This window comes from Humulus lupulus, chromosome 4 (assembly GCF_963169125.1).
Source record: "Humulus lupulus chromosome 4, drHumLupu1.1, whole genome shotgun sequence".
Classification (NCBI taxonomy): domain Eukaryota; kingdom Viridiplantae; phylum Streptophyta; class Magnoliopsida; order Rosales; family Cannabaceae; genus Humulus; species Humulus lupulus.
The window spans coordinates 8085699-8150307 of NC_084796.1; the positions used below are offsets into that span (position 1 = coordinate 8085699).

Sequence of the window (64609 nt, forward strand, 5' to 3'; positions counted from 1 at the left end):
TTAAGGCATACTCGGTTACTGATAAGCTTCCCTGAAGTAGCCTCATAAATTCATCAGCCTTCGCCGCTCTAATGGCGTCATTGTAATACTTTTCATTGAACAAGGTTTGAAATTCCTCCCAGCTCAGGAGATTAACATCCTTGGTCTGGCCAACCACTTCCCACCAAATCCGGGCATCTTCCCGAAACATATAGGCAGCACAGGCCACCCTCTCAGTACCAACTACCTTCATAAAATCCAGAACAGTGGTAATCATGCTCATCCATTGTTCAGCTTTGGTAGGATCGGCACTGCCTTCAAACACAGGAGGTTGAACCACACAGGAGGTTAAACATACATAAACACGTTAAATGGCATAATTAAACAATTATGGCCCTTCCGGCCTACAAATCCAGCCGTTAAACCAAATTAGGGAATCCGGGGCATTACATAACATTATCAACTTTTGGAGCCGAACGATTATATATTTATGTGTTGTATAATTAAGTTCAGTTATTTTATTATTTATTATCATTTACTTGAGTCAGTATTATTGACTAAATCTGTGGTCAATATTACTAAATACATTTAATTTTGAAATGTCATTTTTATCTATTTAAAAATATTTTTTGTCATGCCTTTAAATCATAAAATTTTTTAAAATTTATTTATATTTTGAATATTTTGAAAAATATAAACAAAAAAGTAAAGTACGAACAATTATGTCAATTAATGAGAGATTCCAATATTCATTCTAACAATAAACCAAACATCATAATTAATTTTCAATACTATTCTTATTCTATTCCATTCTATTACTATTACTATTATCGTTACCATTCCTTCCGGTACTAAGTCAAACGTTACGAATTAGTTTTAACGTTGCCCTCACGAAATAGTTTTAATGAAGCAATCACAAATTATGGCATTAATTAGTGCATTGGTGATGACTTTAAAGACATTTCGTTTTGCCTTTTCTCTTTTTGATGGTTTTAACGTGGTAAAGACGAATTGGTTTCATGGGGTGATGACAACATATAATTATATATATATATATATATATATCCACACGTTTCTGTCTTTTTTTAAAGGAATAAGGGAATAGCATGGTCTCTACCAAGAATCAAGATCATAAAAACCATTTTTAGTTGGAAAGAAACACTATGGCTCTTTCATTATTAGTTGTGATTAATGTACTGTTTCATTTTCTGCTACTATCTCATCAGCTTGTTAATTCTATGCAGCCTTCTTGCCATGATGAGGAGAGAAATGCTTTGATACAATTCAACAAAAGCTTTAAATTAGATTGTCAGAGGAGACATGATCCCTATTTCACTGTAGTTGTCCATCCAAAGACATCGTCTTGGGGATCCAATAATGGTACCAACTGCTGCTCGTGGGATGGTGTTCACTGTGATGTGGAGACTGGTCATGTCATTCGTCTTTACCTCGGTGGTTCATGTCTCTACGGCTCTTTCCACTCCAACAACACTATCTTTCACCTTGTTCATCTTCAGGAGCTTGATCTTAGTTATAATAACTTCACTTTCTCTCCAATTCCCACTGCCATGGGCTTCTTTCCGGAGTTGAAATTTCTTCGCTTGCGTTCTTCTTTCTTCCAAGGTCAGATTCCATCTCAACTTTCACTTTTGTCTAAGTTGTCTCAACTTGACCTGTCATATAACACTGGTGGTAACGATCCATCTGTAGTTAAGAATCTTTTGAAACTTAAAAATCCTAATCTTGGAAGCCTAGTCCAAAACTTGACTGCTTTGGATACTTTTTTTCTGAACTATGTGGACATGGGTTATGAACTAGGTGATTCCTTGGCAAATTTGACTTCTTTGAAAATTCTTGGTCTAGGGGGTTGTGGATTGTATGGGCCTATTCCATCTTCACTTGGTGAATTAACCCAGCTTTCTATTCTAAATCTCAAAGAAAATTATTTCACTGGGTACATCCCATCTTTTATTCAAAACCTCACCCTACTTTCCATGATAAAATTAGATAACAATCAAATTTCAGGGCCAATCCCTTCTTGGTTTGGCAATCTTACTGCAATGCAATACATATATATTCATTCAAACAAATTGATTGGTTCAATTCCACCATCCTTGTTCAAACTCAATAATCTTGAAGATCTCGAACTCTCGGATAATAGTTTGAGTGGTACATTGCAGTTAGATTCATTTCTTAAAATGAGAAATCTCGCTGTCCTTGGTCTAAGCTACAATATGATTTCGTTACAAATTGAAGAACGAGAAAGAGATCCTAACACCACACTTTCAAACTTCATATTTCTATCGTTGGCCTCTTGCAACTTGAGCAAGTTTCCTGAATTTATTGGTAATCAAACTAATCTCTATCTGTTGGACCTTTCCAGTAACAATATATATGGCCAAATTCCCCAAAATGTAATGAACTCAAGTCTTCAACGCTTGGAAGAGATAGATATATCCAACAACTTGATAACAGGGTTTCATAACCATCAAACCATTCTACCTTGGTCTATTCTGCGTGTGTTAAAAATCCAATCTAACTTGTTGCAAGGACAACTGCCAGTTCTTCCATCATCTGTCAAACATTACGATGCCTCTGACAATATTCTAAGTGGTGAAATTCCCAAGTCGATATGCAATTTGAGTTCAATTTTGATCCTTGATTTGTCAAACAATAACTTGAGTGGGGAGTTTCCTCGTTGTTCAGGCAGTATGATCAGTGGCTCTATAATAGCTTTGAATTTGAGAAACAACTCTTTCCATGGCACCATTCCTCTTGATTGTCAGCAGCAGGAAAGTGATTGAGAATGGTGGATTTCAATCACAATAATTTTCAGGGAAAACTTCAACGACCATTTGCAACATGTGTGAATCTTGAGTTTCTTGACTTTTCTTACAATCAAATCAGTGATGTGTTCCCCACTTGGCTTGGGAGGTTTCCTCTGTTAAAAGTTGTTTTAATGAGGGAGAACAAATTTCATGGAGTCATAGGGAAACCTGAATACACTAAGGGTGCGTTTCCAATGCTACAAATTATTGATGTGTCTCACAATTATTTCACAGGGGCATTGCCTTCTGAATATATGCTCTTATGGGATGCTATGAAAGCTTTTAAGGTGAGCAATTTGAAATACATGAACGCATGGGAAATTATGACATCTAACACACTTGGTGTTGATGGTGGAAGCACTTTGTATAATTATTCAACAACATTTGTGATGAAAAGTGTGGCAACAAGCTATGGGAAAATCCCAGGAAATCTAGCAGTCATTGACCTATCGAGTAACAATTTCAGTGGTCAGATTCCTGAGTCCATTGGAAGCCTCAAGGCTCTCTACTCACTCAACCTTTCAAACAATGCGCTCACAGGTCACATTCCACCATCGTTGGGGACATTAACAGAACTGGAATCATTAGACCTTTCTCAAAACAAACTGTCGGGAAAGATTCCTCAGCAACTAGCAGAGCTAAAATTCCTCCAAAAGTTTGATGTCTCTTATAACAATCTCACAGGTCCTATACCACATGAGAACCAGTTCAACACGTTCGAGAATACCTCATTTGAGGGTAATCAAGGACTGTGTGGAGATCCATTGTCGAAGAAATGTGAGAACTGGCTGCTCCCACCATCATCTGCTTTAAACAAAGATGCTGATTCTAATTTTGCCATTGAACTAGACTGGAAATTCTCTTTGGCTGGACTTGTTAGCGGGTTTGTTATTGGACTCTCTCTTGGGGAGATGGTGATCCCAAGGACGTGGTTGGCGTGGTTGATTTACTTCTCTAAAACAAGATTGGCGGAGCTGATGATCAGAAACTAATTAAGTGTGTATGGATCCACAATAGCTGTTGTTCGTATATTATTTCTTCTGCTATATAAGTACTACTGTACAACTAATAAACATATTGGTGTGTTTTTCTTTTGCATAAATTAAATTATGTCCTTCTTTCTATACCCAACTTTTTGAATGTAACATATATCATTGTACAAGAACCCCATTTTCTTTTTCCAAAGTTTTTATGTCCCTTCTAATAAGTCATTAATTAATTATGTCATCTGTTTTTCTTTCTTTAATTATACATCTCTACCAAAAAAATATCATCATTGGTTAGGGGACTAAAGAGATATGGCTCTCCTCTCTCGTCATATAATGATCCATCTCTCATTCTCTCGTACAATCTGAATTAAAAATATACTACTCACATGCAATTATTGTTGTAAAGACATGATTGGCTAAATTTATTTTTAAACAAAATATTTTAAATTGCAAAAAATAGCAGCATATTATCCCATAATTCAGCTGTTTTTTAAGTGAAAATTTCTTTTAGGATGAATACAATTTTTACCTTATTTATTACAATCAATCTCTATTGATAAAATATATGAACAAAAAAAGTTTCGAAAATGAACATGGTCAAAAGAAATTACTTATTTTTGTAGTTGTGTAGAGAAGAAACTAACTAAGAACAAAAAAAAAGTTAAAGGATGAGACGGGAGAAAATAATAGACAAAGTACAACGCGTAAAGTAGGGTAGAAATTAATGGAACTAATACTACTTTGATGATATTATTTTGTCTATTGAGAAGAAATTCATTATAGTCTCAAAAGAAAAATCAAAACGTGTAGACTAAGTTGGAATAATTGGCTATTTATGTTTAATCGATCGAAGACTAGATAATGAATGAGAAAGTGAATCATTTAACTCAACCATATAACTTATAAGATTTTTCAACATTATAAATAAAGTATAATTATTTTTATCAAAGTCAGTGAAACTATTTTTGTTCAAAAGTCAGGCATATCACACATACACGTACAACCGACATTAATAGTTTATCTTTTTTTGTCCATTTCTTTTACAAAATTTGACTTAAAACTATAACCTTTTATACCTTCTTATTTATTCATTTACTTAAATGAAGAAAAAATAACATGACAAATATTGACAATTTTAACGTTAGTAATTTTTGTAACTTTTAAATCAAATGGCCAATATTTTAAATGGTGCAAGGGAGCACTATATATTAAATATTGTGTAAAATTTAATACTATATTTGCCACATACATTAATTAGAGATGATCTTATTAACGGTTAGTATGCTATTAAATTTTAATTACAACTAGCTTTTTATATTAAAAAATTTATACTAGTATTAATTGTTCATCTTCTTTTTTTAAAAAAAAAAGAAGAAGACGAAATTGTTGGCTCATGCCTAATTAATAATGATAATAATTGGCATATTATGGTGTGAGAGTAGTGCCTATATATTGAAAAGAAAAGTCATTAATTGATCATTTTCCCATAAAATGAGGTAGTCTCATTAGATGTGTCATTAATTAATGGAGGTCCTTCACATATTTATCAAGAGTGTCATTCTATTGGGGAGAATAAAAACAAAAAGAAAGATCAAACATAAACAGGTATTTTGACTAGTTTCAAACTTTCAATGAAGAAAACTTGGTTCGAATTCTATTATATATATATGTGATAAAGTCATTGATTTTTTATATATATCTTTCTACATGTGGTCTATGTATAATCACTACAACAAAAATACTGTTTACCGGCGGAACTATTACCGGCGGAGACAGTCCGCCGGTAATAATACTATCTTTATCGGCGGAAAACTAAGTCCGCCGGTATTAATCATGGTTTTTAATTTTGTTTTTATTTTTTAAATTATTTAATTATTACCGGCGGAAAATCTATTATTACCGGCAGACAATCCGCCGGCAATAATCAGATTTTATTCACGCGGCAAACGAACCGCCCAATTTATTTTCGCTTATTGCCGGCGGATTATTACCGGCGGGCTCCGCCGGTAATAATAATAAAAATATTACCGTTAAATACAATTACCAACGGAAGAATTATTGCCGGCGGACCTCCGCCGGCAATAATATTCTATATATCCTGCCCATCCATCTTCTCTTCCCCGTTCGTCCGACTCTCCAAAAACGCTCCAAGGATCCAAACGCAGAGCAGAGGCAATAACCACCATTTTCAAAAGCTTTTGGGATTGTACTCAGTTTTATTTCATCACAATCAGTCCGGGTATGTAGTTATATGGTAATATAAGTATATAATATATTTTTGTTGGAATCAATTAGATTTTTCTGATGGGATTGTTGTTTGAGTTATATTTTTGAGTTGGGTTTTGATTATAATTTTTGTTCTTTTATGCATTATGTTTCTAATATAATGCTCTGTTTCATGAATAAATTCATGTATATCTTTTCATAATTTTTTTGCTCATTGTATTTTTCATCAAATACATATATAATAAGAAGTTTTGGTTAATATTTGGTTATGAACAATTTTCTTAATTATATATATTGAATTTAAATATTTCATTAATTTACAACTAATATATATATGTATATATTTCAGGGCTTCATTGGGAGTACTGAATCTTGCTATTGTTGTACTGCAGGCAAGTAATTTTGTATTTTATACATTTTTATTTTGTTCATTTAGTTTTAAAGAATATTAAAATATTGTTAATTGGATAATTTTTTATTATTGTTAAATTGTTATTATATTGTTAGAATGTTATAATGTATTTTTGTTATAGTTTAATTAAAATTATTTTAATATTGTGAAGTTTAGATTTTAATAAATTTGTTATTAATTAGTAAAAAAATAGTTTAATGGTAGAGAAATAAAATATTAATAAATATTAAATTATAGAAAAAAGTTATTTTAATAACTTAGATAGGAATTGATATGAGAATAATAAAAATTAAATAATTAAAAATTTATTTATTAAAAAGTAAGTATTAAATAATATATGTAAACAATTATTAAGTAATTATATAAAAGAGTAGTTATAGAATTAATTAAATAAAAATAATTTCAATTAATTACATATTAATTATTCAACTTTTAAAATAGTTATAATTAAATATGTTAAATAAATAAATAATTAATTAATTAATATTTAAATTAATAATATGATTAATAAATTGATAAATAAATAAATAAATAAGTATTAATTAAATAATTTATTTTAAGTAAAGGAAAAATTAGATAATATATAATAAATTAAATAAATAAATAATTTATTTATTTATTATTAATTAATAATTAGGAAAGATTTAAATTAATAATATGATTAATAAATAATTAAATGAATATTAAATAAATAAATAATTAAGTATTAATTAAATAATTAATTTTTTAGTAAATGAAAAATTAGATAATAGATAATTAATTAATTAATTAAGTATTAATTAAATAATTAGTAAACATTAGATAATAATAATTTATTTAAATAAAGGAAAAATTATATAATAATTAACTAATTAATTAAATAATAAGTAAACATTTAAATTAATAATATGATTAATAAATTGATAAATAAATAAATAAATAAGTATTAATTAAATAATTTATTTTAAGTAAAGGGAAAATTAGATAATATATAATAAATTAAATAATTAATTAATTAATTAAGTAATTAATTAATTTATTTACTATTAATTAATAATTAATTAAATAATTATGAAAGATTTAAATTAATAATATGATAAATAAATAATTAAATGAATATTAAATAAATAAATAATTAAGTATTAATTAAATAATTAATTTTTTAGTAAATGAAAAATTAGATAATAGATAATTAATTAAGTAAATAAATAAATAATTAATTAATTAAGTATTAATTAAATAATTAGTAAACATTAGATAATAATAATTTATTTAAATAAAGGAAAAATTATATAATAATTAACTAATTAATTAAATAATAAGTAAACATTTAAATTAATAATATGATTAATAAATTGATAAATAAATAAATAATTAAGTATTAATTATATAATTTATTTTAAGTAAAGGAAAAATTAGATAATATATAATAAATTAATTAATTAATTAATTAAGTAATTAATTAATTAATTTATTATTAATTAATAATTAATTAAATAATTAGGAAAGATTTAAATTAATAATATGATAAATAAATAATTAAGTATTAATTAAATAATTAATTTTTTAGTAAATGAAAAATTAGATAATAGATAATTAATTAATTAAATAAATAAATCAATAATTAATTAATTAATTAAGTATAAATTAAATAATTAGTAAACATTAGATAATAATAAGTTATTTAAATAAAGGAAAAATTAGATGATAGATAACTAATTAGATAAATAAATAATTTAGTATAAATTAAGTAATTAATAAACATTAGATAATAATAAATAAATAAATAATTTTAGGATAAATTAGATAAAATAGCATAAAATATGATAATAAAACATAAAATAGCATAAAATTATTAAATGTGTTATAATATAATATAAAATTATTAAATGTTTTATAATATAATTGTTGACGCCGTTTTTCGTCAACAGATAAAAGAAGAGAGCACGTAAACAATTAAAGACAATGGCCAAACGGAACAAACAAATCAAACACACGGTTTTTTACGTGGTTCAACAGTTAAATCTGCCTAGTCCACGAGTCTCTGTTATTAATCTCAAGATTATCTCTAGGAATTCTTCAAGAATGAATTCTCCAGAGTTTTCTCTCAAGAATCAGAATTTCGGTCATTTACAATGGTGCATGGCTTCTCTATTTATAGAGAAGGATGCAGAATACTATCCCACATATTTTGGGTAGTTACTCTTTTGTGAATAAAAATAAATGCATTTAATCAGATAAAAAAGGAAACGTCCCTGAAGACCATAACTGACTAAATAATATCCCACGATTCTTGGGGATTTACATCAATAAATGAGGATTACATCCCATGTTTACAATACTTGTAGATATTTAAGGTGGTTATAGCGTATCTTCAAGGCTTCAGCATCTCAGGTTTTGTTATACCCAGATTTCGAGCCATAGTAAATATGACCTCGAAAGCTGAGTTCGCAACAAATGGTCTCGTGAGGATTAGAGTGATCTAGGATTGTAAGTCGAGCCTGCAAAGTATGATATATGATCTCGAATGCGGTGATCTCGAAATGATCTCGATCTCGAAAGGTAGTTCCGAGAATACCTTCATCTTCAGGAACTTCGGAGCATGGGTCTTGAGCTCGATATCCCATCTCGAAAGCAACGTTAGCTCGGGAGATGTCAGTGGCTCGCATAATGACATGAAGCCTGAAATGCTAAAGCCTTGGAGATACGCTATAACCACCTTGAATATCTACAAGTATCGTAAACATGAGATGTAATCCTCATTTATTGATGTAAATCCCCAAGAATCGTGGGATATTATTTAGTCAGTTATGCGTTCCCTGGTCTTCAGGGACGTTTCCTTTTTTATCTGATTAAAGACATTTAAAGTCATTTATTTTTATTCACAAAAGAGTAACTACCCAAAATATGTGGGATAGTATTCTGCATCCTTCTCTATAAATAGAGAAGGCATGCACCATTGTAAAAGACCGAAGTTCTGATCCTTGAGAGAAAACTCTGTAGAATTCATGCTAAAGAATTGTTCAGAGATAATCTTGAGGTTAATAACAGAGACTCGTGGACTAGGCAGATTTAACTGCTGAACCACGTAAAAAACCGTGTGTTTGATTCGTTTGTTTCTTTTGGCCATTGTCTTTAATTGTTTACGTGCTCTCTTCTTTTATCTGTTGACGAAAAACGGCGTCAACAGTTTGGTGCTTTCATTGAGAGCCTTAAGCATTCATCCCTGAGAGATTCATGGCTGCAAACAATCAGAACACTCCTGAAGAAAATTACCCAAGGCGTCTTGGAAAACAGCCAATGGAGAACCCGGACGCTGATGAAAGGAGTGGGTCCTCTGATTCCCGGGGACCACCTCCACAACCAAGGGATGAGGACATGTACTATAACCCTGAACGTTATGTCCCTATTGTAGAATTGGAGAATCGGCAGCTGAAACAGTTGTTGGAAGAAGCCAACAAACGTAACGAGGAGTTGACTAGGATAGCCGCAGAGGCGCAGGTGGCTCAGCCCCCGCCTCCGCGCGAAGACCAAGTCCCTCCTCCAAGGGATGTGCACGTTCCTCCCCGGAGGCCCCGTGGACGTCCACGAAAAAATGCTGCCACAAGGAGGCCGGCACAACCTCCAGTACCAGCAGAGCCATCTGCTCCTTCTAGGCCTCAGAGGAGTACCCGAGCTCGGGTCCCGCCTAATCCACCTGTGGGAGTGCCTGCAGGAACTGAGAACAACCGAGCTCCTGCCGAGGCTCGGACTCAGGTTCCTGTTAGTGCACTGAACGAAACTGGCCCATCTCGGGCAAATTCTGGACCCTCTAGGCCGAGGCAAGGACGACAACCACCGTCACCAATACGGTTCCCTCCGTCTCCCATAAGATATCCTTCACCTCCCCGCAGAAACGCTCAACCTGTTCGAGATCAGGATCAAGGGCGTGCGGGGGAAAGACAAGGAAACAGGGAGACGTTCCAGGAGCGGAGAGGCGCCCCATCTGAGAGAAGTCTGACGTCCCGATCTTGCACTGCGGAGACAAGGCGACGTAGAAAGGATCCACCACGAAATGACCGATCAATGAGTTTCACCAGTGATGAGTCCGGAGAAACTAGGTCTGTCAGTAAACACGACCGGGGTCGTAAAAATACCAGAAATCACAAGAGACATCCTAACCTGCGAAATCATCTGAATCAGAGCAGGGGGAAAGGAGATCAGACAAATCCAGATCTAAGGAATCATCTGAATGGGCGTAGAGATTCCTCACGGAGACGCGAGCCTAGGATCGCGATTAATGACTATCAATTCCAGGCACCACCTAAGGACCCAGTCCAAGAAAGGATTGATCAGCTCGAAAAAGCCTTTAGGCTTTTGAAGAATGAACGAGGGAGTGGTCGATATGAGGACTCTGATGAGGAGCTCGAGCCATTTGCTCCCAATATTTCTAACACTCAGTTTCCCCAAGGGTTCCGGATTCCTCACGTCCCAGCATTTGAGGGAAAAACCGACCCATGTAGCCACTTGAGTACATTCAACACTATTATGAGAGCTAGTAACGTGGGTTACGAGCTCAGATGTATGTTGTTTCCAACATCATTGGCCGGACCTGCCAAGAGTTGGTTCGAGAAGTACAAGAGACACTCGATAACCTCATGGGATCAGTTGTCTAGGGACTTCAAGAAGCAGTTACGGGCTATGATGGGAGTCAGACCAGAGGCATCCACTTTGACCAACGTCCGACAACAGCCGGGAGAAACACTGAAAAGCTATCTGACAAGATTTAATCTTGAGGTCGCCCGAGCTCGAGATGTGGATGACAGTGGGCACCTAATGGCTATCCGAGCTGGTGTTTTACCCGGGAGTGCCCTTTGGGATGACATGCAAGGGAAACCGGTGAGGTCGATAACCGAGTTTAACAGACGGGCGCAGAGATTTGTCAATGTAGAGGAGGCGAGGTCAACGCTCAAGGCGACCTCGCAGACCGAAACTACAACGATAAACATTAACTCCGCCTCAACCTCGGCTGACCCAGCAGCTCCACAGCCTACCTCGGAGAATCCCTCCAAGAGGAAAAAGAGCGAGGGAAATAACCCCGAGGCTGATGGAGGAAAGAAGAAGAAAGGAGAAAGGTATTACTCCATATATAAGGTACACACCGAGCTCAACGAGTCTCGGGAAAATATATACCTGGCTAATGAAAACCAGGTCCCCTTCAGGCGTCCGGACCCTATGAGGAATCAAAAGTCCAAGAGGGATTCCAGTAAGTATTGCCGGTTTCATAGGGACACCAGACACACAACTGATGAGTGCCGACAGCTGAAGGACGAGATCGAAGGGTTGATCTCGAGAGGTTATTTCCGGCAGTATGTCAAAAACCAGAGTACTGGACAGACTACTGCCAGCCAGAGAGTAGCCGCGCTTCCAGCAGCACAGAATAATAACTCCTGATCTCGGGAAGAAGACAGGCCTCCGCTGATAGATGGAGAGGACGTAATAACCATCTCGGGAGGTCCTCATCTCGCAGGAGGGGGTAGAAATGCTCAAAAGCGATATGTGAATGAGCTGAAGACAGGGGACGGGTCTCCTTATGAACCCGAACCAAGGGCACCAAAAATCCAAAGGGTTGAAACTCAGCCTATAACCTTCACCGAGGAAGATGCCTCCCATGTCCAGTTCCCTCATCATGATCCACTTGTCATCACCCTGCAGCTTGCCAACAAAAGAGTGCGCCAAGTTCTCATAGACAATGGGAGCTCAGTAAACATTCTATATAAAGCAACACTAGAGAAAATGGGACTCTCCCTTCGCGACCTGAAGGCTTGTGCAACCACTTTGTACGGCTTTTCTGGAGAAGGAACCGCCTGTATGGGGTCCATCGAACTCCCTGTGACCTTGGGAGACTATCCAGTCTCGGTGACCAAGATGATGGAGTTCGTGGTAGTAGAGTTACCATCTGCCTACAATGTATTGCTCGGGAGACCCGCCCTGGTCAGGCTGGGGGCAGTTTCATCTGTAAGGCATCTAGCCCTTAAGTTTCCAACTCCGAGCGGGGTCGGAACATTGAAAGGAGATCAATTGGCAGGAAGGGAGTGCTACAGCATTTCCTTGAGGGGAAAGAAACAAACGAGCGCTCAAGCACTCGTTGTCATACAAAATAAAGATGGGACAGTTTTAGAAATTGATGAGGAGATCGATCCGAGAATTGAGGAAAAGGTTGACCTCCAACCTTTGGAAGAGCTCGAAGAGGTTCAGCTCGAGGAAGCTGATCCCTCAAAGAAGGTGAAGGTCGGAAAACACCTCCAAGACGAATCAAAATAGCAATTAATTTGCTTTCTGAAGAAAAACCAGGATGTCTTCGCGTGGTCACACTCTGTCATGGTGGGAATAAGCCCTAATGTAGCGAGCCACGCATTGAATATAGACAAAAGCTTTCCCCCGAAGCAGCAAAAGCGAAGGCAGCTGGATGAAGACAGAAAGAAAGCGCTAAAGGAGGAAGTGGACAGGCTGAAAGCAAATAATTTCATAAGGGACGCTTTTTACCCTGACTGGGTGGCCAATCCAGTGTTGGTCTCGAAGCCCAATGGGACGTGGAGAACGTGCATTGACTACTCGGACCTCAACAAGGCCTGCCCAAAAGACTGTTTTCCCCTGCCGAGAATTGACCAGCTCGTAGACGCCACGGCGGGGCATGGTCTGATGTCGTTCATGGATGCCTATTCTGGATATAACCAGATTCCCATGCACGCCCCCGACCAAGAGCATACGAGCTTCATCACAGATAAAGGGCTCTACTGCTACAATTTCATGCCATTCGGACTCAAGAATGCCGGAGCCACGTACCAGCGGCTCGTAAACATGATGTTCTCAGAGCAAATAGGGAACAACATGGAAGTTTATGTTGATGACATGCTTGTAAAGTCTCAACTTAACAAGAACCATGTTGAAGACCTTGAAGAGTGCTTTGGCGTGCTCAGAAAGTACAACATGAAGTTGAATCCTCAGAAGTGCACTTTTGGGGTGTCTTCAGGAAAATTTCTGGGTTTCATTGTCAATTCTCGTGGGATCGAGGCTAATCCCGAAAAAATAAAGGCCCTGATCGATATGCCTTCGCCTCGGAAACATAAAGATGTTCAAAGCTTGACTGGCAGGATGGCAGCTCTGAGCAGGTTCATCTCGAAGTCAACGGACCGCGGTCTCCCATTCTTCAACTTATTAAAAGGAAGTAAGAAGTTCGAATGGACAGATGAGTGCGAGCTAGCCTTTCAGGAGCTCAAAAAGCACTTAGCCGAACCGCCCATCCTATCGAAGCCTGAGACGGGGGAAGTACTGTTCCTATACCTCTCAACTACCGAACACGCGATAAGCGCGGTGCTCGTGCGAGAAGAAGAGAAATTACAGAAACCCGTCTACTATATCAGTAAAAGATTACTGGGGGCAGAATCAAGATATCCACTGATGGAGAAGCTCGCCCTCAGTCTAATCCACTCATCTCGCAAGCTCCGCCCTTCCTTTCAGGCACATCCTATCCATGTACTGACAGATCAACCATTAAGGCAAGTCTTGTCTAAACCAGAGGCGTCTGGTCGACTCCTAAAGTGGGCTGTTGAGCTCGGACAGTTCGAGATCACCTACCATCCGAGAACGACCATTAAGGCACAAGCGTTGGCGGATTTCATAGTGGAGTGCACCGGTATAGCCGACGACGAGGTAACAACCACGGCCCACGAGCTGTGGAAACTTTACGTCGACGGGTCGTCAAATGAAAATGGAGCGGGGGTAGGAGTTATTCTGATCACCCCTGCAGGGAGCAAATTTCACTATGCATTAAGGTTCGGCTTTAAAGCATTTAATAGTGAAGCTGAGTACGAGGCTTTACTTGCGGGACTACGAATAGCAAAAGAGCTCAAGGCCAAAGCTATACATTGCTACAGCGACTCCCAGCTCGTGGTTAATCAAATCTTGGGAGAATACCAGGTTCGTGGCACAAAAATGGCAGCTTATCTGGAGAAGGCAAAGTCCGCATTAGAGTTTTTTGAGTTTTATGCAATCGAACAGGTTCCCCGAGAACAAAACTCAAATGCAGATGCCTTAGCTCGGCTCGCCACCTCCGCCGAAAATGAGGAGCTGAATGTTGTACCCGTAGAACACCTGTCAGCACCCAGCATTACTGAGCCTGACGAGGAAGATGTGTGTATGATCGAGACAGAGCCGACCTGGATGAGCCTGATAGTTGAGTATCTCGAAAATGGAATTCTTCCAAAAGATCGAAATCAGGCTCGGAAACTAATGTATCAACTTCCTCGTTACACCATCCTGGACGGAAGGCTATACAGAAGAGGGTATTCCATGCCATTGCTCAGATGTGTAACTCCTCCCGAGGCAAAGAAGATTATTGAAGAAATTCATGAAGGGTTCTGCGGAGACCATACCGGGGGGCATAGCCTATCCAAGAAGGCTATACGCCAAGGATATTTCTGGCCAACCATTAAAACGGACTCTTTCGAGTACGTGAAAAAGTGCGAAAAATGCCAGAGATTCGCCACGATACCCCGAGCTCCACCTTCCGAACTGACCATGTTGACATCCCCATGGTCTTTTGCGGTGTGGGGCATCGACCTCATAGGCTCGCTCCCAACTGGCAAAGGAGGAGTAATGTATGCTGTGGTCGCGGTTGATTACTTCACAAAATGGACGGAGGCTGAACCATTGGCGACCATAACTTCGAAGAAGATCCTAGATTTCGTGGTAAAGAACATCGTATGCCGATATGGAGTGCCAAGAAAGATTGTGTCTGACAACGGAACCCAGTTTGATTGCGACTTATTTACCAACTTTTGTAACAAGAACGGTATAATAAAGAGCTTTTCGTCAGTGGCTCACCCTCAGGCGAATGGTCAGGTCGAAGTCGTTAATAAAACTCTCAAAAGTTCTTTGAAGAAAAAGTTGGAAGAAGCAAAGGGACGATGGCCTGAGGAATTACCTCAAGTCCTTTGGGGATATAGAACTACAGCTCGGACATCAACTGGACATACCCCATTTTCTCTAGCATACGACTGCGAGGCAATGTTGCCCATTGAGGTCGAAATTCCAACGATTCGAACTCAGATTTACGACCAAAGTTCCAATCATACTCAGCTCGAAGAAACCCTAGACTTGATCGAAGAAAAAAGGGAGGAGGCTCAGCTGAGAAATGCTGCTTACTAGCAACGAACCACAAGATATTTTAATAAAAGGGTTCGAGATCGAAAGTTCGGAGTAGGAGATCTGGTATTGAGACGCGTATTCTTAGCAACCCGAGATCCAGCAGCAGGAGTACTCGGGCCAAACTGGGAAGGACCATACCAGATAGAATCAGTCATCCGCCCAGGCGTATACAAACTTGCGAGATTAGATGGGAGCCTCATACCACGAGCATGGAATGGCGAACACCTTAGACCTTATTATCAATAGTATAGGAAAAGTGTTGCCTGTAACCATGATTTTCTATCTATGTTAGTTTGTTTTTGAATAACATGTCTACTTTATTTCGCATGTAATTTATTTTTATTTTTGCAATCTCTCTTAATTTAATAACCTATGGTCACACTCATAGGATATTAAGGGGGCATCATTGGTATACATACCACCAGCTTAAAAAAATAAAAAAATAATAAATAAAACATAAAGTATTTGGATATAACCAAATACGCGAGCTTAAATAGTTCGGACTTAACCAAGCGAGCTTAGATAGTTCGGACTTAACCGAGTTATCAAAAACATACGAAGTATTTGGATATAACCAAATACGTGAGCTTAAATAGTTCGGACTTAACCGAGCGAGCTTAGATAGTTCGGACTTAACCAAGTTATCAAAAACATACGAAGTGTTTGGATATAACCAAATACGCGGGCTTAGATAGTTCGGACATAACCGAACTACCAAAAACCTAAAACGTTTGGAGTTAACCAGATGTGCAAGCTTAACAGGTTTGGAACAAACCAGCCAAATTATCGATCGATGATAAATGGGAACCTAAACCTATTACGAAATATGTCGAGGTCGAGGCTAGAATATCTTAAAGAAAAATAGTTTCGAACTCGTAACCTTGGAGCCAAAATATTGAGGAAGAGGAAAAGTGACTAAAAAGATAACCAAATCATTCATATTACATACCATATAAGTACTTTCGAGTTCATGGTTAAAGTAATATCCGACCTTGATAAGTAACGAGGTCGGAAACGAATAATTCGAATAAACTATGCATGAATGCATCGAATTTCGAGCCTAAATCCAAACTATGTTTGTATGCATAAATAAACATAACCGGTTCATCAATTATAAAAATGTGCAAAATATTTCGAGCCAAGAAATGTAAAGCATGTAAAAGAATTAGTTAAAGAAATTGTATCAGCCCCATGGGCATAAATTACAATAATTACATAAGGGGACGCAGCCCCGATAACTGATCTCCCCGAGGTCAGATTCAGTGAAGAGGAGTCTCCTTGGCCTTCTCAGCATCAGTGGCACCGGATCCCTCAGGACGAATAACATGACTATCCTCCTGAGCTTCCTCCGAAATGGTACCCGGAGCAGCCTTTTCCTTCTCGAGCTGCTCAGCCTTCTAATTCTCAAGCCGTTCAGCCTCTTCCTTCTCGAGCCGAGCATTCCATCGTTCAAGGAATGACGCCTCGTGGGGACCCAAAAAGCTGGTGTCCAGCTCTTCGTTATAAGCCCACATCCGGTACATGGCTGAGTTGACCGCCGTTTCCTTCTTTTCTTTGTACTCGGCAGTAAGGCGAGTTTTGACATCCTCTATAAGGTCGAAGGTGGCGGTCTTGTCTTCCTCGAGCTTCTTATTGGTCTCCCGGAGCTGGATGTTATCTTTCTTTTGCTCCTCGAGTTCAGTTTTCAGCTTTCCGAGCTCCTTGGCCATTTCCTCACGCTCCTTAACCACTGCCTCGAGCTTAGTATTCTCCGCCTTCAGATCATCATTCGCTCTAAGGTGGAGGTCCCTCTCCTCTTGGGCGTGAGTCCTGCTCAAATGGATCTCGTTGTTCAGCTCGTAATTGAGCTGGGTAGTGAAAGCAAGAGCCTGAAAAAAGGAAGAAACCACCATTAGCCTCGAGACAGTATGAATGTAAGCAAAAGGAATATAGAAGGATACTTACCGCGGCAGTGTGCTCGATACTCTTCTCGTACAGGACAGTGCGGTCTCGGGTGCCAGTTAGGCACTGCCACTGAGGAGCCTCGAAACTGCCGTAGCTCTGGCCGATCCGGGACATGACGTCCGAAATCAGCGTAGATCCATGAGGTCCGGCAGCGTTATCCACCACATATGAGACCATATGGGTGGAGATGGTTAGCTTCTGAGCTCGAGAAGCAGAAGGTCTCTTGGCGAGCTGAGCAGAAGACGTTTGACCCGCCACAGGAGGTTGGGATTCGACCACGGCAGGGACACCAGCCTGCGAGGCCGGTGCCACCGCAGAGACGACGGCCTGCGAGGATGGCATCATCGTGGGGGCGTTAGTCTGGCCAGTCGACGCAGCAGCAGAGCTCGAAGCCAGCGGGGGAGGAGAAGGCGTTTTCCTAGATCTCTTGGAGCCTTTCCCAGGCTGGCTGGTTTTCAGTCCCCCTGCCCTGGGGCGTTTGCTCCTCTTGGCACCCGCATTGTCGATAAGGGCGTCGAGGTCGGAGTCCATATCGCCTGCACAAGTCAACACAGTGAGTCAGTAAAAGAGGTGTACAAGTTACTTCAGTATCACAGACGTATAGAATGATGGTAGAAAAAACCTAACTGGAACTTTCCCCCGAGCTTGAGCTTGGGGACCATGAAATTCCCCCGTCTTCAGAAGAGGCGGGGGGAGTGCCTTCCCTATAAGTTGGTGATAACCTCGAGAGGTCCCTATAGTCATTGGTCCCGTACTGCACCGCTATCCCATTCCACACCTCGTCTGTGGTGTACATGGTATCATATTTCCTGAGCCCACTATCAAACCTATGGACACAGTCATCTACCCAACTCCATATGTAGAAGTGGTATCTATCCTGTGGGCACGAGACTAGTCTATTGGGCCTGTGTTTTAATAAAGTGGGGGACCACATTCGTGAAGTAGGAAGGGTTTTACCTCCACCGGAGTCCGAACTCGAGGCTTCGTCATTGGCCTCATTTCCTGACCGCGGACTTCTCGAGCGAATTGGGAGAGATGCTTTCCTTTCTCTCCTCGAAGGAAGGATGCCTGTGGGCAGTGGCACTTCCTTCCAGCGTTCATATTTTTTACTGGACCAGTCAGAGGTTGACTGGCCCTGTTCCCAAAAACCCGCAAGCTCGTAGCTTGTCCTCATGTAATAGAAATGAGAGAGACCTTCTGCCATAGGGGAGTTGGAGCAGGGCCTCTCTGTGCTCCTTCATTGTTTCGTCAGGGGTGGGACGCTGAAAGTTAGCTGAAAGACGAGGTACACTTCAACTAAATATGGATTTTAGGGCTAAAATTCCGAGCTTAAAAATAGAAAGTAACGAGAACACTTACGAATCCGCCTGAACGAACGGTGTCAAGACGGGGACAGACCGTCTGTCCAGAAAAAAGCCTTCTTGAAGTCAGGAGGGTGGTTCGGAAGATCTTCAAAGATCTTTGTCTCTTTGGGGTAGCTCAAAAGATAGTAAAAACCATCTCCTCCCCGAGCTCGGGAGGGATTACTCTTCAAACAAAAGAGATATAAAATCTCTTGGGGTGAAGGCCCTGTCCACCCTAGCTCGTGGAACAAGGACCTCAGGGCAGACAGCACCCTGTATGAGTTGGTGTTGAGTTGGAATGGAGCCAACCCAACGAAATCAATGAAGTCTCTGAAAAAGGACTTCAGGGGCAGCAAAGCTCCTGCCCTTATATGTTCCTGGCTCCAGGCCGCGTATTTCACACTGGAATCGCGGCCCCCAGGAGCGAAACAGCTCCGTTCATGCCTTGTCGGAGCTCGACACTTCAGTGTGTCCAATGACCTAAGGCCATGGAGGGCCAAGATATCAGTTATTTGGTCGGTGGTGGTAACCGAGCTCTGGTAGAATTCGGCTTCAAACATCTCCCTCCTAGGCTGCGAAGACGAAGGCTCCGCCATTAAGGAAAACTGGAGTTCCCCTGGGTGGTATGCAACCGTGACTTTTAACGCTGGGTCGAGGGGAATTGGCCTAGGTCCAGGGTTGGGCTCCGGATAGATGGCTTCCCGAAGAACTCTTCTCTTCTTTTCAATGACCTCGTCTATCTGACGACGATAGTGGGCTCGAATGTCCTCCTGCTCACGCGCAAGCTCGTATTCTTTTATCCGACGTTGGTTCCGGGCAAAGACCGATTCCGGGCTCGGAGATTTGGGCTCGTAAGGGATTGCTCGTAATGACCCCCACCATCTTTCCGGATTCTGTGACATCTAACGAGAAATAAAAAATGGTGAGGGCCATGTATGCAAGAGTCACGAGCTCGATGGAATGAGCTCGGAGATTTAGGAACGAGACTAAATACTAAGACCCTTTATTGAAGTTTCAGGGGCGTGTATTCCACGAAAAAGAAAAGGAGTGTGGATAATTTTTTGAAAATCCCGAAATTCAAGGGAAAGGAGAGTGGCGGTTAGCCAGGAAAAGCGTTTTTGGGTTTCGTGCATTTGTCAAAGCCCATGTTTTTATCCGAAAGCTTAATGTACAAGAAACGCTGCCTAAGAATTTCAAAACCCAAAAAATAGGAACCACATTCAAACGTCGAAACTGGGTATAAACCAGAGACAAACATCCAGAGTGAAAATCCAGAAAGCATAAAAACCTATCGGTTCAAAACCTCCTATCGTATCATGCTAAGAACGTAAACTAGCATACACAGCAAATACAGTATAAAAAGAACAACAAAAATGGCGTACTTACACAGTGATGGTGATTGCAGCGAAATTGTCGATTGGAGAAGAGGTTGCAAGAAAGAACTCACTGACTCGAACAGACCAGGATTTCTTTGTTTCTTGGGTCGAGAAAACATGCGCAGGACAGAAGCTTCTTAAGAGAGTCTGGTTTTTTGGTTGTTTTTCTTTTCTTGTTTATGATGAACAAATGTGAAGAAGAAGACGAAGAGGGGGGTCTTGTATATATAGGTGGAAAAACTAAATTAATCAGGAGCGTTGATTAAAATCCTCAATAGATCGAATGGATGGGGATCGGTGACAAGATGGCGCCGAAAAGTTGTCAGACGAACGATCGTGGGCGTGTTCCCAAGGTACTCAAGTACCTAAAGTGAGCAATACCCATCTGGCACGTGTCCATTTTCAAGAGTGTGACGGTATGGTTCCCAGAAAGAGTAGTTCAAAAGTTTCCTTCTCTTAGGATTCGAACAAATACTTTTGAGGGGGCAAGATGTTATACCCAGATTTCTAGCCATAGTAAATATGACCTCGAAAGCTGAGTTTGCAACAAATGGTCTCGTGAGGATTAGAGTGATCTAGGATTGTAAGTCGAGCCTGCAAAGTATGATATATGATCTCGAATGCGGTGATCTCGAAATGATCTCGATCTCGAAAGGTAGTTCCGAGAATACCTTCATCTTCAGGAACTTCAGAGCATGGGTCTTGAGCTCGATATCCCATCTCGAAAGCAACGTTAGCTCGGGAGATGTCAGTGGCTCGCATAATGACATGAAGCCTGAAATGCTAAAGCCTTGGAGATACGCTATAACCACCTTGAATATCTACAAGTATCGTAAACATGAGATGTAATCCTCATTTATTGATGTAAATCCCCAAGAATCGTGGGATATTATTTAGTCAGTTATGCGTTCCCTGGTCTTCAGGGACGTTTCCTTTTTTATCTGATTAAAGGCATTTAAAGCCATTTATTTTTATTCACAAAAGAGTAACTACCCAAAATATGTGGGATAGTATTCTGCATCCTTCTCTATAAATAGAGAAGGCATGCACCATTGTAAAGGACCGAAATTCTGATCCTTGAGAGAAAACTCTGGAGAATTCATTCTTGAAGAATTCCTAGAGATAATCTTGAGATTAATAACAGAGACTCGTGGACTAGGCAGATTTAACTGCTGAACCACGTAAAAAACCGTGTGTTTGATTCGTTTGTTTCTTTTGGCCATTGTCTTTAATTGTTTACGTGCTCTCTTCTTTTATCTGTTGACGAAAAATGGCGTCAACAGGTTTCATGTCATTGTGCGAGCCACTGACATCTCCCGAGCTAACATTGCTTTCGAGATAGTGCATCGAGCTCAAGACCCATGCTCCGAAGTTCCTGAAGATGAAGGTGTTCTCGGAGCTACCTTTCGAGATCGAGATCATTTCGAGGTCACCGCATTCGAGATCATATACCATACTTTGCATGCTCGATTTACAATCCTAGATCATACTCTAATCCTCACGAGACCATTTATTGTGAACTCAGCTTTCGAGGTCATATTTACCATGGCTCGAAATCTGGGTATAACATCTTGCCCCCTCAAAAGTATTTGTTCGAATCCTAAGAGAAGGAAACTTTTGAACTACTTTCTCTGGGAACCGTACCGTCATACGCTCTTGAAAACGGACACGTGCCAGATGGGTATTGCTCACTTTAGGTACTTGAGTACCTTGGGAACACGCCCACGATCGTCCGTCTGACAACTTTTCGGCGCCATCTTGTCATTGATCCCCATCCGTTCGATCTAGTGAGAATTCCATTCGACGCTCCTGATTAATTCCATTTTCCCACCTATATATACAAGACCCCCTCTTCGTCTCCTGGTCTGTTCGAGTCAGTGAGTTCTTTCTTGCAACCTCTCCTCCAATCGACGATTTCGCTGCAATCACCATCACTGTGTAAGTATGCCATTTTTGTTTTCAGCTTTTTACCCATACTGTTCTTGTTGTGTATGCTAGTTTACGTTCTTAGAATGATACGATAGGAAGTTTTGAACCAATGGGCTTTTATGCCTTATAGATTTTCAATCTGGATGTTCGTCTCTGATTTGTACCCAGTTTTTTCGTTTGAACGAAGTTTCAACTTTCTGGGTTTTGAAAATTTTAGGCCATGTTTCTTGTACACTAAGTTTTCGGGTAAAAACCCTTGTTCTTGACAATTGCACGAAACCCAAAAATGCCCTTTCCTGGCTAACCGCCACCTTTCTTTCCCTTGAATTTTAGGATTTTCAAAAAATCATCCACGCTCATTTTCTTTCCTGTGGAACACACGCTCTGACTCTTTAGTAAGGGTCTTAATACTTAGTTTCTTGTCCTTAAATCTCCGAGTTCATCCCATCAAGCTCGTGATTCTTGCATGCATGGCCCTCACCATTTTTTCTTTCTCGTTAGATGTCACAGAATCCGGAAAGACGGTGGGGGTCATTACGAGCAATCCCTTACGAGCCCAAATCTCCGAGCCCGGAATCGGTCTTTGCCCGGAACCAACGTCGGATTAAAGAATATGAGATCGCACGCGAGCAAGAAGACATTCGAGCCCACTATCGCCGTCAGATAGACGAGGTCATCGAAAAGAAGAGAAGAGTCCTTCGGGAGGCCATCTATCCGGAGCCCAACCCAGGACCTAGGCCAATCCCCCTCGACCCTCCGTTAAAAGTCACGGTTGCATATCATCCGGGGGAACTCCAATTTTCTTTAATGGCGGAGCCTTCGTCTTCGCAGCCTAGGAGGGAGATGTACGAAGCTGAGTTCTACCAGAGCTCGGTTACCACCACCGATCAAATAACTGACATCTTGGCCCTCCATGGCCTTAGTTCGTTAGACACCCTGAAGTGTCGAGCTCCGGCTAGTCACGAACGGAGTTGTTTCGCCCCTGGGGGTCGCGATGCCAGTGTGAAATACGCGGCCTGGAGCCAGGAACATATAAGGGCGGGAGCTCTGCTGCCTTTGAAGTCCTTTTTCAGAGACTTCATTGATTTCGTTGGGTTGGCTCCATTCCAACTCAACACCAATTCGTACAGGGTGATGTCTGCCCTGAGATCCTTGTTCCACGAGCTACAGTGGAAAGGACCCTCGCCTCAAGAGATTTTATATCTCTTTTGTTTGAAAAGTAACCCCTCCCGAGCTCGGGGAGGGGATGGTTTTTACTATCTCTCGAGCTACCCTAAGGAGACAAAGATTTTCGAAGATCTTCCCAACCACCCTCCTGACTCCAAAAAGGCTTTTTTCTGGACAGACGGTCTGTCCCCGTCTCGACATCGTTCTTTCAGGAGGATTCGTAAGTACTCTTGTTACTTTTTTTTTTTTTTTTGAGCTCGGAGTTTTAGCCCTTAAGACCATACTTAGCTGAAATGTGCTTCGCCTTTCAGCTAATTTTCAGCGTCCCTCCCCCTCCAAGACAATGAGGGAACACAGAGAGACCTTGCTCGGACTTCCTTATGGCAGGAGGTCTCTCTCGTATCTTCTTCATGAGGACCAGCTCCGAGCCTGTGGGTTGTTGGGAGAAGGTCAGTCAACCTCTGACTGGTCTAATAAAAAATACGGACGTTGGGAGGAGGTGCCATAGCCCACAAACACCCTTCTTCCGAGGAGAGAAAAGAGGGCACCTCTCCCAGTTCGCTTGAGGAGTCCGCGATCTGGGAACGAAGCCAACGACGAAGCCTCGAGCTCGGACTCAGATGAAGGTAAAACCCTTCCTACTTCGAGAATGTGGTCCCCCACTTTGCTAAAACACAGGCCCAATAGGTTAGTCTCGTGCCCACAGGATAGATACCACTTCTACATATGGAGTTGGGTAGACGACTGTGTCCATAGGTTCGATAGTGGGCTTGGGAAATATGTACCATGTACACCACGGACGAGGTGTGGAATGGGATAGCGGTGCAGTACGGGACCAATGACTATAGGGACCTCTCGAGGTTATCACCAACTTATAGGGAAGGCACTCCCCCCGCCTCCTCTGAAGACGGGGGAATTTCATGGTCCCCGAGCTCAAGCTCGGGGGAAAGTTCCAGTTAGGTTTTTTCTACCATCACTCTATACGTCTGTGATACTGAAGTAACTTGTACACCTCTTTTACTGACTCACTGTGTTGACTTGTGCAGGCAATATGGACTCCGACCTCGACGCCCTTATCGACAATGCGGGTGCCAAGAGGGGCAAACGCCCCAGGGCAGGGGGACTGAAAACTAGCCAGCCGGGGAAAGGCTCCAAGAGATCTAAGAAAACGCCTCCTCCTCCCCCGCTAGCTTCGAGCTCTGCTGCTGCGTCGACTGGCCAGACTAACGCCCCCACGACGATGCCATCCTCGCAGGCCGTCGTCTCTGCAGTGGCACCGGCCTCGCAGGCTGGTATCCCTGTCGTGGTCGAATCCCAACCTCCTGCGGTGGGTCAAACGTCTTCTGCTCAGCTCGCCAAGAGACCTTCTACTTATCAAGCTCAGAAGCTAACCATCTCCACCCATATGGACTCATATGTGGTGGATAACGCTGCCGGACCTCATGGATCTACGCTGATTTCGGATGTCATGTCCCGGATTGGCCAGAGCTACGGCAGTTTCGAGGCTCCTCAGTGGCAGTGCCTAACTGGCACCCGAGACCGCACTGTCCTGTACGAGAAGAGTATCGAGCACACTGCCGCGGTAAGTATCCTTCTATATTCCTTTTGCTTACATTCATACTGTCCCGAGGCTAATGGTGGTTTCTTCCTTTTTTCAGGCTCTTGCTTTCACTGCCCAGCTCAATTACGAGCTGAACAACGAGATCCATTCGAGCAGGACTCATGCCCAAGAGGAGAGGGACCTCCACCTTAGAGCGTATGATGATCTGAAGGCGGCGAATACTAAGCTCGAGGCAGTGGTTAAGGAGCGTGAGGAAATGGCCAAGGAGCTCAGAAAGCTGAAAACTGAACTCGAGGAGCAAAAGAAAGATAACATCCAGCTTCGGGAGACCAACAAGAAGCTCAAAGAGGACAAGACCGCCACCTTCGACCTTATAGAGGATGTCAAAGCTCGCCTTACTGCCGAGTACAAAGAAAAGAAGGAAACGGCGGTCGACTCAGCCATGTACCGGATGTGGGCTTATAACGAAGAGCTGGACACCAGCTTTTTGGGTCCCCACGAGGCGCCGTTTCTTGAACGATGGAATGCTCAGCTCGAGAAGGAAGAGGCTGAATGGCTTGAGAAAGAGAAGGCTGAGCAGCTCGAGAAGGAAAAGGCTGCTCCGGGCACTGTTTCGGAGGAAGCTCAGGAGGATAGTCATGCTATTCGTCCTGAGGGGTCCGGTGCCACTGATGCTGAGAAGGCCAAGGAGACTCCTCTTCATTGAATCTGACCTCGGGGAGATCAGTTATCGGGGCTGCGTCCCCTTATTTCTGTAATTATTGTAATTTATGCCCATGGGGCTGATACAATTTCTTTAACTATTCTTTTACATGCTTTACATTTCTTGGCTCGAAATATTTTGCACCTTTTTATAATAGATGAACTGGTTATGTTTATTTATTCATGCAAACATAGTTTGGATTTAGGCTCGAAATTCGATGCATTCATGCATAGTTTATTCGAATTATCCATTTCCGACCTCGTTACTCATCAAGGTCGGATATTACTTTAACCACGAACTCGAAAGTACTTATATGGTATGTAACATGAATGATTTGGTTATCTTTTTAGTCACTTTTCCTCATCCTTAGTATCTTAGCTCCGAGGTTGTGAGTTCGAAACTATTTTTCTTTAAGATGTTCCAGCCTCGATCTCGACATATTTCGCGATGGGTTTAGGCTCCTATTTATCATCGATCGATAATTTGGCTGGTTTGTTCCAAACCTGTTAAGCTTGCACATCTGGTTAACTCCAAACGTTTTAGGTTTTTGGTAGTCCGGTTATGTCCGAACTATCTAAGCTCGCGTACTTGGTTATCTCCAAATACTTTATGTTTTTGATAACTCGGTTATGTCCGAACTACCTAAGATCGCGTACTTGGTTATATCCAAATACTTTATATATTTTTTATTTTTTAAGCTGGTGGTATGTATACCAATGATGCCCCCTTAATATCCTATGAGTGTGACCATAGGTTATTAAATTAAGAGAGATTGCAAAAATAAAAATAAATTACATGTGAAACAAAGTAGACCTTTCATTTGATGAAATTCAAAAACAAACTAATATAGATAGAAAATCATGGTTACAGGCAACACTTTTCCTATACTATTGATAATAAGGTCTAAGGTGTTCGCCGTTCCATGCTCGTGGTATCAGGCTCCCATCTAATCTCGCCAGTTTGTACACGCCAGGTCGGATGACTGATTCTATCTGGTACGGTCCTTCCCAGTTTGGCCCGAGCACTCCAGCCGCTGGATCTCGGGTTGCTAAGAATACGCGTCTCAAGATCAGGTCTCCCACTCCGAACTTTCGATCTCGAACCCTTTTATTGAAATATCTTGTGGTTCGTTGCTGGTAAGCAGCATTTCTTAGCTGAGCCTCTTCCCTTTTTTCTTCGATCAAGTCAAGGGTTTCTTCGAGCTGAGTGTGGTTTGAATCCTGATCGTAAATTTGAGTTCGAATTGTTGGGATTTCGACCTCGATGGGCAACATTGCCTCGCATCCGTACGCTAGAGAGAACGGGGTATGTCCCGTCGATGTCCGAGCTGTAGTTCTATATCCCCAAAGGACTTGGGGTAATTCCTTGGGCCATCGTCCCTCTGCCTCCTCCAACTTTTTCTTTAGAGAACTCTTGAGAGTTTTGTTAACGGCTTCGACCTGACCATTCGCCTGAGGGTGAGCCACTGACGAAAAGCTCTTTATTATGCCGTTCTTGTTACAAAAGTTGGTGAATAAGTCACAATCAAACTAGGTTCCGTTATCAGATACAATCTTTCTTGGTACTCCATATCGGCATATAATGTTCTTTACCACGAAATCTAGGATCGTTTTCGAAGTTATGGTCGCCAATGGTTCAGCCTCTGTCCATTTTGTGAAGTAATCAACCGCGACCACAGCATATTTTACTCCTCCTTTGCCAGTTGGGAGTGAGCCTATGAGGTCGAGGCCCCATACCGCGAAAGGCCATGGGGATGTCAACATGGTCAGTTCGGAAGGTGGAGCTCGGGGTATCGTGGCGAATCTTTGGCATTTGTCGCACTTTTTCACGTACTCGAAAGAGTCCGTTTTAATGGTTGGCCAGAAATATCCTTGGCATATAATCTTCTTGGACAGGCTATGCGGGGGGTATGGTCTCCGTAGAACCCTTCATGAATTTCTTCAATAATCTTCTTTGCCTCGGGAGGAGTCACACATCTGAGCAACGGCATGGAATACCCTCTTCTGTATAGCCTTCCGTCCAGGATGGTGTAACGAGGAAGTTGATACATTAGTTTCCGAGCCTGATTTCGATCTTTTGGAAGAATTCCATTTTCGAGATAATCAACTATCGGGCTCATCCAGGTCGTCTCTGTCTCGATCATACACACATCTTCCTCGTCTGGCTCAGTAATGCTGGGTGCTGACAGGTGTTCTACGGGTACAACATTCAGCTCTTCATTTTCGGCGGAAGTGGCGAGCCGAGCTAAGGCATCTGCATTTGAGTTTTGCTCTCGGGGAACCTGTTCGATTGCATAAAACTCGAAATACTCTAATGCGGATTTTGCCTTCTCCAGATAAGCTGCCATTTTTGTGCCACGAGCCTGGTATTCTCCCAGGATTTGATTAACCACGAGCTGGGAGTCGCTGTAGCAATGTATAGCTTTGGCCTTGAGCTCTTTTGCTATTCGTAGTCCCGCAAGTAAAGCCTCGTACTCAGCTTCATTATTAGATGCTTTAAAGCTGAACCTTAAAGCAGAGTGAAATTTGCTCCCTGCAGGAGTGATCAGAATAACTCCTGCCCCCGCTCCATTTTCATTTGATGACCCGTCGACGTAAAGTTTCCACAGCTCGTGGGCCGTGGTTGTTACCTCGTCGTCGACTATACCGGTGCACTCCACTATAAAATCCGCCAACGCTTGTGCCTTAATGGTCGTTCTCAGATGGTAGGTGATCTCGAACTGTCCGAGCTCAACAGCCCATTTAAGGAGTCGACCAGACGCCTCTGGTTTAGACAAGACTTGCCTTAGTGGTTGATCTGTTAGTACATGGATAGGATGTGCCTGAAAGTAAGGGCGGAGCTTGCGAGATGATTGGATTAGACTGAGGGCGAGCTTCTCCATCAGTGGATATCTTGACTCTGCCCCCAGTAATCTTTTACTGATATAGTAGACGGGTTTCTGTATTCTCTCTTCTTCTCGAACGAGCACCGCGCTTATCGCGTGTTCGGTAGTTGAGAGGTATAGGAACAGTACTTCTCCCGTCTCAGGCTTCGATAGGATGGGTGGTTCGGCTAAGTGCTTTTTGAGCTCCTGAAAGGCTAGCTCGCACTCATCTGTCCATTCGAACTTCTTACTTCCTTTCAATAAGTTGAAGAATGGGAGATCGCGGTCCGTTGACTTCGAGATGAACCTGCTCAGAGCTGCCATCCTGCCAGTCAAGCTTTGAACATCTTTATGCTTCCGAGGCGAAGGCATATCGATCAGGGCCTTTATTTTGCCGGGATTAGCCTCGATCCCACGAGAGTTGACAATGAAACCCATAAATTTTCCTGAAGACACCCCAACAGTGCACTTCTGAGGATTCAACTTCATGTTGTACTTTCTGAGCACGCCAAAGCACTCTTCGAGGTCATCAACATGGTTCTTATTAAGTTGAGACTTTACAAGCATGTCATCAACATAAACTTCCATGTTGTTCCCTATTTGCTCTGAGAACATCATGTTTACGAGCCGCTGGTACGTGGCTCCGGCATTCTTGAGTCCGAATGGCATGACATTGTAGCAGTAGAGCCCTTTATCTGTGATGAAGCTCGTATGCTCTTGGTCGGGGGCGTGCATGGGAATCTGGTTATATCCAGAATAGGCATCCATGAAGGACATCAGACCATGCCCCGCCGTGGCATCTACGAGCTGGTCAATTCTTGGCAGCGGAAAACAGTCTTTCGGGCAGGCCTTGTTGAGGTCCGAGTAGTCAATGCACGTTCTCCACGTCCCATTGGGCTTCGGGACCAACACTGGATTTGCTACCCAGTCAGGGTAAAAGGCGTCCCTAATGAAATTATTTTCTTTCAGTCTGTCAACTTCCTCCTTTAGTGCTTTCTTTCTGTCTTCATCCAGCTGTCTTCGCTTTTGTTGCTTCGGGGGAAAGCTTTTGTCTATATTCAATGCGTGGCTCGCTACATTAGGGCTTATTCCCACCATGTCAGAGTGTGACCATGCGAAGACATCCTGGTTTTTCTTCAGAAAGCAAATTAATTGCTATTTTGATTCGTCTTGGAGGTGTTTTCCGACCTTCACCTTTTTTGAGGGATCAGCTTCCTCGAGCTGAACCTCCTCGAGCTCTTCCAAAGGTTGGAGGTCAACTTTTTCCTCAATCCTCGGATCGATCTCCTCATCAATTTCTAAAACTGTCCCATCTTTATTTTGTATGACAACGAGTGCTTGAGCGCTCGTTTGTTTCTTTCCCCTCAAGGAAATGCTGTAGCACTCTCTTCCTGCCAATTGATCTCCTTTCAATGTTCCGACCCCGCTTGGAGTAGGGAACTTGAGGGCTAGATGCCTTACAGATGAAACTGCCCCCAGCCCGACCAGGGCGGGTCTCCCGAGCAATACATTGTAGGCAGATGGTAACTCTACTACCACGAACTCCATCATCTTGGTCACCGAGACTGGATAGTCTCCCAAGGTCACAGGGAGTTCAATAGATCCCATACAGGCAGTTCCTTCTCCAGAAAAGCCATACAAAGTGGTTGCACAAGCCTTCAGGTCGCGAAGGGAGAGTCTCATTTTCTCTAGCGTTGCTTTATAAAGAATGTTTACTGAGCTCCCATTATCTATGAGAACTCGGCGCACTCTTCTGTTGGCAAGCTGTAGGGTGATGACAAGTGGATCATGATGAGGGAACTGGACATGGGAGGCATCTTCCTCGGTGAAGGTTATAGGCTGAGTTTCAACTCTTTGGCTTTTTGGTGCCCTTGGTTCGGGTTCATAAGGAGACCCGTCCCCTGTCTTCAACTCATTCACGTATCGCTTTTGAGCATTTCTGCCCCCTCCTGCAAGATGAGGCCCTCCCGAGATGGTTATTACATCCTCTCCATCAATCGGCGGAGGCCTGTCTTCTTCCCGAGATTGGGAGTTATTATTCTGTGCTGCCGGAAGTGCGGCTACTCTCTGGCTTGCAGTAGTCTGTCCAGTACTCTGGTTTTTGACATATTGCCGGAAATAACCTCTCGAGATCAACCCTTCGATCTCTTCCTTCAGCTGTCGGCACTCATCAGTTGTGTGTCCGGTGTCTCTATGAAACCGGCAATACTTACTGGAATTCCTTTTGGACTTTTGATTCCTCATTGGGTCCGGACGCCTGAAAGGGACCTGGTTTTCATTAGCCAGGTATATATTTTCTCAAGACTCGGTTAGCTCGGTGTGTACTTTATATACGGAGTAATACCTTTCTCCTTTCTTTTTCTTTCCTCCTTCAGCCTCGGGGTTATTTCCCTCGCTCTTTTTCCTCTTAGAGGGATTCTCTGAGGTAGGCTGTGAAGCCGCTGGGTCAGCCGAGGTTGAGGCGGAGTTAATGTTTATCGTTGTAGTTTAGGTTTGCGAGGTTGCTTTTAGCGTTGACCTCGCCTCCTCTACATTGACAAATCTCTGCGCCCGCTTGTTAAACTCGGTTATTGACCTCACCGGTTTCCCTTGCATGTCATCCCAAAGGGAACTTCCAGGTAACACACCAGCTCGGATGGCCATCAAGTGCCCACTCTCATCCACGTCTCGAGCTCGGGTGACCTCTAGATTAAATCTTGTCAGGTAGCTTTTCAGTGTTTCGCCCGGTTGTTGTCAGACGTTAGTCAAAGTGGATGCTTCGGGTCTGACTCCCATCATAGCCTGGAACTGCTTCTTGAAGTCTCTAGACAATTGATCCCATGAAGTTATAGAGTGTCTCTTGTACTTCTCGAATCAACTCTTGGCAGGTCCGGCCAATGATGTCGGAAACAACATGCATCTGAGCTCGTAACCTACATTACTGGCTCTCATAATAGTGTTGAATGTACTCAGGTGGCTACATGGGTCGGTTTTTCCTTCAAACGCTGGGACGTGAGGAATCCGGAACCCTTGAGGAAACTGAGTGTTGGAAATATTAGGAGCGAATGGCTCGAGCTCCTCATCAGAGTCCTCGTATCGACCACTCCCTCGTTCATTCTTCAAAAGCCTAAAGGCTTTTTCGAGCTGATCAATCCTTTCTTGAACTAGGTCCTTAGGTGGTGTCTGGAATTGATAGTCATTAATCGTGATCCCAGGCTCGCGTCTCCGTGAGGGATCTCTACGCCCATTCAGATGATTCCTTAGATCCGGATTTGTCTGATCTCCCTTTCCCCTGCTCTGATTCAGATGATTTCGCAGGTCAGGATGACTCTTGCGATTCCCAGTATTTTTACGACCTCGGTCGTGTTAACTGACGGACCTAGTCTCTCCGGACTCATCACTGGTGAAACTCATTGATCGGTCATTTCATGGTGGATCTTTTCTCCGTCGCCTTGTCTCCGCAGTGCGAAATCGAGACGTCTGACTTCTCTCAGATGGTGCGCCTCTCCGCTCCTGGAACGTCTCCCTGTTTCCTTGTCTTTCCCCTGTACGCCCTTGATCCTGATCTCGAACAGGTTGAGCGTTTCTGCGGGGAGGTGAAGGATATCTTATGGGAGACGGAGGGAACCGTATAGGCGACGGTGGTTGTCGCCCTTGCCTCGGCCTAGAGGGTCCAAAATTTTCCCGAGATGGGTCAGTCGCGTTCGGTGCACTACCAGGAACCTGAGTCCGAGCCTCGGCAGGAGCTCGGTTGTTCTCAGTTCCTGCAGGCACTTCCACAGGTGGATTAGGCGGGACCCGAGCTCAGGTACTCCTCTGAGGCCTAGAAGGAGCAGATGGCTCCGCTGGTGCTGGAGGTTGTGTCGGCCTCCTTGTGGCAGCATTTTTTCGTGGACGTCCACGGGGCCTCCGGGGAGGAACGTGCACGTCCCTTGGAGGAGGGACTTGGTTTTCGCACGGAGGCGGGGGCTGAGCCACTTGCGCCTCTGCGGCTATCCTGGTCAACTCCTCGTTACGTTTGTTGGCTTCTGCCAACAACTGTTTCAACTGCCGATTCTCCAATTCTACAATAGGGACATAACGCTCAGGATTGTAGTACATGTCCTCATCCCTTGGTTGTGGAGGTGGTCCCCGAGAATCAGAGGACCCACTTCTTTCATCAGCATCCGGGTTCTCCATTGGTTGTTTTCCAGGGCGCCTTGGGTAATTTTCTTCAGGAGTGTTCTGATTGTTTGCAGCCATGAATCTCTCAGGGATGGATGCTTAAGGCTCTCAATGAAAGCACCAAACTGTTGACGCCGTTTTTCGTCAACAGATAAAAGAAGAGAGCACGTAAACAATTAAAGACAATGGCCAAACGGAACAAACAAATCAAACACACGGTTTTTTACGTGGTTCAGCAGTTAAATCTGCCTAGTCCACGAGTCTCTGTTATTAATCTCAAGATTATCTCTAGGAATTCTTCAAGAATGAATTCTCCAGAGTTTTCTCTCAAGGATCAGAATTTCGGTCCTTTACAATGGTGCATGGCTTCTCTATTTATAGAGAAGGATGCAGAATACTATCCCACATATTTTGGGTAGTTACTCTTTTGTGAATAAAAATAAATGGCTTTAAATGCCTTTAATCAGATAAAAAAGGAAACGTCCCTGAAGACCAAGGAATGCATAACTGACTAAATAATATCCCACGATTCTTGGGGATTTACATCAATAAATGAGGATTACATCCCATGTTTACAATACTTGTAGATATTTAAGGTGGTTATAGCGTATCTTCAAGGCTTCAGCATCTCAGGTTTCATGTCATTGTGCGAGCCACTGACATCTCCCGAGCTAACATTGCTTTCGAGATAGTGCATCGAGCTCAAGACCCATGCTCCGAAGTTCCTGAAGATGAAGGTGTTCTCGGAGCTACCTTTCGAGATCGAGATCATTTCGAGGTCACCGCATTCGGGATCATATATCATACTTTGCATGCTCGATTTACAATCCTAGATCATACTCTAATCCTCACGAGACCATTTATTGTGAACTCAGCTTTCGAGGTCATATTTACCATGGCTCGAAATCTGGGTATAACAATAATATAACAATTATATTATAAAAGCATTATAAAGTAGCATAAAACTATTAAATGTTTTATAATATAATATAACAATTATAATTGTTTATATTATAAAACATTTTAAAGTAGTTTAAAACTATTAAATGTTTATAATAGACTATTATAAACATTTTATAACACTTTAAAATATAAGACTATTCACATATCGTAAACTTATATACTTTTATAACACTTTAGATGGCGATTGACAAGACTTGGACGACATTGAGAAATCGTGCTTGTCGAGAATATTGGAACGGTCGACAAGCTTTTTTGACGATGGCGTCGGAATATAAGGATTCCTCTAGTAGAATTAGGTGTCCGTGTGTTAGATGCATAAACAATAGGCTTGAAACTTTACCTATGGTGAAAGCACACGTATTCGATTAGGGTTTTCATCGAGGTTACGAAAAGTGGATATATCACGGTGAAGCGGAAGCAGATGTTGCCAATGTGGTGGACGCCAACGATGATGATGTTGATGAGATGATTCCAATGGTCGAAGACTTCCTTCTACCTACAACCGAAGAAGTTGAAAATAATCCTGCGGCGGGACAATTTTATGACGATTTGTTTGACGAGATAGAGGCTGAGTTATATCCTGGTTGTAATTGGATATCTTCTCTTAACTTTTTAGCAAAATTATTGCATTTGAAAGTTAGAGGCAAGATTCCGAATAAAATCTTCGATGAATTACTGAAATTACTAAAGCTTGCATTTCCGAAGGGAAATAAAATTCCATCAACCTACTACGAGGCTAAAAAAAGATTACAGAAATTAGGGTTAGGGTACGAGTCAATTCATGTATGTGAACATGATTGTTGTTTGTTTTACAAAGAGCATTCAACTAAAGAGACTTGTCCAATTTGCGAAAGTAGTAGATGGATTTCTCCTGAAAAAACTGATGGAAAAAAGGTACCACATAAGGTGATGCGTTACTTTCCATTAACTCCTCGATTAAAAAGACTGTACAGTTCAAGACTTACAGCGAAGCAAATGTTATGGCACTATACTGGGAAATCAAAAGACGATGGGATAATGAGACACCCAGTGGATGGGTTAGCGTGGAAGGATTTCGATGCCAAACATCCTGATTTTGCTAGTGAACCTCAGAATGTTCATTTAGGTTTAGCTGCAGATGGTTTCAATCCGTTTGGCAACATGAGTCAAGCATAGTATGTGGCTTGTGGTGTTGGCTAACTACAATCTTCCACCTTGGATGTGTATGAAAGATAATAATTTCATACTATCCATTCTTATTCCTGGACCAAAATCACCTGGAAAGGACATGGATATATTCTTGAGACCATTGGTGGATGAGTTAAAGGAGTTGTGGGTTAATGGCGTCGATACAAGAGATAGTATAACCAACACTATGTTCAAGTTGCGCGCAGCCTTATTGTGGACAGTTAACGATTTTCCTGCTCGTAGCTATTTATCTGGATGGAGTGGTCAGGGATACAAAGCTTGTCCGACGTGTAATGAAGACACAACTTCTGTTCAAGTGATCGGTAAGACATCCTACATTGGTCACAGAAGATTCCTTCCAAGTAACCATCGAATGAGAAGAGACACTCAGTTTGACGGACAAATTGAGAGAAGACGTCCACCAAGACGTTTTACTTGTGACAAAATATTAGAACAAGTAAACAAACTTGTACCACAAGTTCCTGGAAAACACGAGATGTTTGGAGGTGTCAAACGTAGGGGTATTGCAGAAGATCAAAATTGGAGGAAGAAAAGCATATTTTATGAGCTTGATTATTGGTCTTCAAACACTTTAAAACACAACATTGATGTCATGCATGTGGAGAAGAATGTGTGTGATAGTTTGTTAGGCACTATCTTGGATAATGATAAATCCAAGGACACCACTAATGCAAGACATGATTTGAAAAAGTTTGAAGTAAAGGAATCGTTGTGGATATATGAAGGTGACAGCGGAAAGTTAATGAAGCCTCATGCCCCTTATGTTCTCACATCTGATCAAAGAATGCAATTTTGTAAATTTATTCGAGATGTGAAATTTCCAGATAATTTTTGTTCCAATTTAAAGAAGAAAGTAAATGCTGATTTAACAAATATCAGCGGTTTAAAGTCCCACGACAGTCATGTAATAATGCAACGATTACTATCAGTGAGTGTTCGCAAGTTTCTTTCAAAGAGTATATCGACTACCATTTCTGAGTTATGTAACTTCTTCAGGCAAATTTGTGCAAGAACTATAAAGGTTAGCGATATGGAGGAAGCACAAAAAGATCTTATTCTAATATTATGTAAAATGGAACTCATATTTCCTCCAGCCTTTTTTGATATAATGGTGCATTTGATTTTACATTTTCCTGAAGAAGCAATTCTGGGTGGACTGGTATTTATGCGTTGGATGTATCCTTTTGAAAGATACATGAAAAAATTAAAGAATTACGTTGGAAATAAAGCTCGTCCTGAAGGGTCGATAGCCGAGGGTTATGTTGTAGATGAGGCTTTGACATTTTGTTCGATGTATTTTAAAGGTGTTGAAACAAGATTTAATCGTCTTGATCGCAATGCAGATGAGGTGACACCAAGAAATCTTTTTGTATTTCAATCGCAATGTCGACCTATAACAAAAGAAACTCTAAAGCCTCTTGATCGTGCGACTCGTGAACAAGCAGAGTGGTACATATACAACAATTCACCTGAAATTCAGAAATATTTGGAGTAAGTTTCTTCCCAAAAGTTGCTTTTATTTCATTGAAAATGCTTTCAACTGATTCAAAAATTTTGTTCTTATTTATAGTGAACACTTAGAAGAAATCAAACACAAATATCAGGATGGAGATCATAACATTTTACATAAGAAATATTTTCAGCGATGGTTTCACAAGAAGGTGAAAAAAAAAACCTACCCTATATTCTTTCATCCTTTTAAGTATTTTTTTCAATTCTATAATAATTTTATTTATTCTTTTAGATATACGACTTACAAAAGCTTGGATCGTTAGATAATGGTGACGAGTTGCTAGCTTTAGCATCTGGATCAGATCATTTAGGAGCTTATTACGAAGGTTGTATAGTGAAATGTGTTCGATTTATGTCAACCAAACGAGATTTAAAGAGGAGCACTCAAAACAGTGGAGTATTTGTTGCTGGAACAGAAGATTTTAACTATTATGGAATACTTGAAGAAGTATTAAAGTTAACATTTACTGGCACATATTTTGTGACATTGTTCAAGTGTAAGTGGTTTAATACAGATCCAAGAAGGAAGAAAATAATTGTAGAGAATAATATTACTAGTATAAACACTAGCGGGGAATGGTACAAGGATGACCCATATATACTTGCAAATCAAGCGAAGCAAGTATTTTATCTCGATGATTTACTTAGAGGAAATCAGTGGAAAGTTGTTGAGGGTGTAAACCATCGACAAATTTGGGACGTCGAGAACTGTGAAGCTAATTCAGACATTGATGTGGTACATGATATTAGCTCATCAAATTTTGTGTTGACTGTGGATCTCGGCGAGTTGGTTATGCTACCTACTCAAAATTCGATTGACATTAGTACAGTACAAAATTTAAATGTTAGTCAAGAGGATCACGAGTTAGGCGATGAAGAAGCAGATGAAGAATTAGATGAAGAAGATGATTTATTAATTGATTTTTGTGAAGATGATGTTAATGCTAATTTAGTTAATGATGGAAGTGATAGTGATTATTAGTTTTATGTAATGATTACCTTTGTAACAAACACAAAAATTTGAATTTGAATCGTATTTTCCAATTTATGTTGATATTGATTTTGTTTAATGTTATTTCATTACTTAATTAAATTTGATGATATTAAATCTTAAATTTGATTTCTATTATTATTATTAAATCTTAAATATTTATGAATACAAGAGACATGTCAGCTGATATAGTATCACATCACGGTGGAGATGGTGGTGGTCAAGACCCCACAGATCCTAGCAGGATACCCTCAACTTGCGAGTCAGGTTAATATGTAAATTTTAGTTATGTGATATATTATAATCGCAATCTGTTTAAATGTTTAAGATTTACTAATATTTTTATTTTTATGTATTAAACAAATTAATAGATCGTCCTGCAAGAAGGAGGGGACGTGGCCCTGCCAGTAATGTTAATATTAAAAAACAAAGGCGGGATGCTGGCAAACCACTTGAATTGCAACTTGATCCGGCGACAGACAAAGTGGTTGGTACTGAGCACCAAGCTTTTGTTCGTCAATTGAGTACTAAAGTTACATTACTATTTCCGGGACATTATTTAGATTTTAAAGATGTTCCTCAGCAATATAAAGACCAGGTCGTTCAAAAGATGAAGGTAAAAAAAAATACCTAATTTTTTTATATTATCCATTTTAGTCTATAAAAATTTAAGATGCGCAAAAGATATTCAAAGAGAAAGAATATTAGGCATTCTCATTTCTAAAAATATTATTCTAGAAATCCGAATGATTTGGATAGTGCTCTCAATGCTATTCCTGACTTGTGCTCGAAGGAGAGCTGGAAAGAAATCGTCGATTTGTTTCTGAGCCCAAAGTTTGTAGCGCGATCCACGCAGAACAAGAAAAATAGAAAGGAAATGAAGTATTTGTCGACGCAAGGCTCTAAATCAATGGCAGCGATCCGTAAGGAATATGTAAGTAAAATACTTAAATTTATTTGATATTATTATATTATTAATTAAACTAACACTATTATTTTGTAGGATGAACCTGATGAGCATGCTATTGATGCTTGGAGAGATACTCATATAAAAAAATCTACGAAGACTTGGGTTAGAGAAACTTGCAAAGAACTACATGTAAGTTAAATTTTTTTCTTTCTTTATTGATCTTAAATTATAGTAATATTGGTTTTTTAACATTTTCCTTTGACAGGAACAAATGACCCAAGAGATGGAGAGGCAAAATATTCAAAGTAGTCAGTCAGGTTCGGAATCTGCTTCTAGTGAAGGTTCTACTGCTAAATCAATACAGTATCAGGTTATGGATAAATTCCTTGGCTCGAGGTCTGATTATCAAATAGGAGTGGGATACAGGCCTAGAGGCAAAGGGAAGAAATCAACATCTAGCTCCACAAGTCAAAGTTCAAGCCAAACTCAGTCACAAGTTCCTACTAATGTGACTCCAGAGATGATGGGAGTTTTGGCTGAGATATGGGTTAAGATGCGTGATAAAGTCGAGTCAGGAAATTTTCAGATTGATTCTTCCCTCCATGACCCACACTATGAAAGTTTATTGCAGCAGTTCTTACCTTCTCAACAACAAGGTAGTACATCTAATCAAAGCCCGGGGACGTCGTCGATGCCACAGCAACCACAACAAAATTCTCCAAACATATTTGGTGGTTCCTCTCAGTCGCCACTTTTTAATTATATGTTTGGACTTTCTTCCCAGTTTCCTCAGACACAACCTATGGGAAGTCAGTTTGGAGGATTACCGCAGCAGCAGCAACAACCTATGTATGGTCAATTTGGGCCGTTCATGCAGCAGCAGCCGGTATATCCTCATTATGGAGGATCGACACAGCAGCCCGTTTATAATCAGCAGTACTACACTTCTCCGAATCAACAACAGCAGCAGTCTCATTTGATTCGCACACAGCCTCGGCCATATTATCCTTTGCCGCCAGTACCACAGACTCATGAAGGTTTGAGTCGAAGCACGAATATTGAAGATTTTTTAAATGAAACTTTTGATGAAGACAATAATAATTAGTTTAGGTTTTATTATTTATTATTAAATTTAAGTGTATATTTTTTTATTTTGAAAAAACAATTTTAGTATTTTAAAGTTGTATTTTTAATTTGGATATTAATTTAAATAATATTGATTTTATTTCTAAATTTTATTAATGTTTTTTTAATTATAAGTTTAGTTATTTATTATTAATTATATATAATTTATAAAAATTAATTATTTTTTAAAAATCTATTTTACCATTACCGGCGGATTATTGCCGGCGGAAACCGCCGGTAATAATTTGTCAGACGTGATTCTGACCAAATTATTACCGGCGGGCTCCGCCGGTAATTGTCCGCCGGTAAAAATATTATTACCGGCGGGAGGCTAGTTCCGCCGGCAATAATGGCCTTTATCGACCGGTTTTTACCGATGGATATTTGCCGGCGGATTCCGCCGGGAAAAGTATTACCGGCGGCTTTCCCCACTATTACCGGCGGTTTTCTCCGACGGTAATAACTGTTTTTCCTGTAGTGAATAGAGGCAAATTAGGAAAATAATACATAACCAAACGTGTAAAGTAGGGTAGAATAATACTTGACTTCTAAATTATTCATATATATCACTATTTTTCTCATTTTATTGTATCAATCTCTACAGCCATGTGTGATTGTAAATCTTTATAATATATATGATTACGTATAATTTATCAAAGACATGTTTGAATGTTATTGTATAACTAATCAATGATCCGAAAATACTAACGCCAATTTTGTGCAAACCATTCATAACATTTAAAAGGTCTAAAAAAATACAGATAAAAAAAATTTGTCGTAATGTGTGCACACACTAAACATATTTACACAACATATTATACAATAGAGCATAAGCACCCCAAGGATCATTCAAACTCCTAGGATACCTGGCTACTTATCTCTTCACTAATTCTCACGGTCGCGAACCATATTAAAATTTTGTATTTAAAGAGCCATGTAGAGATTCTCCTCATTCAGGATGAAATTTTTCATGGAAATTCTTAATGGACACAATCAGCGTTGCCATGAAATTTTTCGAATGGAAAAACATGCATTTTGTAAATTATGTGATAAATTAAGAAGTTATGGTTTAACATCCACTAGAGGTGTGAACTTAGAAGAAGTTGTAGGTATGTTTCTAATGATCTTAGGGCACAATCTTGGAAATCAAATGATTCAAGAACTATTTCAACGTTCAGGTGAAATTGTTAGCTGAAAATTTAGGCATGTTTTAAAAGCAATGATGAAGCTTGCTATTGAAGAAATTAAACCCCATGAAAATTGCGATGATACTCCACAATACATTCGACAAAATCCAAAGTATTTGAAATTCTGTATTTTAATATTAAATGTGGAATACTAATTAAGTTGTTTCAACAGATTTCAGTTTTGTTAATGCTGCTTATATAACTATTACAACAGAAACAGAAAAACAGGTAAAAATTCAACACACGAGAATTTTTTCGTGGTTCAAAAATTCATTCAGAGAACTTACATCTACGGGACCACGCGCAGAGAATCAATCAATTAGTAAAGAAATAATGTGTACAAAAGCATCGACTTAAACAATGTAAGATTCCCTCTTAAACTATTATCGCAGTCTTATTGTACTCTTCTCTACAAATCTGGTTTTGATGAAACACTCATTCTCTTGAAATCCCTTCAAAGAATAGCGAGTGCTTACTTCCTCCCAAAGTGAGACTTAGATAGAATCATCTCCTGAAGATCCTTATGAACACGTTCACAATAGACACTACCTATTTACAAAGGACTAGATAGATATCCACAAGTAGACTCAACACTCTCACAAAGACTATGCTAATCTTAATGATGAATTGTTTGATAGAAATTCTTTTATGTTGGTCAAGTTTATGTTCGGGGTCATTGGTATTTGTTTAGTGCTGCTGAAATTGCCAAGATACTCAATGTGCCTTCTGTTGTTACCAATGATGCGGTTGATTTCAACAAAGATAAGGTTTTATCTGAATTGGTGGGACAGAATATGATTTGGGAACAACACTCAATTCTCAATGTGTCTGATCTTACTCATTACTATGTCGTGCTTCACAAATTTGACATCAACAACTGGATTCCCACCACTCATTCATCCACCATCACCTTAATATTTGACATAATTATAAAACGGGTCAACACGATTATGACACGACATTATTAAGGTAAACACGAACACGACACAATTATTAAACGTGTCAAAAATTCAAACACTAACACTATTATTAAACGTGTCACTCAAACTCATTTATTCTCGTGTCGTGTCGTGCCATCATGTCGTGACCCAAATTTTCACCCCTAAACTTGAAATTATATATTGTAGCAAGATGTAACCTCATCCATCCATCCATCCATCCATTGTATAAGAAGAACCACATTTTCTTTTCCAAAGTTTAATTTATGTCATTTCTAAAAGGGCAGTATCCTCTGCCTTTAATTTTTTCTTCAATAAAACAATATCATGGTACGCAGTAGGCCAGGCTAAGGCCAGAGGGAAAGCTCATATTGACTCAGTCAATGCTTTATCTGTTGGGGTTTTATGCCCTAATTAAAACCCAAATTCTTTGTAATCTCATTTTATTATCAATAAATGAATAGAAATCATTTTCTGACTTGGTCAATCACTTTGCTCGCATGTGTTTATTTTCATGATTATTTGTTTAATATAAACTTCTATTAAATCCCGAGCATATAGCTAATCTTATTTATAGTGACGTAATCACAGTGGAATATAAATATGATTATATGTTCAAAATAAGTTAGTCCTAAGATTAGTCAGTGCACCGGATTTACACTGACTTGTCAATCTACGATATGATATACTTACACATTACAGTGTTATGTTCTTTCCAGAACATTAGCAAAGTAGATAAGATCAGATGTATTTGTTATATCGGACAGGACCGATATTGACAGTTGATAAGATAAGTAAACATATCATTATTATCTATTCTAGTCATATCATATAGTTGACCATAGGTCAATTCAATCTCAATTCTGAGTGGTTAGTATTCTAACTGATTGTATTATTTGAGTTCTTTGACTTGTTCGTTACCAGCTTACCCTACGGACTAGCCCATACTTGCATCTTGGGAACTTGGTAGTATAATTGAGTAGGAGTGTTAATCATAGATATGAACATCTATAGCTTCTGATGAAGAAGTGAAATGATGGTTTCCTTTTAGTTTGGTTCAAGGTGTTAAATGATAGAGATCTCATTTCAATAATTAAATTAGTTTACTGAAATATCATTTACAAGGAACTAAGTGTTTTAAGAATAGAATACAATGAGGGGTAAAACGGTATTTTAGTCCTGTCTCATTGTAGACCATCTATAGAGGATTGAGTGACAATTATGGTTGTAACAATGGATAATTAATAGCGTATCTATATTTGTTATAGAGCGTTTTATGAATTCAAGAGTGCAATTCCAAGTCTATAGTGGAGTCACGAGGAATTAATAAGTTAGTAAATTTATTTGTTAAATTTATGATAACTTATTGGAGCTTGATTTCATAGGCCCATGGTCCCCATTGTACCTTGGATAAAATCATCTAGATAGTCTCAATTAATTGATTTAATCATCAATTAGAATTATCAAAGTTGACCAGGTCAATTTTGGATAGTTTCACAGAGTTGTGTAATTTTGAGAAGAATAGAGAAATTATGGTAGATTTATTAATTAAGATAAATTGGTATATAAATTAATAAATAAATTTAAATAAAGGTTTAAATTATAAATAATTAATTTGATAAAGGATTTAAATAATTATTTAATTAATTAAATCAATAGAAAATAATACAGGCCTTGATTTTAAGTCCAATGGGCTTATAATCAAATGGGAAATTTCACGGGCCTATAGTCCATGATAATTTCGACCTAGGGCTTCAAAATGACTGTTATTTTATTGATTTTTTAATTAAATTAAATGGCCTAATTGAGTCTATAAAAGGAGTGCTTAGTGAGAAATTTGATAAGTCACAAGTCAGATTTTCTGATAGTTTTAGATTCTCTCTAAACACAAGTCATTTTCTAAACCTCTTTGTTATTTTCTCTTCTTCTCTCTATATCTATCTCATGTGTTGAGAATTGCCCACACTAGTCTAGGTGGTTCTAAGGATACATTGGAAGATTGTGAAGAAAATAGAAGATCGTTCAGTTTCTTGATAATACTCTGCGACAGAAAGGATACAAGAGTTAGAGAAACTGAAGGAAGGACTCTTAATTCCGCTGCGTATACTGTAAGTATCATATTATTTGTTTCTCTTTGAATTCAATTTTAGAAACATGTTTTTAGGAAATCTCGTATTAATTTGTTTAATATTAGATATATATGAAAATAAATAAAGATCTTATATAAGCTTATCCAACAACTGGCCTCAAAGATTTTGGTAATCTTTATTTTCATGCATGAACATGTTTAAAATTGGATAATATGATATGTTTGAATAATTGGATGGTTTTTCATGTTTTTATGAACATATTGATTTTATGTGAATTTTAACAATTTTTAAGTTATTTTGTTGTGTTTTCTATGCTATTAATTTTTATATATGCTTTATTTTGTGTAAAATATGTTAAAAATTAATTAGAAAATGGTTTTGGTTTGAAAAATTGCTCAAAAAAAAATTTTGAAAAAAATTTGCACTGGCTCCCATGTGCGCGCGCACCCCAGCCCCGCGCGCGCGCCACCAGCAGCCAGAGCAAACTCGGGTGAACAGTATCCCGACAGTACTATTCATCCAGAAATTTTTTTTTTTAAAAATAAATAAAATTAAAATTGTGGAAATTTATAATCAAAACTAAAATATCTTTTTTGTTTGTTGAGATTATAAATAAGATATCTTTTTTAAAATAAGATATTTTTGTTTGTTGATATTTAAATAATTAGATATTTTCTACAAAATTCAAATTCAAATTTAAAAATAGACTAACAACTTAATTTTACATATTTTAATATATTAAAATATTAGAATTATGATATCAGATATTTAAGATATTTTCATTTAAATTCTTGATATTTTTATTAAATCTTTATTTGAAAATATAAATATCTTTTTATTCTATAGTTTTTTTGTAATATTTAAATTATTTAAAATTTGAACATTGTTAGTTAGATATTTTTATGGATATTTGAATTTGCTTAACTATTTGAGATATTTTAGGGTTGTTATAACTATTTTTATTTTATTATTTTTAAATGGTTAAAATATTAGATAATAGTTGTAACAACACAAGATATTTGTGGAAAATGGTTTAGATATTGATTTTAAAATTTAAAATTGGTTAAATTTTGAAAAATATCAATTTTTTTCAGCCAATTAATAAAAAAAAATATTTTAATAAATGGGATTTAAATTAACTTTGGTTAATTATTGATAAATCCTATTTAAATTAAATTAATTTTTTTTTTCAAATTAACCTAAAACCAAGTTGATTGTTGATAAATGAAATTTAAATTAACTATTTTTTAATTGTTGATAAATTTCATTTAAATTGACTTATTTTTTGTAAAAATTTAATTAATTTGAATTTTTTTTTTTGATAAATTCTAGATAATTAATTGTGGTATTTTTGAAAATGAAATAAATTGTGGTATTTTTGCATAAATTCATAGAATTGCTCATATAGTAACATGATTAGGCCCATCCAATTATAACATGTCTGTTTGCACTATATGTGATATTTTTGTAATTGGGCTTAGATGCATATAGTGGCCCATATGTTTGTTAGATATATAGTATTTTGCCAAATAAAATATTCATAAAATGATAGGTTTTATTTGGGCCCATTAGAAAATGTAAAGTTTAAATTCCTCTCTTGTGGGTGATTCCACTTGTGAAGGCCCATTTGCTTTGCATGACTATAGTGGGCCTAATCAATTAATAACAATTAATAAACGAAGGTTTAAATTCTTGTCTTTTGGACCTTGTATGGAAGATAGGGGGCATTTGTAGTGGGAACGACATACTGGACCCAGCCCTCCTCCATACAAGCCCAATTGTTAAGGCCCATTTACCTGAGTTGGACTTAATTGTATAGGTTCATTATATTAGTTAAACCTAAATATTGATTAGCAACAAATTAATTCTAAATTAATTGAATTTGTTTCAATGTGACACTTTAGAATTAATAAGAAATTATAGGACTTTGGTTTTAAAAATTTTAATCTGTTTAATTTTTTTTGGAAAACCATAGTCATTAATTTTCTAAAAATAAATAATAAAAATACTAATTTTAATTTTATAATGAGCTTATTTTAAGGATTTTATTTGATCTCCACCGTTGGTTTAACATAGTCAATAGCTTAATGGGGCCTCGAGGCGCTTTGATTCGTCCCCCTACAGAAGGTGTTTATTAGTTATTTTGACAAGGTTAGATTTCGAAAGATAGATAATTATAGGTCAAATTCTACTAGACTCACCCCTACGGTGACTACTAGGACTAAATCTATGATTATTGAAACCGTGGGTCTAGCTCATAAAATAAGAGATTTTGTTTTCTTATTTTGATTGAATAGTAGGTTGTTAATAATGGTGTCCATTATTAAATGAGTTTACAACTCTATTTAACTAGTGGTATTTTTGACTCTCGCCAACCGGGACAAGGATATCATAGATTAGTTAAAAACCTAAAGAAATAGAGATATGATAGTTTTTGGAATTTTTTTCTCATATCTTACATATTTTTTGTATATGCTATTTCTTGAAATTTGTGTGAATAGAAGTTTTATTGAGCAAATGTGATTGATTTCTATTTTATTGGTACTTTGTAGTTTTGAGTTATGGCTGTGTCTACTCCCATCCTTTCTCAACTTTCGATGGAGAAACTCACTGCAGAAAACTTCCTTAAATGGAAGCAAAACATCAACATTGTGTTAATAGGTGACAACTCCAAGTTCATCATGACTGAGGAATCCCCAGAAGTTCCAGCTGAAGGAGCTACCAAGTCTGTGAGGGACAAGTATGAGCGTTGGCAGGCGGCTAACAACAAGGCGCGGTACTACATGTTGACTAGTATGGTCGACACTCTCAAGACAAAGATGGAGAATGTCGAGACAGCCTACGAAATCATGGATTAGCTCCAAGACATGTTTGGTGCCAAGTCAGCGCAGACTCGTTTTGAGGCCACCAAGAAATATGCCAATGCTCGAATGGCACCTTCTCAACATGTTCGTGATCACCTGATCAAGATGACAAACTACTTTCAGGAAGCTGAACTGCATGGAGCCATAATAGATGAGGAAACTCAAGTTGGCTTAATCCTCAACAGTCTTTCTCCATCTTTCCTTCCATTCACCACCAACTATGTGTTGAATAAACTCAACTATGGTCTGACGCAGCTCATGAATGAGCTTCAGACTTTTGAGTCTATCATGGGTGGACCTAGTAAGGGAGGAGAAAAGAAGACAACTACTACTACTGCTGCTGATCCAGCTAAGGCTGAAGCTAACCAAGCTTCATCTTCAAAAGCTGGAAACAAGAGGAAAGGTGGGCAAAACAATAACCCCAAGCCTGCAAAAGCTGCAAAGGCGAGTGCACAACCAAGTGCACAAACGCCTAAGGGGAAGACCAAAAAAATCAAGAAAGTTAAAGGTAAATGTTTTAACTGAAAAGATGAGGGGCATTGGAAACAAGATTGCCCCAAGTTTCTAGCAGATAAAAACAAAGGTAATGATTATAGTTCATTTATCTTAGAAACATGTGTTTTAGAGAATGATAACTCTGTTTGAATTATTGATTCTGGATCTACTAACCATGTTTGTAACTCTTTACAGCTTCTTGAATCGTGGGAGGAAGTGAACGAAGACGGCTTAAAGCTTAGAGTTGGGAATGGAGCGTTCGTTGCGGTCCAAGATAGAGGAGGAGCTCGTCTGAAGTTCGGAAATAAATTTTTAATTTTAAAAGATGTATTTTTTATTCCGGATTTTAGTAGAAATTTAATTTCAGTTTCCATGTTGCAATTAGAACGATTTGTTATGACTTTCACAAGTTTTAATATATCTATTTCTTTCAATGGATCACAATTGTGTATTGCATGTTTGGAAAACGGGCTTTATATTCTGCGACCTAACGAACCCCTCGCTCTTAACAATGATTTATTCAAAGTAGCTAAACCTAGGACCAATAAACGTCAAAAGACCGATAACAATAATATGACGTATTTATGGCACTTGAGACTAGGTCACATTGCTATGATAGGATTCAAATACTTACAAAGGATGGACCTTTGAGGGAACTCACCTTAGGTGAATTACCTGTCTGTGAATCTTGTCTAGAAGGCAAACTGACCAAGCGTCCATTCTCTGCAAAGGGTGATAGGGCCAAAGAACCACTTGGTCTTGTGCATTCAGTTTTTTGTGGACCTTTGAATATACAAGCCAGAGGTGGTTTTGAGTATTTCGTCACTTTCATTGACGATTACTCTAGATACTCATGTCTTTACCTAATGCATAGGAAATCAGAAACATTTTCAAAGTTTCAGGAATTCCTAGCAATGGCTCAGAACCAATTAGGTAAAAGGTTAAAGATCTTGCGATCTGATAGGGGTGGAGAATATTTGGATATGCAGTTCCAAGATCATTTAACTGAACTTGGGATTTTATCACAACTTACTGCCCCAGGTACTCCGCAACAAAATGGTGTAGCGGAACGCCGAAACAGAACTTTATTGGAAATGGTTAGATGCATGCTTAGTTACTCAACTCTACCAACTTCGTTCTGGGGACATGCAATTGAAACCGCAAATGACATTCTCAATGTCGTGCCGTCAAAATCAATCCCCAAAACACCTTTAGAACGCTGGAATGGTCGTGAACCTAGTTTACGCCATTATAGAATCTAGGGGTGTCCCGCTCACGTCCTGAGGAAAAAGGAGGGAAAGCTAGAACCGCGAACAGAAGTTTGCATGTTTGTTGGCTATCCTAAAGGTACTCGGGGTGGACTTTTCTATAGTCATTCAGAAAAGAAAGTGTTTACTTCTACAAATGCTGCTTTTCTGGAAAATGACTATGTCCAGAACTTTAAACCTCGTAGCAAAGTAGTTTTAGAGGAGATGGTTAAAGAATTGACTCCAACCAATCTTCCATCGTCATCAATGCAAGTTGATGATGAAATTCCCACTCTTCATGTACAACCGACACAAGTCAATTTAAATGAAAAAAGTACCACTGTTCCTGAGCAAACAGTCACGGAGCCTCGTCGTAGTGGGAGGGTTTCTAGAAACCCAGTTCGCTATGGTTTGGATGGTGAAACCAATATGGTTGTTGGTTGTAATGACCCACTAATCTAGACTATTTGGACCATTAACGAAACTATACATAAAACTTACATTTTTATGAAAATACCATAATTTATTGAGTAACTTGCAAAATAAGAGTTATTTACAAATAAACAGAATACTAAGAAGGATTATGGGATCCCATTGTCTTTAAAACAAAAGATGATTTAAAATAAAAGACATTACATCATTGGTGCGGAAAATACACATAAAACCATAGAAAACATAAAATGAGACTACATCCTCGAATCGAATAACGCTCGGACCCTTGACTCCATTCATCATCGATACACATCCTCCAAGCGTCACGAATCTTACCGCCTCTAAAGCTTATTTTCCTGCACATAAAACAAAAAGGAATGAGCCTAATGCCCAGCAAGGAAAATCTAACACATAGTCATATACATAATTTCATAAGAAAACATAAAGACTTAACATAATACATATAACATACACTTATTATAATGGCCATTATTCTTGGGGTCCCATAGACTAAACAAGCATATGCCCATGGAGTTAGTGGGGTCCTACTAGCTAAGTAGGTCATATGCCCATAACCCATTTGGGGTCTTGTTAGCCATATGGGTCATATGCCCAAGCCTACAAACATACATACATATCATAACACATTTAATAACATAAAACATATAGATAACATAAGCACATAACATATTGATTCTAGCCTATTTTCCTTACCAAAGTTACCGGGATATAATGGACTGAGTTGGGACTTTTTGGAACACTCCTAAAACCATAAGAAAGAGTGAGTCTAAAGAAAGGAGATGAAATGAAAGAGATGGAAAGACTAAACCATAAAAACATACTTACCGACTTATATGCTTAAGAACTTGGATTCCCTAACCAAAATAAGAATGAGGTTAGGGGACTGAGTAGAAGGTTTTGAGAAAGGAAATAACATGAAATAAATGAAATAGAGTTTCGGGTTTACCTCAAAGATTTGCAAGATCAATCTAACCTCCACCGAAATACTATAGAACTCACTTCCCAAAGTGTTTGATAAGCTTATGATGTTTAAGCTTATAGTTTTTCCCCAAACCAAGTGTTTACACTCTCACACTCACTTAACACTAGCAGCTTCTGAACTTAGAGCAAATGGTGAATAATGGCTGGGTACTAGGTCCTATTTATAGAGTTTGGGAATGAAAGTATCTTGATTTTACTTGAATAAAAATAATGGCTTTTTAGGTGAAAATCATTTGAATAATCGTTCAGCAGAGGCTGAAGACTCGTTCAAAAGATGCTGGACTTATGGAGGAGTTTGAATGGCTGAAAGGAAAAGAATTCAAAAGTATTTGAATTTATGCTGGAGGAGGCGATATATCGCCCCCTGTAGGCGATATATCGCCTGGGCCAGTATGCCCGAGGCGACCGTGCATCGTCTCGTGTTTTCTATATCTACGTGCTGCGATATATCGCCCCCTATAGCTGCGATATATCGGCACACGCTGAATATTTAAACACGAAATTACACATTTTTAGCTAAGTTTGAATGGAGTAAACAGCCTTGACTAAGCCTTCAACGTACTCAAAGCTGCTGACTGAACCTATAACATTCAAACTTTACTCCTTATTATATTTAATCCTCAAAAATCTTTAATCCTTAATCACCATTCATAACATGTGCTTAAAATCCTATTGGTTGATGTCTAAACCTTATAATATAGTAAATATAATCCTTAATATCAGTCACATAATCAAACCTTAGGTTATACTTAATATTCTTAAACTATAGGTTAAACTTAGAAAATCTATAAGTACTACTATGAGTGTCCAAATAATTCCCGGTCTGAACCAAAAATCCATAGTAACAAAGATAACACTAAACATACTATAATACTTACTAAACAATTAGCTAAGTAAAGTTCTTGGACTCTACATTGGTGACACTAGTGATGATGATCCATTGTCTTTCAAACAGGCAATGGCTAGCCCTGAAAAGGAACTTTGGCTCGAAGCCATGAAACAGGAAATGGAGTCTATGTACTCAAATTCCGTCTGGGATCTTGTGGAAGCACCTAGTGACTTTAGGGCCATTGGGTGCAAGTGGATCTACAAGAAGAAACGAGGTGTTGATGGAAATATCGAGACTTATAAAGCTCGATTAGTGGCAAAGGGTTATACCCAAAGAGAAGGCGTGGACTATGAGGAAAATTTTAGTCCGGTAGCCATGCTCAAATCCATTCGCATCCTCCTATCCATAGCAGCCGCTCTCGACTATGAGATTTGGAAAATGGACGTCAAGATAGCTTTTCTTAATGGAAAGCTTGACGAGGTCATTTATATGGATCAGCCAGAAGGATTTAAAGTATCTGGACAAGAGGGAAAAGTTTGCAAGTTGAATAGGTCCATCTATGGACTTAAGCAAGCTTCTCGTTCCTGGAATCTTAGGTTTGATGAAATAATCAAAACCTATGGCTTTGAACAAAATATTGATGAGCCCTGTGTTTACCAGCTGAAGGTAAATCAAATGGTGGTATTCCTGGTTCTTTATGTAGATGATATCTTACTCATTGGAAACAATGTTAAGAAATTATCAGATGTGAAGAATTGGTTGAGCACTCAATTCCAGATGAAGGATTTGGGTGAAGCAAGTTATGTTCTAGGTATCTAGATCATCAAGGATAGAAAGAACAAACTTTTAGCTCTATCTCAAGCAGCTTACATTGATAAAGTGCTTGAACGTTTCTCAATGACAAATTCCAAGAAAGGGCGTCTACCGTCCCGCCATGGAATTCATCTTTCAAAGAAGCAGTCTCCCCAGACTCCTGAAGAGGAAGATGCAATGAGAAAAGTTCCTTACGCATCTGCAGTTGGAAGTCTGATGTATGCCATGTTGTGTACTAGACCAGATATCTGCTATGCAGTGGGAGTAGTGAGCAGGTATCAGTCAAACCCAGGACCGGAACATTGGATAGCAGTTAAGCATATCCTGAAGTATTTGAGACGGACTAGGGATTATATGTTAGTCTACAAGGGTGGTGTTCTGAACCCTATAGGCTACACCGATTCAGATTTTCAGACTGATGTCGATGACAGAAAGTCTACTTCTGGAATGGTGTTTACTCTTGGGGGTGGAGCTGTGATTTGGATAAGCGTAAAGCAGTCTGCAATCTCAGATTCCACCATGGAGGCTGAGTACATAGCCGCGTCAGAAGCAGCTAAGGAAATAGTCTGGATAAAGAAGTTCTATTCGGATCTTGGTGTTATTCCAGAAATGGATAAACCGCTTGTGTTGTTTTGTGACAATACAGGAGCGATAGCCAACTCAAAAGAACCTCGAAGCCACAAGAGGAGTAAGCATATAGAAAGGAAGTATCACATTATTCGAGAATATATGGTCAGGGGAGATGTGAAGGTTATAAAGATTGCAACTGAAGACAATCTTGCAGATCCGTTTACAAAGACACTACCAGAAGCTACATTTGATAAGCATATCAAGGAGATGGGATTAGTAGAATTAAGGCATTAGTTTCAATTAGTGCAAGTGGGAGTTTGTTGGGGTTTTATGCCCTAATTAAAACCCAAATTCTTTGTAATCTCATTTTATTATCAATAAAAGAATAGAAATCATTTTTTGACTTGGTCAATCACTTTGCTCGCATGTTTTATTTTCATGATTATTTGTTTAATATAAACTTCTATTAAATCCCGAGCATATAGCTAATCTTATTTATAGTGACGTAATCACAGTGGAATATAAATATGATTATATGTTCAAAATAAGTTAGTCCTAAGATTAGTCAGTGCACCGGATTTACACTGAATTGCCAATCTACGATATGATCTACTTACACATTACAGTGTTATGTTCTTTCCAGAACATTAGCAAAGTAGATAAGATCAGATGTATTTGTTACATCGGACAAGACCGATATTGACAGTTGATAAGATAAGTAAACATACCGTTATTATCTATTCTAGTCATATCATATAGTTGACCATAGGTCAATTCAATCTCAATTTTGAGTGGTTAGTATTCTAACTGATTGTATTATTTGAGTTCTTTGACTTGTTTATTACCAGCTTACCCTACGGACTAGCCCATACTTACATCTTGGGAACTCGGTAGTATAATTGAGTGGGAGTGTTAATCATAGATATGAACATCTATAGCTTCTGATGAAGAAGTGAAATGATGGTTTCCTTTTAGTTTGGTTCAAGGTGTTAAATGATAGAGATCTCATTTCAATAATTAAATTAGTTTACTGAAATATCATTTACAAGGAACTAAGTGTTTTAAGGATAGAATACAATGAGGGGTAAAACGCTATTTTAGTCCTGTCTCATTGTAGACCATCTATAGAGGATTGAGTGACAATTATGGTTGTAACAATGGATAATTAATAGTGTTATACCCAGATTTCGAGCCATAGTAAATATGACCTCGAAAGCTGAGTTCGCAACAAATGGTCTCGTGAGGATTAGGGTGATCTAGGATTGTAAGTCGATCCTGCAAAGTATAATATATGATCTCGAATGCGGTGATCTCGAAATGATCTCGATCTCGAAAGGTAGTTCCGAGAACACCTTCATCTTCAAGAACTTCGGAGCATGGGTCTTGAGCTCGATATCCCATCTCGAAAGCAACGTTAGCTCGGGAGATGTCAGTGGCTCACACAATGATATGAAACCTGAAATGCTGGAGCCTTGGAGATACGCTATAACCACCTTGAATATCTACAAGTATTGTAAACATGAGATGTAATCCTCATTTATTGATGTAAATCCCCAAGAATCGTGGGATATTATTTAGTCAGTTATGCGTTCCCTGGTCTTCAGGGACGTTTCCTTTTTTATCTGATTAAAGGCATTTAAAGCCATTTATTTTTATTCACAAAAGAGTAACTACCCAAAATATGTGGGATAGTATTCTGCATCCTTCTCTATAAATAAAGAAGCCATGCACCATTGTAAAGGACCGAAATTCTGATCTTTGAGAGAAAACTCTGGAGAATTCATGCTAAAGAATTGTCCAGAGATAATCTTGAGATTAATAACAGAGACTCGTGGACTAGGCAGATTTAACTGCTGAACCACGTAAAAAACCGTGTGTTTGATTCGTTTGTTTCTTTTGGCCATTGTCTTTAATTGTTTACGTGCTCTCTTCTTTTATCTGTTGACGAAAAACGGCGTCAACAGTTTGGTGCTTTCATTGAGAGCCTCAAGCATCCATCCCTGAGAGATTCATGGCTGCAAACAATCAGAACACTCCTGAAGAAAATTACCCAAGGCGTCCTGGAAAACAGCCAATGGAGAACCCGGACGCTGATGAAAGGAGTGGGTCCTCTGATTCCCGGGGACCACCTCCACAACCAAGGGATGAGGACATGTACTATAACCCTGAACGTTATGTCCCTATTGTAGAATTGGAGAATCGGCAGCTGAAACAGTTGTTGGTTGAAGCCAACAAACGTAATGAGAAGTTGACTAGGATAGCCGCAGAGGCGCAGGTGGCTCAGCCCCCGCCTCCGCGCGAAGACCAAGTCCCTCCTCCAAGGGACGTGCACGTTCCTCCCCGGAGGCCCCGTGGACGTCCACGAAAAAATGCTGCCACAAGGAGGCCGGCACAACCTCCAGCACCAGCAGAGCCATCTGCTCCTTCTAGGCCTCAGAGGAGTACCCGAGCTCGGGTCCCGCCTAATCCACCTGTGGAAGTGCCTGCAGGATCTGAGAACAACCGAGCTCCTGCCGAGCCTCGGACTCAAGTTCCTGGTAGTGCACCGAACGCAACTGGCCCATCTCGGGCAAATTCTGGACCCTCTAGGCCGAGGCAAGGACGACAACCACCGTCACCTATACGGTTCCCTCCGTCTCCCATAAGATATCCTTCACCTCCCCGCAGAAACGCTCAACCTGGTCGAGATCAGGATCAAGGGCGTACAGGGGAAAGACAAGGAAACAGGGAGACGTTCCAGGAACGGAGAGGCGCGCCATCTGAGAGAAGTCAGACGTCCCAATCTCGCACTGCGGAGACAAGGCGACGTAGAAAGGATCCACCACGAAATGACCGATCAATGAGTTTCACCAGTGATGAGTCCGGAGAAACTAGGTCCGTCAGTAAACACGACCGGGGTCGTAAAAATACTGGAAATCACAAGAGTCATCCTGACCTGCGAAATCATCTGAATCAGAGCAAGGGGAAAGGAGATCAGACAAATCCGGATCTAAGGAATCATCTGAATGGGCGTAGAGATCCCTCACGGAGATGCGAGCCTGGGATCACGATTAATGACTATCAATTCCAGGAACCACCTAAGGACCCAGTCCAAGAAAGGATTGATCAGCTCGAAAAAGCCTTTAGGCTTTTGAAGAATGAACGAGGGAGTGGTCGGTACGAGGACTCTGATGAGGAGCTCGAGCCGTTTGCTCCCAATATTTCTAACACTCAGTTTCCTCAAGGGTTCCGGATTCCTCACGTCCCAGCGTTTGAAGGAAAAACCGACCCATGTAGCCACCTAAGTACATTCAACACTATTATGAGGGCCAGTAACGTAGGTTACGAGCTCAGGTGCATGTTGTTTCCGACATCATTGGCCGGACCTGCCAAGAGTTGGTTCGAGAAGTACAAGAGACACTCGATAACTTTGTGGGATCAATTGTCTAGAGACTTCAAGAAGCAGTTCCGGGCTATGATGGGAGTCAGACCAGAGGCGTCCACTTTGACTAACGTCCGGCAACAGGCGGGTGAAACATTGAAAAGCTACCTGACAAGATTTAATCTAGAGGTCGCCCGAGCACGAGACGTGGACGACAGTGGGCATTTGATGGCTATCCGAGCTGGTGTGTTGCCTGGAAGTTCCCTTTGGGATGACATGCAAGGGAAACCGGTAAGGTCAATAACCGAGTTTAACAAGCGGGCGCAGAGATTTGTCAATGTAGAGGAGGCGAGGTCAACGCTAAAAGCAACCTCGCAAACCGAAACTACAACGATAAACATTAACTCCGCCTCAACCTCGGTTGATCCAGTAACTTCACAGCCTACCTCAGAGAATCCCTCTAAGAGGAAAAAGAGCGAGGGAAATAACCCCGAGGCTGAAGGGGGAAAGAAAAAGAAAGGAGAAAGGTATTACTCCGTATATAAAGTACACACCGAGCTCAACAAGTCTCGGGAAAATATCTACCTGGCTAATGAAAACCAGGTCCCCTTCAGGCGTCCGGACCCTATGAGGAATCAAAAGTCCAAGAGGGATTCCAGCAAATATTGCCGGTTTCATAGGGACACCGGACACACAACTGATGAGTGCCGACAGCTGAAGGACGCGATCGAAGGGTTGATCTCGAGAGGTTATTTCCGGCAGTATGTCAAAAACCATAATACTGGACAGACTACTGCCAGCCAGAGAGTAGCCGCGCTTCCAGCAGCACAGAATAATAACTCCCGATCTCGGGAAGATGACAGGCCTCCGCCGATAGATGGAGAGGACGTAATAACCATCTCGAGAGGTCCTCATCTCGGAGGAGGGGGTAGAAATGCTCAAAAGCGATATGTGAATGAGCTGAAGACAGGGGACGGGTCTCCTTATGAACCCGAACCAAGGGCACCAAAAAGCCAGAGGGTTGAAACTCAGCCTATAACCTTCACCGAGGAAGATGCCTCCCATGTCCAGTTCCCTCATCATGATCCACTTGTCATCACCCTGCAGCTCGCCAACAAAAGAGTGCGCCGAGTTCTCATAGACAATGGGAGCTCAGTTAACATTCTTTATAAAGCAACACTAGAGAAAATGGGACTCTCCCTTCGCGACCTAAAGGCTTGTGCAACCACTTTGTACGGCTTTTCTGGAGAAGGAACTGCCTGTATGGGGTCCATCGAACTCCCTGTGACCTTGGGAGACTATCCAGTTTCGGTGACCAAGATGATGGAGTTCGTGGTAGTAGAGTTACCATCTGCCTACAATGTACTGCTCGGGAGACCCACCCTGGTCGGGCTGGGGGCAATTTCATCTGTAAGGCATCTAGCCCTTAAGTTCCCAACTCCGAGCGGGGTCGGAACATTGAAAGGAGATTAATTGGCAGGAAGGGAGTGCTACAGCATTTCCTTGAGGGGAAAGAAACAAACGAGCGCTCAAGCACTCGTTGTCATACAAAATAAAGATGGGACAGTTTTAGAAATTGATGAGGAGATCGATCCGAGGATTGAGGAAAAGGTTGACCTCCAACCTTTGGAAGAGCTCGAAGAAGTTCAGCTCGAGGAAGATGATCCCTCAAAGAAGGTGAAGGTCGGGAAACACCTCCAAGACGAATCAAAATAGCAATTAATTTGCTTTCTGAAGAAAAACCAGGATGTCTTCGCGTGGTCACACTCTGACATGGTGGGAATAAGCCCTAATGTAGCGAGTCACGCATTGAATATAGACAAAAGCTTTCCCCCGAAGCAGCAAAAGCGAAGGCAGCTGGATGAAGACAGAAAGAAAGCACTAAAGGAGGAAGTGGACAGGCTGAAAGCAAATAATTTCATAAGGGACGCTTTTTACCCTGACTGGGTGGCCAATCCAGTGTTGGTCCCGAAGCCCAATGGGACGTGGAGAACGTGTATTGACTACTCGGACCTCAACAAGGCCTGCCCAAAAGACTGTTTTCCCCTGCCGAGAATTGACCAGCTCGTAGACGCCACGGCGGGGCATGGTCTGATGTCGTTCATGGATGCCTATTCTGGATATAACCAGATTCCCATGCACGCCCCCGACCAAGAGCATACGAGCTTCATCACAGATAAAGGGCTCTACTGCTACAATGTCATGCCATTCGGACTCAAGAATGCCGGAGCCACGTACCAGCGGCTCGTAAACATGATGTTCTCAGAGCAAATAGGGAACAACATGGAAGTTTATGTTGATGACATGCTTGTAAAGTCTCAACTTAACAAGAACCATGTTGATGACCTCGAAGAGTGCTTTGGCGTGCTCAGAAAGTACAACATGAAGTTGAATCCTCAGAAGTGCACTTTTGGGGTGTCTTCAGGAAAATTTTTGGGTTTCATTGTCAATTCTCGTGGGATCGAGGCTAATCCCGACAAAATAAAGGCCCTGATCGAAATGCCTTCGCCTCGGAAGCATAAAGATGTTCAAAGCTTGACTGGCAGGATGGCAGCTCTGAGCAGGTTCATCTCGAAGTCAACGGACCGCGGTCTCCCATTCTTCAACTTATTGAAAGGAAGTAAGAAGTTCGAATGGACAGATGAGTGCGAGCTAGCCTTTCAGGAGCTCAAAAAGCACTTAGCCGAACCGCCCATCCTATCAAAGCCTGAGACGGGGGAAGTACTGTTCCTATACCTCTCAACTACTGAACACGCGATAAGCGCGGTGCTCGTGCGAGATGAAGAGAGAGTACAGAAACCCGTCTACTATATCAGTAAAAGATTACTGGGGGCAGAGTCAAGATATCCGCTGATGGAGAAGCTCGCCCTCAGTCTGATCCACTCGTCTCGCAAGCTCCGCTCTTACTTTCAGGCACATCCTATCCATGTACTAACAGATCAACCATTAAGGCAAGTCTTGTCTAAACCAGAGGCGTCTGGTCGACTCCTAAAGTGGGCTATTGAGCTCGGACAGTTCGAGATCACCTACCATCCGAGAATGACCATTAAGGCACAAGCGTTGGCAGATTTCATAGTGGAGTGCACCGGTATCGCCGACGACGAGGTAGCAACCACGGCCCACGAGCTGTGGAAACTTTACGTCGACGGGTCGTCAAATGAAAATGGAGCGGGGGCAGGAGTTATTCTGATCACTCCTGCAGGGAGCAAATTTCACTCTGCGTTAAGGTTCGGCTTTAAAGCATCTAATAATGAAGCTGAGTACGAGGCTTTACTTGCGGGACTACGAATAGCAAAAGAGCTCAAGGCCAAAGCTATACATTGCTACAGCGACTCCCAACTCGTGGTTAATCAAATCTTGGGAGAATACCAGGCTCGGGGCACAAAAATGGCAGCTTATCTGGAGAAGGCAAAGTCCGCATTAGAGTTTTTTGAGTTTTATGCAATCGAACAGGTTCCCCAAGAACAAAACTCAAATGCAGATGCCTTAGCTCGGCTCGCCACCTCCGCCAAAAATGAGGAGCTGAATGTTGTACCCGTAGAACACCTGTCATCACCCAGCATTACTGAGCCTGACGAGGAAGATGTGTGTATGATCGAGACAGAGCCGACCTGGATGAGCCCGATAGTTGAGTATCTCGAAAATGGAATTCTTCCAAAAGATCGAAATCAGGCTCGAAAACTAATGTATCAACTTCCTCGTTACACCATCCTGGACGGAAGGCTATACAGAAGAGGGTATTCCATGCCATTGCTCAGATGTGTAACTCCTCCCGAGGCAAAGAAGATTATTGAAGAAATTAATGAAGGGTTCTGCGGAGACCATACCGGGGGGCATAGCCTATCCAAGAAGGCTATACGCCAAGGATATTTCTGGCCAACCATTAAAACGGACTCTTTCGAGTACGTGAAAAAGTGCGACAAATGCCAGAGATTCGCCACGATACCCCGAGCTCCACCTTCCGAACTGACCATGTTGACATCCCCATGGCCTTTTGCGGTGTGGGGCATCGACCTCATAGGCTCGCTCCCAACTGGCAAAGGAGGAGTAAAGTATGTTGTGGTCGCAGTTGATTACTTCACAAAATGGACGGAGGCTGAACCATTGGCGACCATAACTTCGAAGAAGATCCTAGATTTCGTGGTAAAGAACATCGTATGCCGATATGGAGTGCCAAGAAAGATTGTGTCTGACAACGGAACCCAGTTTGATTGCGACTTATTTACCAACTTTTGTAACAAGAACGGTATAATAAAGAGCTTTTCGTCAGTGGCTCACCCTCAGGCGAATGGTCAGGTCGAAGCCGTTAATAAAACTCTCAAAAGTTCTTTGAAGAAAAAGTTGGAAGAAGCAAAGGGACGATGGCCTGAGGAATTACCTCAAGTCCTTTGGGGATATAGAACTACAGCTCGGACATCAACTGGACATACCCCATTTTCTCTAGCATACGGCTGCGAGGCAATGTTGCCCATTGAGGTCGAAATTCCAACGATTCGAACTCAGATTTACGACCAAAGTTCCAATCATACTCAGCTCGAAGAAACCCTAGACTTGATTGAAGAAAAAAGGGAGGAGGCTCAGCTGAGAAATGCTGCTTACCAGCAACGAACCACAAGATATTTCAATAAAAGGGTTCGAGATCGAAAGTTCGGAGTAGGAGATCTGGTATTGAGACGCGTATTCTTAGCAACCCGAGATCCAGCAGCAGGAGTACTCGGGCCAAACTGGGAAGGACCATACCAGATAGAATCAGTCATCCGCCCTGGCGTATACAAACTTGCGAGATTAGATGGGAGCCTCATACCACGAGCATGGAATGGCGAACACCTTAGACCTTATTATCAATAGTATAGGAAAAGTGTTGCCTGTAACCATGATTTTCTATCTATGTTAGTTTGTTTTTGAATTTCATCAAATAACATGTCTACTTTGTTTCGCATGTAATTTATTTTTATTTTTGCAATCTCTCTTAATTTAATAACCTATGGTCACACTCATAGGATATTAAGGGGGCATCATTGGTATACATACCACCAGCTTAAAAAATAAAAATAATAATAAATAAAACATAAAGTATTTGGATATAACCAAATACGCGAGCTTAAATAGTTCGGACTTAACCGAGCGAGCTTAAATAGTTCGGACTTAACCGAGCAAGCTTAGATAGTTCGGACTTAATCGAGTTATCAAAAACATACAAAGTATTTGGATATAACCAAATACGCGAGCTTAAATAGTTCGGACTTAACCGAGCGAGCTTAAATAGTTCGGACTTAACCGAGCAAGCTTAGATAGTTCGGACTTAACCGAGTTATCAAAAACATACGAAGTATTTGGATATAACCAAATACGCGGGCTTAGATAGTTCGGATATAACCGAACTACCAAAAACCTAAAACGTTTGGAGTTAACCAGATGTGCAAGCTTAACAGGTTTGGAACAAACCAGCCAAATTATCGATCGATGATAAATGGAAGCCTAAACCCATCACGAAATATGTCGAGATCGAGGCTGGAACATCTTAAAGAAAAATAGTTTCGAACTCATAACCTCGGAGCTAAAATACTGAGGATGAGGAAAAGTAACTAAAAAAGATTAACCAAATCATTCATATTACATGCCATATAAGTACTTTTCAGTTCATGGTTAAAGTAATGTCCGACCTTGATAAGTAACGAGGTCGGAAACAGATAATTCGAATAAACTATGCATGAATGCATCGAATTTCGAGCCTAAATCCAAACTATGTTTGTATGCATAAATAAACATAACCGGTTCATCAATTATAAAAATGTGCAAAATATTTCGAGCCAAGAAATGTAAAGCATGTAAAAGAATTAGTTAAAGAAATGTATCAGCCCCATGGGCATAAATTACAATAATTACATAAGGGGACGCAGCCCCGATAACTGATCTCCCCGAGGTCGGATTCAGTGAAGAGGAGTCTCCTTGGCCTTCTCAGCATCAGTGGCACCAGACCCCTCAGGACGAATAGCATGACTATCCTCCTGAGCTTCCTCCGAAACGGTACCCGGAGCAGCCTTTTCCTTCTCGAGCTGCTCAGCCTTCTCTTTCTCACGCCGTTCAGCCTCTTCCTTCTCGAGCTGAGCATTCCATCGTTCAAGGAACGGCGCCTCGTGGGGACCCAAAAAGCTGGTGTCCAGCTCTTCGTTATAAGCCCACATCCGGTACATGGCTGAGTCAACCGCCGTTTCCTTCTTTTCTTTGTACTCGGCAGTAAGGCGAGCTTTGACATCCTCTATAAGGTCGAAGGTGGCGGTCTTGTCTTCCTCGAGCTTCTTATTGGTCTCCCGAAGCTGGATGTTATCTTTCTTTTGCTCCTCGAGTTCAGTTTTCAGCTTTCCGAGCTCCTTGGCCATTTCCTCACGCTCCTTAACCACTACCTCGAGCTTAGTATTCGCCGCCTTCAGATCATCATTCGCTCTAAGGTGGAGGTCTCTCTCCTCTTGGGCGAGAGTCCTGCTCGAATGGATCTCATTGTTCAGCTCGTAATTGAGCTGGGCAGTGAAAGCAAGAGCCTGAAAAAAGGAAGAAACCACCATTAGCCTCGAGACAGTATGAATGTAAGCAAAAGGAATATAGAAGGATACTTACCGCGGCAGTGTGCTCGATACTCTTCTCGTACAGGACAGTGCGGTCTCGGGTGCCAGTTAGGCACTGCCACTGAGGAGCCTCGAAACTGCCGTAGCTCTGGCCGATCCGGGACATGACATCCGAAATCAGCGTAGATCCATGAGGTCCGGCAGCGTTATCCACCACATATGAGTCCATATGGGTGGAGATGGTTAGCTTCTGAGCTCGAGAAGCAGAAGGTCTCTTGGCGAGCTGAGCAGAAGACGTTTGACCCGCCACAGGAGGTTGGGATTCAACCACGGCAGGGACACCAGCCTGCGAGGCCGGTGCCACCGCAGAGACGACGGCCTGCGAGGATGGCATCGTCGTGGGGGCGTTAGTCTGGCTAGTCGACGCAGCAGTAGAGCTCGAAGCCGACGGGGGAGGAGGAGGCGTTTTCCTAGATCTCTTGGAGCCTTTCCCCGGCTGGCTGGTTTTCAGTCCCCCTGCCCGGGGGCGTTTGCTCCTCTTGGCACCCGCATTGTCGATAAGGGCATCGAGGTCGGAGTCCATATCGCCTGCACAAGTCAACACAGTGAGTCAGTAAAAGAGATGTACAAGTTACTTCAGTATCACAGACGTATAGAATGATGGTAGAAAAAACCTAACTGGAACTTTCCCCCGAGCTTGAGCTTGGGGACCATGAAATTCCCCCGTCTTCAGAAGAGGCGGGGGGAGTACCTTCCCTATAAGTTGGTGATAACCTCGAGAGGTCCCTATAGTCATTGGTCCCGTACTGCACCGCTATCCCATTCCACACCTCGTCCGTGGTGTACATGGTATCATATTTCCCGAGCCCACTATCGAACCTATGGACACAGTCGTCTACCCAACTCCATATGTAGAAGTGGTATCTATTATGTGGGCACGAGACTAACCTATTGGGTCTGTGTTTTAGCAAAGTGGGGGACCACATTCTCGAAGTAGTAAGGGTTTTACCTTCATCTGAGTCCGAGCTCGAGGCTTCGTCGTTGGCTTCGTTCCCAGATCGCGGACTCCTCAAGCGAACTGGGAGAGGTGCCCTCTTTTCTCTCCTCGGAAGAAGGGTGTTTGTGGGCTGTGGCACCTCCTCCCAACGTTCGTATTTTTTATTAGACCAGTCAGAGGTTGACTGACCTTCTCCCAATAACCCACAGGCTCGGAGCTGGTCCTCATGAAGAAGATACGAGAGAGACCTCCTGCCATAAGGAAGTCCGAGCAAGGCCTCTCTGTGTTCCCTCATTGTCTTGGAGGGGGAGGGACGCTGAAAATTAGCTGAAAGGCGAAGCACATTTCAGCTAAGTATGGTCTTAAGGGCTAAAACTCCGAGCTCAAAAAAAAAAAAAGGTAACAAGAGTACTTACGAATCCGCCTGAAAGAACGATGTCGAGACGGGGACAGACCGTCTGTCCAGAAAAAAGCCTTTTTGGAGTCAGGAGGGTGGTTGGGAAGATCTTCGAAAATCTTCGTCTCCTTAGGGTAGCTTGAGAGATAGTAAAAACCATCCCCTCCCCGAGCTCGGGAGGGGTTACTTTTCAAACAAAAGAGATATAAAATCTCTTGAGGCGAGGGTCCTTTCCACTGCAGCTCGTGGAACAAGGACCTCAGGGCAGACAGCACCCTGTATGAATTGGTGTTGAGTTGGAATGGAGCCAACCCAACGAAATCAATGAAGTCTCTGAAAAAGGACTTCAGGGGCAGCAAAGCTCCTGCCCTTATATGTTCCTGGCTCCAGGCCGCGTATTTCACACTGGAATCGCGGCCCCCAGGGGCGAAACAGCTCCGTTCATGCCTTGTCGGAGCTCGACACTTCAGTGTGTCCGACGAACTAAGGCCATGGAGGGCCAAGATATCAGTTATTTGGTCGGTGGTGGTAACCGAGCTCTGGTAGAATTCGGCTTCAAACATCTCCCTCCTAGGCTGTGAAGACGAAGGCTCCGCCATTAAGGAAAACTGGAGTTCCCCTGGGTGGTATGCAACCGTGACTTTTAACGCTGGGTCGAGGGGAATCGGCCTAGGTCCTGGGTTGGGCTCCGGATAGATGGCTTCCCGAAGGACTCTTCTCTTCTTTTCAATGACCTCGACTATCTGACGACGATAGTGGGCTCGAATGTCCTCCTGCTCGCGCGCAAGCTCGTATTCTTTTATCCGACGTTGGTTCCGGGCAAATACCGATTCCGGGCTCGGAGATTTGGGCTCGTAAGGGATTGCTCGTAATGACCCCCACCGTCTTTCCGGATTCTGTGACATCTAACGAGAAAGAAAAAATGGTGAGGGCCATGCATGCAAGAGTCACGAGCTCGATGGAATGAGCTCGGAGATTTAGGAACGAGACTAAATACTAAGACCCTTTATTGAAGTGTCAGGGGCGTGTATTCCACAAAAAAGAAAAGGAGTGTGGATAATTTTTTGAAAATCCCGAAATTCAAGGGACAGGAGAGTGGCGGTTAGCCAGGAAAAGCGTTTTTGGGTTTCGTGCATTTGTCAAAGCCCATGTTTTTATTCGAAAGCTTAATGTACAAGAAACGCTGCCTAAGAATTTCAAAACCCAGAAAATAGGAACCACATTCAAACGTCAAAACTGGGTATAAACCAGAGACGAACATCCAGAGTGAAAATCCAGAAAGCATAAAATCCTATCGGTTCAAAACCTCCTATCGTATCATGCTAAGAACGTAAACTAGCACACACAGTAAAAACATTTTAAATGGAAAACAAAATGGCATACTTACACAGTGATGGTGATTGCAGCGAAATCGTCGAGTGGAGAAGAGGTTGCAAGAAAGAACTCGCTGACTCGAACAAACCAGGATTCCTTTGTTTCTTCGGCCGAGAAAACATGCACTAAG

General features: G+C 40.7%; 3 protein-coding genes across 3 annotated transcripts; all 3 read left to right on the forward strand.

Moving 5' to 3' along the window:
• The first annotated feature begins 1142 nt into the window (after positions 1–1142).
• On the forward strand, positions 1143–2783 carry LOC133831848 (receptor-like protein 7). The gene has a single exon (XM_062262259.1). The coding sequence runs from the start codon at positions 1143–1145 to the stop codon at positions 2781–2783; it is 1641 nt and encodes a 546-aa protein (XP_062118243.1).
• Positions 2375–3915, forward strand: LOC133829859 (receptor-like protein 33). Its single transcript, XM_062259674.1, has one exon. It carries the CDS (start codon positions 2786–2788, stop codon positions 3797–3799), a length of 1014 nt encoding a protein of 337 aa, XP_062115658.1. The 5' UTR covers positions 2375–2785; the 3' UTR covers positions 3800–3915.
• Positions 3916–34750: 30835 nt separating this feature from the next.
• LOC133831849 (uncharacterized) lies at positions 34751–37276 on the forward strand. Its single transcript, XM_062262260.1, has 5 exons — positions 34751–35686; positions 35779–35803; positions 36087–36231; positions 36353–36443; positions 36527–37276. The coding sequence occupies exons 1-5, from the start codon at positions 34751–34753 to the stop codon at positions 37274–37276; spliced, it is 1947 nt and encodes a 648-aa protein (XP_062118244.1).
• Positions 37277–64609: the final 27333 nt, after the last annotated feature.

Excerpts from the sequence above, each read along its gene's own strand:
- LOC133831849 (XM_062262260.1), top strand. The coding sequence starts at position 34,751 with ATGTGGCTTGTGGTGTTGGCTAACTACAATCTTCCACCTTGGATGTGT. Across the intron at positions 35,804-36,086 it reads TTTGTGCAAGAACTATAAAG|GTGTTGAAACAAGATTTAAT; the intron begins GTTAGCGATATG and ends TGTATTTTAAAG. Across the intron at positions 36,232-36,352 it reads ACTCGTGAACAAGCAGAGTG|TGAACACTTAGAAGAAATCA; the intron begins GTACATATACAA and ends TCTTATTTATAG.
- LOC133831848 (XM_062262259.1), top strand. The coding sequence starts at position 1,143 with ATGGCTCTTTCATTATTAGTTGTGATTAATGTACTGTTTCATTTTCTG.
- LOC133829859 (XM_062259674.1), top strand. The coding sequence starts at position 2,786 with ATGGTGGATTTCAATCACAATAATTTTCAGGGAAAACTTCAACGACCA.